The sequence below is a fragment of the Apium graveolens genome, chromosome 11 (genome assembly GCF_009905375.1).
Source record: "Apium graveolens cultivar Ventura chromosome 11, ASM990537v1, whole genome shotgun sequence".
Taxonomy (NCBI): domain Eukaryota; kingdom Viridiplantae; phylum Streptophyta; class Magnoliopsida; order Apiales; family Apiaceae; genus Apium; species Apium graveolens.
This window is the reverse complement of record NC_133657.1, coordinates 203814140-203886228: the sequence shown is the minus strand read 5'-3', so window position 1 is coordinate 203886228 and position 72089 is coordinate 203814140. Positions and strand designations below refer to the sequence as shown.

Below are 72089 nucleotides of genomic sequence, written 5' to 3'. Positions count from 1 at the left end.
TTGATCTCAGGCAACCCATGTACCATGTTTGCAGTGCACATCAAATTCATAGCATTAAAATTAACATGCCCAAGACGGGCATGCCAGAGCCAAGCAGTTTCATCACATTTAGATAACAAGCATTCCGGACAACTACTTTCAATAATAATTTTGTAAAGACAATTCATAGAACGTTTTACCTTTATAATTCAATCATTTTTCCTTGTCGTAGACCCAGAGATAAACACCATTTAAGATAACTTTGTTTCCTTCCTCCGAGAGTTGCCCAAGACTGATGATATTGTTGCACAACATTGGAATATAGTACACGTCTGTGAGTAGACATTCTTCCCCGTTCTTACACTTCATACTGATCGTTCCTTTGCCCTTTATTACCATTGTTGAACCGTCTCCAAACCTTACATTTCCTTTCACATCTTTATCCAATTCTATTAATTTAGATAGGTCCCCAGTCATGTGATTCGAGGCTCCGTTATCTAAATACCAGATATTTGAATGTGTTTGCCCTGTTTCTGCCTTTTCTTTCAGCTTTGGCACTACTTTATCTTCATTAATCAGCATGACTTTGTCTTCTTCCTATGTATTTTCCAACATCAACAGGGCAGGCTCATTATCCTGCATCTGGACTATATTTACTTCTTCTTTTGCCTCCTTATTCTCCCTTTCACGCTTTGGTTTTTTACAATCTGCAGCAAAATGACCATAACCCTGACAATTAAAACACCTGACCCTGCTTTTGTCACGTCCTCCACGCCCAAAAACTCGATTACCTCGAAACCTTGATCTATACGATCCATCGGTTCCTCCTGTGCTCGATCGTTTAAGCCACTCCTCTCTTGTCAATAGTAGCTTTCCGTCATCTCTTTCACGTTTCGACCAGTCTTCTTTAGTCAACAATAAATGTCGACCACTTGGTTCCGTCTGTCCATGCAACCGTTCTTCATGAGCCTTTAAGGACCCAACTACCTCCTCAACAGTCATCGTTTCAAGATTTCCGAATTGTTCAATGGCTGAGGCTATTTGCAGAAATTTAGTAGGAACTGCCCGTAGCAATTTTTTAACAATATACGTTTCCTTGACCTCCTCACCAAGCGCTCATATGGTGGTCACTAGCTCATTCAACTTTGTACAAAAATCATCATATGGGGATGTAGTCATCAAAATCTACTAGATTCCTTGCTTGTAGTGGTTCAACCTCCAGAACCACTGTAGCATCAGATGGTCAGGTGAGTTAGGGATATTAGTAAATGTTGGAATTAACATTTAGAATGGACTATTCTGTAACTTAATCTTCTACAGAAACATAAATTGTAAAGGATGGAAGTGTAGTAGGAATGGAGTGTGGTACTGCCTCAGTTATAATAGGGATTTTAGATGGAAGAGAGTAATGAGTGGACTGCAAAAAAATATCAATATTATACATTCAGGAAAAATTTCAATATATGTACTTGGTGCATTATAGACTGATATGTCAGTATTTCCATCAATAGTCTAAGCATCAGAGACTATTGTTGATTCACTATGAGCACCCCCAATAGAAAATAAGTAGCCACTTAAATAAATTAGTCTCACTACTTCTCACACCACTCATCGCATGACTTTTGAGAGTCAGATTTTTTTTTATGGTCTACTGAATCTTTTGCCAAGTTAGGAGCCTGCTTTTCTAAATTTCTGTTTTCTCCAAATCTGCTCTCTCAGTCTCAATAGAAAAACTCTGATTTATGTGTCCTATGGGAATAAGAGGTGGTTGAGAAAAACTATTTGTGGTCACATGAAGAGAGGTACCCTCATATAGAGGACTGTCCCTGATCATCCCACCAGTATATATGTCAAACATAAAATCTGACAGAACAGTATCAGTATATAAATTTAATACTAATAAAAATGAGTGATTATTTATACCTTGTGCATATGGAGTTGGTAAATTAATTTTCATGAAGGAGATATGTTGGATATCCAAAATATCATGAGTAGTTGGTGTTCCATGTACCTTTCCAACTTCATCAACCAGAATTTCTTCTCCACTAACAAAAGCATCAGGAATCATCAGGAGCTTAACTTCTGAGTGGTTTTAATATGTGTAGCTTTTTCTTGTAAGAGGAGAGGGGAAACTAGAGTTGCTATTACCTTTATTTTCCGAGGTTTAGTAACAGGTTCTTGTGAGCTCTCTTCTGAATCCGATTCTGGAATAATGGTAAAGTATTTATGTATATATATATCATATGGAAACTGTAGAGCTGCATCAGACTTTGCCGGATCATCAGTATTTATAAACAAACATTCATCAGCATATGTGTCTTCTTCGTCCCTTTAAGATGAAGATTTTTGAGGGACTAGACCTTCAAAATCTGTTGCACCCCTTTAAAGCATAGGTTCTTGTGGGTGCTTGGTCTAAAGAAAGATTTAAAAATCCTCTCTTCTACTTCCTTTGAGTTTTTTTCTCTAACTTCTTTTTATGAGAGATGGGCAGTCCAGTATCTGGATCTTTACACCTTCACATGACCTCCTAATATGAATATCCTTAATCATTGCATCCACCTTTTTAAAGTTGGCCTATGCCTTGTCTTCATTTGCTCTTTGACACATGAATCAGAAATGTCAACTTGAGGAGTATCAACAATTGCTTTCCCCTCATCACTCCTAGGATTATAATATGAACTTGATGTGCCCAGTGTAGAAGGATCAGGATTTTCTTGCTTGGACTTCTTGCTGGATCCCTGGACAGGATGTCTAGCAGATATCTCATACTTCATGTGCCTGAATTTAGATGACAGATGAGCATTATCCTCTTCAACAGTGTTTGACAGCTGTGCCACAATTTTTTGTGTGGGTAGATTAAGGCTATTTTGTGGATTTGGAAGCTTATGGCCTACTTCCACTGTGTACCCCTTCAGAGTGTGTGGGCTTTTTATGAGAATCTCTTAGCCCTGATGACTGGTGCCATCCGACTTTTCAGGCTTTTTGATTTCATAAAAGGTGCTTGTTGGGAAATATCTATGGTGGATTATGGTTGAGGTTGTATTTGGGTTGTGGTGCTTGGGATAGCTGCATGTGTAGTATGGGATGCATGTGTAGTATGTGGCTGCCGAGAAAGATGAGACGGTGCCGGAGAAGCCTGCCGAAAGCAGAAAACGAGATACATTGGCAGGATGTCATGCAGAACGATATGGAGCACTTCTTAGAGGTGAACGTGCCACAAGGGTAAATAAGTTGAAGGGCAGACGAGCAGGAAGAGTGTTAGACGGGAAAATATTAGCAATACGGGCTCAGTTTATTAGCCATACGGGCTCAGTTTGAAAGCCATACGGGCTGAGAGGATTGCATGAGACAAGTTTAGATTAAGGGGGAGATTGTTGGAAAATTAATCTAAACTTGTTTTATTGTGTTAAAGTTTTATATTATTTATTTTAAGATCAACTTGTACATGTATGACTAGGTCATGCATGCATTGAGTACAGAATAAGTCGTGGTCTCGTTGATAAACAGAAGTAGTGGAGAAAAATCAGGAGTAGTTGCTATTTTATAGGTCTAGTTGTTTATGCACGTTGCACACTAGCTGCTTTTTATTACTTGTAATCATTTATTTTATCATTAGTGGAATACATTATTTAATATATACACCATGAGTTTTTGTCACAGGAAGCTGTTTTGCTGATATACTTATATATACACACATAAACAGGTGCTGGTTTTCTACAGTCAAAATTTATGTAAATAATATATCTTATAAGCAATATATCTTATGATCATTTACTTCATGATCACCAATTAAATTACCATTGTTATTTAAATATTAAATACTAATTAGATTGTTGACTTGTAACAAGAACACAATTATAGAATATCAGTTGCACCAAAAACTTACACCATTCGTGATCCCTAATCAGTTTATAAAAACTCTCCCATACTTATTTAATACTTTAATACCCAAATTTCTAATCTCAAACCAACATAGAGAGATAAGAAAACACTACTTGTGGTTGGAAAAGGGAACGGGGTTTCTAAACACTACAAGAAAAAAGTCCATAGACATCGCTTTTTGGCCGATGTCTATGCTGTTTCCCAAGCGATGTTGATGTCGGTAATGTCTATTCTAGACATCGGTGAATACCCGATGTCTATACTCGATTAGACATCGATTTTAGTTAAAAACAGATGTCTATGTATTGATTATTTACATAAAATGCTATAAATAAATTATTTAATAACTAAATTACACCTAATTAAACATGTTAAATATATCACGAGTTATGTTTTTTGTCACAAAAACATCGATTTTAGTGAAAAACACTGAAGTCTATGTGATGATTTTTTACAAAAAATGCTATAACAAAATTATTTAATAACTAAATTACACCTATTAAAGCATATTAAACATATATTGAGCTATGTTTTTTGTCACAAAAACATCGATAATTTTGACAGAGGTGATGTAAAATGACATATTAAACATCTGTTTCTTTAATGAAAGGTGATGTCTAATTTAGCGTATAGACATCAGTGTTTTCTAGAATGAAGTGATGTTTATGCATCATTTAGACTTGAACATGTTAGTCTTTAACATCAGTTGTTTGTCTGAAACTGATGTACATTGTGTTTTTTGACATGAGTTTTGTTTGGTTAAAAGTGATGTTTATAATGTTACTTGACATCAGTTTTATCTTAAACAAAGTGATTTCTATTTTTCATTTAGACTTAAACCTGGATTTCTTTGACATCCGTTTTTTACCTTAAAGTGATGTACATTATCTTTTTTGACATCAGCTTTTCATAATTGAAAGTGATGTGTAAGAAGTTTATAGACCAAATTGTGTAAAGTTTTACATCACTAATTATGTAATTATTGTCTAAGAACGTCAACCAAAATAGTAAAACATATGATCTGAAATCTAAACTATTACATTCTCAAGAAACCAACTGAGGACATTCAGTCTAATGAAAATTGTAAGATAGTTTTTTCACTATCCTATTTTGAACGCTCTTCAAAATATGAGACACCAATCCTCTCTACACAAGACAGCAAGGGCCCATATAAGTTCCCATTATTTAGATATCTCAACAACTGCAGAGGACAAGCTTATACGTACTTATTTTCAAACTTCAAATCAAAACATGATATAGAAATAATGCTTAAAGCATAAATTAAATCATTACTTTACTTTTTCATAAAAATCAAAATCTTCGATCTGATTAATATGGTACCTAAGGCACTATTGTCCTTTAATAGTGGACTAGCCCCGCTTGCCTCTTACGTAGCATCCAATCTTTAGGATTGCAGTGAAAACCTTTACATTGGGAAAACATTCATTTTTCTAAAACTTAATTCAATTTTAACATTTACCATCCTTTGAAATCATTCTGACTCTTCAAGTTGAAAATCATTGTTAGTTTCATTTCAGGAATTCAGATGGGGTAAATAAAGTTATGAGGAAAAAAATGCAAACTAGAGTGTGATCAAGGTAAGCATAGGTAATAATAATGTACGTAAAGAAAATCTATTTCGAAGCAGGGTGTTAACAAAACATGGGTATTGTTCATGGAGGGAAAACCAAGTCAAGTAACCTTTCAACTGGAACATAAAATCACGAATCGAAATCTTCCGAAAATTTAAGGACTTGACATGTACTTAAAAAAATGAAATTTATATTAAATATTCAGGGCCCAGTAACACATCGTGGCCCACCACCGGGTCACCGGAGTTCATCACCGATGGCGTCGATTTTTGGTGTTGCCCCAATCGGGGTTTCCTCCTTGAAAATCACTGAATTCACAAGAACAAGCACTGCCCCAATTCGTTTCATCAAAAACAGAAGCAAACAACCCCAAATTCAAGTTTAAACTCGAAGTGGGTTCAACGGGCTTGCAATTTAATCAATACAACTCATCCATGAAATCACAAATAAGAATCCAGAGACAAAAAGGAACGGAACCACGATCTTAGATCGAGAAACTGAAGTGAAACGAGAGGGAAGGAGAGAGTATCGAGAGAGAGAAAAAGAGAGAGAGAGAGACGCGAGAATGTACGGGGAAGAAAGAAAAGAAAGGAGGAAGGAGTTCCCGGATTTTATAAGTCCATGGGTGATTTTGTAATTTCCCAAATTAACATTTCCTGAATTTTTTCTTTTCATTTCTTGTCAAAATGCTGACACCGCCTCCGACGGGGAGATGAAATCCTTCCATGGCCGAAATAAAAAAATAGATAAAGTACACAAATGGATCAAAGAAATAGACTCCCCAAGTCAAGGCCCAGCCCAAAAGCAAACAAGAGAGGAAAAAAACAGGATTGTTTTGGGCTACCGAGACGCTTTCTTTATGCCCATCAAAGCACCTCGAGATGCTAATCCGCGAAAAACGATACGAGAAATTCGGAAGAACTCATATACGGAACGAAGGCGGCCCGTGAAAATACATCGGTTTCTTACTCGTGCAAAGGAACTCTTTCTTTGCAACTTGGACAACTTATAACGATAACGAGTTAATATAAAATATCAGGAACATGAAAAATGATTAAATAATCCAAAACTTATTTTTAAAATGAAGATCACAAAATTAGCTCTTTCTCCTAATGTATTTAAAGTAATTTCTGAGCGAACGGATTATTTCTATAAATTTTGCAAGTTAATTTCCAATAATCAAAATAACTCTTGAAAAATCACTTTAAAATACCAAAACCTCAAAATAAATCCTACTGTCATTTTTAAAAAGTCTCTAGGACCATTTCAGAGATAATAAAATATATTTCACAATTTGCACCTACTCTCATAATTTTATAAAAATATTTAAAGATCAAATAACATTATTTTCACCAAAATAAATCGTAAATATATCTAGAAATTCCGCAATCACAAATTTGCATATGTAAGGGTCAAATAACATGTATTTACATACTTTTACATAATCCATTCATTTCTTTTTTGAAAAATTATCGTTAAATCCACTTTTCGCATAATCCATTCATTTCTTTTACTAAAATGTCATCGCGTATACCACATCAAATTCTACAACCAATTCTGCTGACGTGATTAACATATTCAATCTTTCTTTGCGGCTCAATGCATCCGCTTCAACATTCGTCTTTCCAGGATGGTAAGGTATAGTACAATCATAATCTTTGATTAGTTTCAACCATCGCCTTTGTCTCATATTCAATTTTTTTTGAGTAAAAATATACTTCAAACTCTCATGATCCGTATAAATCTCACGCCTCTTTTCGTAAAAAAAATGTCTCCAAATCTTAAGTGCAAACACATTCGCTGCCAGTTCCAAATCATGTGTAGAACCTTTTGCTCATGAGGTTTTGACTGACTAGAAGCATATGTTATCACTTAACCATGTTGCAATAGTATACAACCTAGTACTTTATAAAAAGCATCACTATAGATTACGAACTCACCCTTTTCTTCGGATAAAATGACCACTAGCCAATCCTTTTCTTTAATTCCGGAAAACTTTCTTTGCACTTATTTGTCTCAAAAAATTTCTCATTTTTCCTTGTCAACTTAGTCAATGGAACAACTATCTTAGAAAATTCTTGAACCAACCTTAGATAATAACCAGCCAATCCTAGAAAGCTTCTTACTTTTATTGGAGTCTTAGACCTTTCCCAATTCATCACATCTTCAATCTTTGCGGGATCCACTTTAATGCCTTTACTACTAACTACATGCCCAAGAAACTAAACTTCCATTAATACTTTGGCCTCTATGGTATTTATAGTCAGTGTATCTGCTACCACATCCGCGTCCTGGAAAATATCTTTCATTGTCATATTAAAATTTCAGACCCTTGGTTGAGCTGGTTGTGTTGATGAAGGCGGTGGTCCAACAATTCGAAGAACATTGGCCTTCTAAATGGATTTTTTTATAATTTCGCGTCATGTGCCCAACTTTTTCGTATTTAAAATAAGTCACCTCTGATTTTCTCGCGACGTTCATACATTTGGATGAAAAATGGCCTTTTTTATTGTACTTGAAAAATGTAACATTGAGCTTGTTGCATTTTGTGGGTGTCTTTTCCCATAAACCTTGCACTCTTGAATTGTAGGCATATTGTCTCTCACTGGTTGACCAGATCTTTGAAAATGGGTCTTTTGATTCCCATTTCCTGACTTAAACTTCCGAAATTTCTTACTCTGATTCCCAACATTCCTTCAAAGCTCCCCTCTGAACTTCAATCTTATTACTACATGCAATCTTAGGGTATTGTATCACAAAGGTATTACGAAAGAACACCAGGTAAACATACTTTATAAATAGTTGTGAATCTTAAAGAGCCATAATGAATACATAAGAGTATGTAGATAGATAATTCAAAGATTTAGAGGTAAAAAACATGTTATAAAATTAAAGTATAACAACATAAATAGGGTTAAATAAGTGAAAAGCCAAAAATATCCCTTTATCTACTGATAGCTTCTACCTAACTACTAATACTACAACAACCGCTACAACTCAAATCAAATAATAACACATTATAACGGGAACCCGACATCTGACCAAGTATCCCAAGCCTACCGGTGCTGAAAATAACAACTTACTATAGGCTCTACCAGATGTCACATCTGAAAATAATAACACATTACCTGAAAGCATATTTATCTAAAAAAAAATTATCTATAGAAAGAGAAATCATTAAGCATTGGACTAACTCAGAGAAATAACTCAGAGTTTAATTGAAAAAGGTTATTGGAATTCAGGATTAGGTTACTCAGAAAAGCCTAATGTTGATAAAGGAAAGAAAATATAAATTGAGAAACATAGACCAATAAATATCGATGATCGGTTAAAAAGGAGAGGTCTAAGCTAACTCGTGTTTAATTTTTAATATTAAATACTAATCGACTCAAATCTGTAAATGAGAAGGGTTCTTCATCCGGAGTTAAGTCAACCTTAATTACTGATAATTCTGACCAGGTCAAATCTAAGAGAGTAAATATTGGTTTAATGTCAAAGAAATAGCTCAAGTAAAAGATGAAAAAAGTCACAAAGATAAATAAGAAAAAGTAGTGTAGAAAGAATAAAAATGGTAAAGTATATGTGTAATAAGGTAATTACAAGTATAAATTCATTTTTAATATACCTAGAAAGTCTTGATTAAACTGTGCTAGTGGTAATCTTCTTGCTTTTGTTTGCAGAAATAATAAATAAATAAATATTGTTCCTTCTAAATCAGATTTAGGAATATACGCATCTGTTGATAAGGGACATATGATTCTGGTTTCATCAGACGCGTATGGAGGAGTCGTATCAGCTCTAAGGCATATGCGTCTATTTTTAACAAACGCAAATAGATCTGAAATGTCTGCTGGAGACAGACATATCAAGTGTTGGTCAGATGCATAATGTTTCTTATGTCATTTTGGAACAGACATCGATGATGCACAACAGCCGTATATAATATTCTTTATGCTTCTATTATCATTGAACTACCACATATTTACAGGATTTTTAAAAAAAATTAGCCATATCTTAGCCTACGACATGCTTTTCACAATATACTTCTAAAGACACTTGGAACAAGACATTTAAAATTGAAAATCAATAGATACATTTTTATATAAGATGAAAAATATTCAACATTAACTGAACATGCCAGTAGCCAAATTTCAACTTCACTATAGCTAGATCAACATCCGTTTAGCAGCCATTAACAACTATGAAACACAATTTCCACAACACATCGAATAAACCTGAACATTACTAAAATGCATAAGTTAACTCAAAATAATCAAATTTGAGCCACATTTAGAGTAACAAGATACGTCATATAAAAAACAAAAGATAAGAACAAAAGCAATTTTGTACCCTACGTGTCATCCAAAATGAGATCTCGCGAGATTTTTATATATAGGAATTCCTCCAAGCAGCTTCCAACAACTGTATGAGGAACTAATTTTTGAATGCCATTTAACATCATAATCACGTTTTCCTCAATATATAGGAATCTAAAAATCATTATCACAGTAACTTCTTTAATCACAAGGCAATCTTATACAACTACTATCATTATACAAACAATTGAATCAAGTATCATTCAATATACTTAACTGAATCTTAGCGTTTTGAATTAATAAATAATTATGTTAAAGTTGATTTCCACTTATTTTCATAAAATTTGAGGATTAAAGTGAACTACATCAAACACAAGTTGTGAACCATTTTTTAATTATGCCAATTTTTCACCAGTGTTTCTAAAACTTCGTACCTCCCAATAGAAAGTAGCTCCTTTTTAAGATCCCAATACCTCAGTGTATCCTCACTTATATTGTGTTTGGTTGGGGTAAATGAAATGGAATGGAATGGAATGATATTTTAAGTGGAAAATGATTAAATTTTCTAAAATTTTCATTTTTTCACCCATTCCATTCCTAACCACCTACATTATAATTAAACACCCCTAATTTGAGATAGAATGCTCCATTCCTTATTAATCTCATTTTCTTCACAATTCTTATCATAACAATTTTGTCCTTTTAATTATTATTTTTCAAATCTTCCCTCCAACTCCCATTTAATTCCTTTAATTATATCCATTCCATTCCATTCACCCCAACCAAATACAACTTTATTTTCTCAATGATGGTACATCTCTATTAAAACAAGCAATTGTCATGCTACAATAATAATTCTATAGGTGTATTATGAAAGGAAAAAGTTTACATTTTATCATACATTATATTTTGCATATATAATTAAAAATGGTGCCTTCTGATCCTTACAGAAATTGTGGCTGCAGGGCCCCTAACCTTAAATTTTGTTTTCAATCAAACGTAAATCTTAGGTAGAACAAATGATTAACACATTAAAATGATTTAAGAATCAAACCTTAATTATACATAGATATAAATGTAACAAAATAATCTCAAATATACTTTAATTAACGTAGCATGCAAATTAAGACTCAATTTGAGTGAAAACATATGCAGAAAGCAAGAAAAAGGTGAATTAAGGAATAATTAACTCTGATTTAACTATAATTGAACAAATTTATAGATAACAGATTTGGGGAAAAATATATTCCCATCAAGAGCACAATGTTTGTGTGTTTTTACGATTGTTTGTAAGTCTATGAGTATGCGTCTGAAGCCGCTCGTGAGTTTTTTGTTAAGTGTTTTATTTTTTTTAACTTATTGATAGCCGGGAACAATTTTAGAAAGCAGCTCAAACTTTTAGCAAGCCCACTCCAAAGTTTTTCATCTAGGCCGCATGAATTTTGAACCCAAATCTCTAACTTAATGCAACATTTATATAATTCATTACAATCACATACATTTTTAAACTCCCTTCAAATATTTTCACGTCAATTGGATTATTTATAAAAACCATTTCATTATGTAGGAAATCATCTCTAAATAACAATATTTAAAAAATAATTTTTAGAAATCTAGTTACGATAACCAATGTATGGTATAGTGCCTATAACGTAAAATCATTTGGTACTCCAATGGCGTTTGACCCAACCATTTTATAAGAGTAGCCAACTAAAAATTTTTAGCATGCTCCGATTCAGACAATAGAACACTGGTGCTTGTTGCTCGAAAATGTTAAACTCTATGCGTAGATTTTACAAACACCGCTATAGTAATGATCTACCAATATGTGCATTGATTTTGAGGAACATAACCTTTAATCGTGAATTGTGCCAAATTCACATATGAGATTAAAAACTACAAAGAATTCTTATGCTCAAATTAAATGTTCTCAAGAATTGCAGCACCCTCATACAAAATTTGGTTGTGTGGATTAAAATATGGTTCTGCAGATTAACAGGCTGAATCCGAGAAGTCAGAAGCCAAAAAGGCAAATAAAGTAGAATGATCTAAAACATATACACCTAATCAACCTTTTCGAATAAGTAGAGTTTTAAGTTCTCATTTAAGGCACCAAATCGAGGTACTTCACACGTTACAATATTATTGATTACCTTCCTTATAGTCGAACTGAGATGCATTGGATTCTGATTACCTAGGATCCAATAACCATGAACCACATAGTTCTTTTAATTACCTACCTCAATTTAAATTTACTTGCTAAGATTAAAATGCTACATTTTTTTATGCATTATCTGTCCACTAAAATTTACTATCGACATCTCTGTATATATTATATTAAATCAGAAATATCTAAAGAGTCTGGTTTTGCATGAGACCTTCATTTTAATTAATAAATCATCAAATATAAAACAAGTAACCACAGCTGGCTCATTCCCTAATTAAAAGACAAGTTAAATTTACAATTTTATTACATCCTTTTCAAAAGTTATTTTTTTTAATTAAGTATTGTTGTCTTTTGATTTAACCATATTTCTTTCTATAAACACCTAGAAATGTCAATTATACTAAATCTTCCCTTTAGTACACCTCCGAAAATACCTACATTATATATTCATTATATCTTCTATTGTTATTAGTTTAATTATTATTATTATTATTATTATTATTATTATTATTATTATTATTATTATTATTATTATATAGAACTCATTAACACACACTCAAATATACCATATACTATAATAAAATATATGCAAAATCTATTAAAATAAGAGTTTTTCAAGTTATCAAAAATTATTAATTATATACTTTTAAATTAGGTAAATATAAATTAATTATCTTTTTTACAGATAAGTAGCATTGATGCTATGTATTACCAAAAAGGTTTGTTAAAACATGTACAAACACGTATTTTAATGTAAATAAGTAAAAGTTAAAAACAATTTTGTTAGTTTGGTAAAAGGCGCTTTCAAATGAAGGTTGAATTTAAACTTTTAATGTTATATCTTATATCCAATATGTACCTTATAAAAGTTCAATTTGGGTCCATGTGGTTGGTCCTTATTTTAAATACCCATTAGTCAAGACAATTTGAGAAGGTTTAACTTTTAATAGTTATGGTTGGTTGGTCTTGTTTTAAATAGACCATGAAGAAAATTCTAGAAGGTTTAATTTTGATAATTATGGTTATATAAGTCTGACATTGTATCACAAGTTCATACATCCAGAGTTACAAACACAAATAATTTTCAAGATCCCTTTTCTCACCCAAACAAAAACAGCCTCCTCCCTTCTCTCAACCAAACATCACCCTTCTCTCAACCAAACATCACATGTTCATCTAGAGTATTAATACAAATATTTATTAAGATCCCTTTACTCACCAAAAACAAAATGGCTCGGCCAGTTCTCTCAATCAAATATTTCAATTTTTCCTCAAATTTTCTTAAATGAAAGATATATCTGATATATTCATGAAAAACAATTTCAATTTCTCTAAATCAAAAGATAGTCTCATAAATCATCAATTCATTAACACTATGGTTTCTATGACCATTGATTATTTTGAGTTGAAAATTTTTGTGATTGGTTTAAGGTATGTCCTTACTAGTTTGGTTTCTTAATTTTTAATTTTTAAAGTAATTATAACAGATTCACACATCCAGATCCAGATCTTGTAGTGATAGAAAAGGATGAAAATTTCCCTTAGAGTAAAAATGACGAATTAAGATTTCACTGTAATTAAATTGACAAAAATTAACGTGGTTTATAATTAAGTAGATTTGCTAAAATATTATGTAAAAATGATATTGATTTTAGTGTATTAAATTTTATTACATTTTTTATGTTAATTTATTTATTGATTAAATATTTACATGATGAAACAATGAAGATAATGCTCCATAAAAGCATAACAAAGCAAATCTTGGAATCCAGGTAATTTTAAAATATCTTGACTCATTGGTTTTTTTTGATAGCTGGAGGCACAATGAAACACTTAGCTGGTCATAGAAGTTTTTATTATAAATAACATATGTCAATGTTTATAAAAAATTTGATGTGTCATTTTTTGGAGTAATTATTTTAATTAATATATTGATTTATGTATGAGTATTTATATATATTAGATCCAACTTCTGCATCCAATTTAGCCAATTTAGCCAATCAACCCAATTCCGACAAACTAAAGAAGAGTGCAGCTTCTGCATGATCAAATCAAAGAGTAGTAAATCAACCCTGCACGCTGAAACAGTGATAACGGATCATAAATTAATATCATAGCACACAAACAACACATAATTTTTTAGCTACCTAATAAAAGTAAACAACACATAATTCCTAGGTACCTAATATCTAATAGACATTTTACAATTGATTCGTTGTCAACTAAAGACTTACCACGGGCCACCCTCACTAGCATTTTCGGTGCTTTTGCTGAGTTCGTGGCCACTTGAACATTTACACAAGTACAAGTTAATCGACAAAGTCTTCAGTAACATACTAATGTGCTAAAAAGTAGAAACACATCCAAATTTTATTACGAGATTATAGCTAAATATATTTCCTAAAAGTTCATATGTATGTTTAATTAGTTCATTGGGTGGTTAAAGCATCAGGAGCAAAAGCAAAAACAGTGTGAGTGAGTAGGTTTGGTGCTTCTGATAAGCATCCTATCGGCTTCATACACAAGTAACTAGGATGCGTAGTAGGGGCATAAGGATTAAAAGTTAAAATATTAAAAAAAATAATAAAAATGTAGAAAAAAATGAAAATTCCACAATGGAAAAGAATATGATCTCGTAAGAAAAGTTTTCCTTCACCTCTTCTCCTTGAAAATTTATGAAAAGATGTTAAAAAGAAGTAGAAGGCCAGAGGTCTGCTATGAATTTGTTTAAGTGCCTTTGACCATTTATATTTTTTAACGGAGAACTAAACCAAATAACTGATCCAGAAGAAGAAAATATGAGGATTCTGAGGCAATATAGTAATGATCCGTTTGACTATAAAGACTGGTTACCATCCCAGATGCTCCAATGCAGGACGAGCATGTAGTACATGTCCAACCTGAGAACAGAATTCTAAGTTCACCCAGATTTAGGCAAAGATAACTACTGGCTGAGAATCATAATGGGGTTTGAGACACCAGTTGCAGAACTCAAGGAGATAATCAACTACTAAGGTTTTATACGTAGGAGACTGGTTCAAATCAAATGTTTTGACCAAGTATTTATAAGGGTACCTTTTCAAGTCTATGTCTTTGAAATTGTTGGCGACAATCCCCCTGACCTTAACTGTAACCAAGAGCATCACCTAATCCACATGTTTGTTGAATGTTGATGACATACCAATACTTTTTTCATTTAATTTTCCACAATGTTCAAAAATCTTGTTTGTCACTGTGATGGTAGGACTGAAACAGTAAAAGATTTGATCAAATTTGCATGTATGAGGAGCACTGGGACTATAAGCAGATCTAATTTGTTTCGACGTTCATGAAGATGTTGTATGCTTGATAAAGTCAACTGTCTTTACACAAACAACCTTAGATTCATGCCTATGGCCTCAAAGTACATTGTCCATCTTAAAGTTTTCTGAATCTACCTTGACTTTACAATACATTAAATCCATGCACTCATGATTCATTGGTAGATTACATCCCCTTCAACGTATTGCTTTGGATGGTAGGGTACAATGATTAAGGTGATAATAACATACTAACATCCATGGCCCCGAGGCTGGGTCCTTAAGCAGTGTGCTGGTTGGGGTACCCCCACTCACATCCCTAAATGAATTCAAACTAACTAGGTGTTCTCTCCCTTCAAGAGGTTGGTGGCATGTACTCTAGTTTATCATTCAATCTGTGACTAGTGAGTACACGGTCCTGTTTAGATGGGTAGTGCACACATTTAACTAAAAACCCAAAACATAACCTTATATTTCTATTTAAAACATTAAAACATTTGTATGAGATTCTTTAACACTATTACAGCAAGTAATGATACACTTCTAAGTTTTATCTCTTCTAGAAAGGTCTAGTGCCAAGCCTCAAAGAGATCCAGATTGTGGAAAGTCAATCATATAATAATGGTATAGAGGACACAAACATTGAGCAACTAGTATTTACAAGTAACACAATCAAGTATCTACATAACTTATTTGTCTGCATAATCTCACTTAACAACGGTAGAGAGGACGCAGACAATGCATCACTGGTATTTACAGGTAACACAATCAAGTAACCCAATTATGTACCATATAGCTTATAAGGTCAAACAAATTACTATACATATATTACCTGGTGAATTAATCGGTAAAAGTTGTGCTGACCGTTTGTCCAGGTTCGCCAAAATCAATTTCACCAGCCTCAAAAGAAAGGGGAACACCATCAATAAAAACACCTTTCCCATTGCTCTCCATGTTGAACTAAATTGGTAATAAATTGGATAGGGTATAAGAACATCATAAAGCCTTTGAAAACAGTTTACCAAAGAAAGGTGTTGTAGCCTCACCTGTTGAATATGCAGAGCAAATTTTTCCAGGGCTTGAGAGTAAGGTAAAATGGCCTAAAAAATTAAGGCATCAAAATTAGAGACAAACAATATTAATATTTTTTTTAAAGAAAAAAATATAACTGACTTTTAGAAGAGACTCCAATTGTGAATCTGTCCACACAAATAATGACACTGAAGTGCAATCATTTTCTTTTACAAATATAAAACTATGAAGTGAGATTATATGCAGAGTAAAAATTATTACAAGAAAAAACAGAAAGTGTCGACTCAAACAGATAAATCAGAAAACTCATAACTGCACTTACTCTTGCAGGATACCCTAGGAATGAAACATTCCAAACACTCAACAGGCCCAAAAGCACCTGAAACATTTATGAAATGTCACTCAGTAAAGCATTAACTGAATCAAAGATTGACTAGGATGCTTCTTAAATCCAATATCTTCGTTAAGCCTTCCAGATGCACATTCAGTTAAACGCCCGATGAAACTGATTTTATCTGGCTTACACCGGCACTTCACATCTAAATTAAAATCTCAGAATAGCATCCCTTTATTCGCTCACATGTAAGCGGTAACACTGTCTTTCACACCTTAGTTTCACTGAGAATGGACCTAGCATCGTTTAGTTTTCAATATTTAGGGTACATGTCAATCTTTGAAGAAATTCAAAAGACAACAAAAAAACGACCAACTTTTTACAATCTGGTTACGTATCATCTCTTCGACCTCCAAAATCCCAGCATTACCACATCCAGTAACAATGCTTCTTTCTCTTATTTGTCACCAAACCCCCAAAAAATAGAACATAAAACCTCCAAAAACCAAGCAAAGGATATTTCTTTTATTTGTCACCAAACCCCCAAAAAATAGAACATAAAACCCCCCAAAACCAAGCAAAATATTTCTTTTATTTGTCACCAAACCCCCAAAAACAGAACATAAAACCCCCCAAAAAACAAGCATGACGTTTCTTATATACATCCACAAAAGAAAAGATGTAAAAAGGAGAATATACCTCCAGAAAAGCTCCAAGCTCCAAAGATCTGTGAACCTAGAGATGCTCCAAAACCTTGAAATTCCAAATCTCCTTTCAAGCTCCAAAGCTTGTACTTAAGTATATGTTACTCGTTTGAAGCTCAATTTGAAGCTCCAAAACTTGAATTTGAATTGGGGCTTAAATTATGGTTTATGGGACAGGAGAGAAGGAGATGAGTGAGATTTTTAATGTATGAGAGAAAGAGGGGAGAGATGAGAGATAGATGCGTGATGAAAGAGAGATGAGAGCTCAGAGAGACGTGAAAGAGACAGTGAGAGAGATGAGGCGGTGAGAGAGATGAGGGTCGCGGACAGAGGAGAGAAAGAGGGGAAAGAAGTTTGAGATATTTTGGAAAAGGGGGAATAAGAAATTTTTTGTTAAAATTAAGGGGGGAAGTGTACTGAAATAGGGGGAGAAAGAAAAGTAAATTTATATTTTTTTTAAAAGTGGCCGTAGACAATGGTTAATAAAATTAGACGATGTTAAAGTTTAAAGCATATATTTGTTTTTTTTAATTTTCAAACATAGACAACGGTTGGTATGGGAAACCGATATCAGGATTTCTATTCAACATCGCTTATTGATAAACCGATGTTAAATAGACTTTTAATATCGGGTGCATTACATGCCGATGTCTAAGCACCGATGTCGTATCTACTATTTCTAGTAGTGTAATAAATATTTTTATATCCACTTTTGTAGTTGAGTTTTTTTAATAATATTGGGATGGGTTACAATTTTTTCATCAATTAAGGAATTTATACTCTATTTGCAGGTATTTCTGTCTTCTGGGGCACCAAATACTTTAGCTAAGTCTCAAAATATATAGGCATTTGATGCAGACTTGATAAGTGACTAAAGCTTTGTATCAACAATGTGCCCGTGTGTAAGAATTTGCCACCGAGGTGATTCATTCTACTAGGATTACTAGGATGATACATATTTTTAAGTAGGGAAGTTATGTGTTAAAGTGAATGAAAGTGGAAGTAATAATCATCTTTCTCACTTCCAAGAGATATTGTATATTTTTTTGTGAGGCTGCTTTTAGGATAAATATTCATATTTTTGGGAACTTGAAATATTTTAATTTTTATTAAATTACATTGTACTATTATTTTGAATTTTTGAAAAAAAACAAAAATATCTTTGTTGTAAATTAACATGTTATGAGTTAATGAATATACATAGCTCCTTTGTCCATTGATGATTTCTATACCTTCATATATTTTATTAAATTTTTTCAAACTATTTTGAAATTAGTGAATTACTTTTGTTAAATTACATTTGAGTAAATTTTTTTGAAATGCAGGAAAATATATTAAGTCAAATTCGCACAAAGCCGCTTGAGAGAACTAATTGTACAAACCATAAATTAGTTCCCCGTGGATTTTTCAATACATTAATTTACCATGGACTATAGTTTAGATCAACTATTTTGAAAAAGTAGGCCTCAAACAATTTTCCTTCACCGTAACATTTCATATCACTACTACTTAAACTTAAATTAACATAATAAAATATTAATCAAGATGCAAATCCTTAACACATCCCTGCACCTTGAAAGGCTGTCATACCGGACCTCATGTAACTCAGCCATAGCTTGATCACCATTAGCTTCAAATCCCTCAGCACCCAAAGGGAACACCAATTCATTCTGATTTGCAGCTTCAACCACATTCTCATTTGCATTCATTTTCATTCCCACCTAAAAAAGGATCAACTATAGAAAAGGATCAACTACTTCATCAGCCATAGCAGCGGGTTCAACATCTCTTTGATATACTGCACTAAATCTCTGCCCGTAATGACCAAGACTCAATGTCATAGTGCCATATTCCTCCACTCTTCCAAATGGTTCTTCTATTATCACCATATCCTTCCAATGAATAGCACCGTACTCAGCCAAATAAGAAGTAAGCATATTATCTTCTGGATTAGTCAAGCGTACATCTGCCAAAAAATTATGATCTGCCTTCCTTTGACTAAGTTATTGGAAGATGAATTCATGTTGGGGAGGCCTGCCAACAACCAAGGAATTCATCCAATCCATGAAGGAATCAACTTCATACATCTCCAAGATTATTTTAGTATACTCCTCATTAAATGCTTCTTTTAATGCTTCTATGTATGCCTTAAACTCATTTTTCCTTCGATTTTCAAAACCCAAAGATCTCGTAATCATATGCAGAATAACACCAAGACTGTTTTTAAACACCGCTTCTATGCCTGAAGGGTTACCATTGGGGAATGTTTGCTTAGAGAAGAAAACTGCCACATTGCATTTAATCATCCCCATCAGAGGCATCTTCCATTGAGCATTGACATTAACATTCTCTTCTTCCAGGATGGATCCCTAACTGAAGAGTCTCTATTTGATGTCTAAGAATACCAAGGGTTAAAGTAAAGTAATTTACCTTCCTACTCAATACACCGACTAATTACCCTTCCTACTCAAACCCCGCCACTTCTATTACTACCGCTTCATATTTCTTTTAAAAAAACTTGTAAAAAAAGAAACTCTAAAAACTCAAATGGACCAACTATTGATCCACCATAAAATATCCTAAAAAATTATTTTAAGGACAATCCCCAATAATCTTTTCAGCCCAATCCACCAAAGCCGAATATAATCTTAACCCATCAAGTAACTTCCCACTGAATCCATAAATCTCTTGCTAAGGTACCCTTTCTTGCATTTTTATCAGCTTGTTCATTAAAGTTCCTCCTAAAAAATTTAACCTATATCTGGCCAGATAACTCTGATGTTGGGTTTAATCTAAACTTAACTAGTTTATTTAGCTGTTTTAGTATTTTGTTAATAATGGCATTTGTTAGCCACATTTTAGTAAGAGACTGAGTCTTACGTGGGTTCATTTTCTTTAGGAGAGTCATATGGAGTTTAGAAGTGTTCAAGGGTAAACATTGTTGATTTATAGGAATCAGTTTTAGCTAGTTCTTTTACATATATTTCCATTTCCTGTAATTAGTTTTTAGAGCTGTGATAATAACATATTTGAGTTTGCTTTTCTCCAGTTTCAAAGTGTAAACAGGTGTGTGTGTATTGCTTATATCAGGTCTGAAACTTTACATTCTGGTATCAGAGCCTGGTTGTGTATGCCAAAGTATATGCCTAAACTGGGAACTATGGACGTGTCAAAGTCGAAGTAGGGATCACTAGGGCTCAATTATCCTATGCTGTCAAAGAATAACTATACAACATGGTCATTAAAAATGAAAGTTAATATGGAGGCACAAGGCATGTGGGAGGCAATTGAGTCTGATGGTAAGAAGTCACAGGTTGAGGTTCGTACAGACAAAATGACGTTGGAAATCATTTACCAGAGTATTCCAGAAGATATTTTACTGTCCGTAGCAGAGAAGAAGTCATCAAAGGAGGCTTAGGAGGCCATAAAAATCATGTATGTAGGGGTTGATAGAGTGAAGAAGGCGAAGGTGCAGACTTTGAAAGACGAACTGGAGTCTCTAACCATGAAAGAAACCGAGCATATTGACGATTTCTATATGAGCTTGTGTGGTATCGTAACAAACATACGTGTTTTGGGTGAAACAATGGAGGAATCATATGTTGTTAAGAAACTTCTCAGGGCAGTGCCAACCAAGTATCTTCAAATTGCCTCTTCGATAAAACAATTTGAAAATCTTGAAGAAATGAAAGTTGAAGAAATCTTGGGATGACTCAAAGCACATTAAGAACGGATTCGTGGGCCTACGGAGACCTCGAGCAGTCAGCTGTTATTGACAGAGGAGGAGTGGTAAAAAAAGGAAGCTCGGAATGGACAACTGTTGCTTACTAGGGAGGAGTGACTGAAGAAAATGTCATAAAATCAAAAAGGTAAGCAGGATGTTGAATCTAGAAATAAGGATGAAAACCGAGGATATCGAGACAAGAGCAAGGTGAGATGCTTCAATTGCAGTATCTTGGGACATTATGCTTCTGAATATCGTAAACCAAAATAAGAGAAGGAATAAAGATAAGAGGCAAATTTGACTCAAATTGAAGATGATGAACCCGCCTTGCTTTTAACGGAGTGTGATGAAAATAAGAGAAAATGTTCTTGTTAGATTTGATGATGGATCTACTGTCATAATAAAGGGAAAAGGTTCAGTGGTCTTGAGTTGTCAAACTGGTGAGGAACACGTGTTGAGTGAGGTATATTTTATTCCATCTCTTTGCAACAATATTATTAGTTTGGGTCAACTAGTAGAAGAAGGTTGCAAACTGGTACTTCATGGAGATTTGATGTGGGTCAACGACAAAGATGGAAGATTATTGATAAAAGTTAAACGTTCAAGAAACTGATTGTACAAATTAATCATTGAAAGAAGCAAGCCTGTATGTCTGATGTCAAAGGCAGAAGAGGACTCTTGGTTGTGGCATTGTAGGCTCGGACATGTGAACTTCCAAGCTATGAACCTTATGTCTAACAAAGAGATGGCTCGAGGCTTACCGAAATTTGTTCAACCAAACGAAATCTGCAGAGGGTGTTTAATGTCAAAGCAAGTAAGGTCATCATTTCCTCAATGAACTTCTTTTAATGCCTCGAAAATTCTGGACCTTGTGAACGGAGACATCTGTGGTCCTATATCTCCTTCAACACCTGGTGGAAAGAGGTACTTTTTTTTGTTGGTAGACGATTATAGTAGACTAATGTGGGTGTATTTTTTAAGTACAAAAGATGAGGCATTCGAGTACTTTAAGAAATTCAGAGCGTTGGTGGAAGATCGACCTGAATGAAGGATCAATGTGTTCAGAACAGACCGAGGGGGGAGTTCTGTTCGAGTGAATTTACTGAATATTGTGAGAATGCTGTAATTCAACAACATTATACAGCGCCGTACACTCAACAACAAAATGGCGTGGTTGAGAGGAGAAATAGGACGGTTGTAGCAATGGCAAAAAGCTTCCTAAATGAGAAAAACATGCCACACAAGTTCTGGGCAGAAACAGTAAGACACTTAATTTATGTGCTGAATCGGTTACCAACTAAGGTTGTTGTTGGGAAGATGCCATACGAATCATGGTCAGGTAAGATTCCCAATCTCGAATATTTAAAGATTTTTGGTTGCATTGCGCATGTGAAAATTCCTAGTGTCAAATAACTAAATTGGATGACAAAAGTAAAGTTTTGGTATATTTGGGAAAGAAGTCCGGTACAAAGGGCTGCAGGCTGTATGATCCTAAAACTAATTCTCTCCAATTTAGTCGATATATTGTCATTGAAGAAAACAAAAGCTGGTCATGGGAACAGGGCTTCGAGGATAACAATTCTCAAAGTTCATTTATCATAGTAAACAAAAAAATGGCTGAAGAAGCAGATGGTGAAATAATAGATTCTGCATGTGACTTTTCTGATATTGCTACACTAATACAAAGTCGTGTGCGTGACACCAGTCAAACATCTGATGAAGAAAGTGACCCCAGGCGTTATAAATAACTTTCTGATGTTTACAATAATACTGAAGATGTGGAATTACATGATGAGTTAATGCTGATGGGGATAGAGGAACCTGTATGCTACAGTCAAGCAATAAAAGAAAAATCGTGGGAAAAGGCAATGACAGTCGAAATCGAAGCCATAAAGAAGAACGAGACTTAGAACTTGGTCGAGTTACCAGCTGGGCACAAACCCACTGGATTGAAATGGGTGTATAAAATAAAAAGGGATACAGAAGGGAGGATATTAAAGTACAAAGCGCGGCTTGTAGCAAAAGGGTATGTTCAAAAACACGGTGTGGATTATGAGGAGGTCTTTGCTCCAACTAGGTTGGAAATAGTCTGATTACTCCTTGCAGTTGTTGCTAAAAATAGCTGGGAAGTGCATCACCTTGATGTAAAGTCGGTATTTTTAAATGGTGAGTTAAGTGAGGATGTTTATGTGTGTCAGCCAGAAGGGTTTGTGGTGAAGGGAAAGGATAATCTTGTATATAAACTAGCAAAGGCCTTGTACGGATTAAAAGAGGACCCACGGGCCTGGTATGCAAAACTTAACTGGTGCTTGAAGAATTTGGGTTTTATCAAATGTCCTTACGAACCAGCTGTGTACACTAAACGAGTAGGGAATGAAGTCTTGCTGGTGGGAGTTTACGTTGATGATTTACTAGTCACAGGGACTAGTGTTGAAAGCATTGATTTTTTTAAGAAGCAGATGATAGAAAATTTTAAAATGAGTGATCTCGGAAAGCTCCCTCACTATCTGGGAATAGAAGTGAAGCAAAGTGTTGATGGCATCAAGTTGAAGCAGAGCGCATATGCAAAGAAAGTACTACTGAAGGTTGGTTTGTTTGAATGCAATCCAGTGAAGTATCCAATCGAAGAAAAATAGAAGATGCATAAAGATGAAATCGGGAATCCTGTAGATCCAACTCAGTTTAAAAGCATTATGGGGGTCTTCGATATTTAGTTCATACTCGTCCTGACATAGCCTTTGTTGTAGGGATTGTAAGTCGCTATATGGAGAGGCCCACGAAACTTCACTACAGTGCGGTGAAACGTATTTTACGCTATGTAAAAGACAATTTGGATTATGGTCTGCCCTATGCAAGAGGAACAGGTAATTACATATTATCGGGGTTTTCTGACAGTGATTTGGTAGGAAATAATAAAGATAGGAAGAGCATAGGAGGTATGGTGTTCCATCTAAATGACAACTTAATAACTTGGGTCTCTCATAAGCAGAGGTGTGTTGCTCTTTCTTCTTACGAAGATGAATTCATGGCTGCTACTGCAGCAGCATGTCAGGGTGTATGGTTGCAGAAATTGCCGAGTCAAATCGTCAATATCAAGCAAGGTCATGTGATAATGTATGTGGATAATAAGTCAGCCATAGACTTGGCAAAGAATCCAACTTTCATGGTCGAAGCAAGCATATAGACATTCGCTATCACTTTATTAGAGAATTTGTTGAGAGAGGAGAAATCGAACTCAAATATGTTAGCACTAATGAACAGAAGGCAGATGTTTTGACAAAGGCCCTGGGAGCAGTCAAGTTCGACCGTATGCGTGATTTACTTGGGATGAAGAAGTTGTTTGCATTAGTTTAGATTAAGGGAGTGTTTTATCGGGTTTAATCTAAACTTAACTAGTTTATTTAGCTGTTTTAGTATTTTGTTAATAATGGCATTTGTTAGCCATGTTTTAGTAAGAGACTGAGTCTTACGTGGGTTCATTTTCTTTTGGAGAGTCATGGGGAGTTTATAAGTGTTCAAGGGTGAACGTTGCTGATTTGTAGGAATCAGTTTTTAGCTAGTTCATTTTTATATATTTCCATTTCCTGTAATCAGTTTTTAGAGATGTGATAATAACATATTAGAGTTTGCTTTTCTCCAATTTCAAAGTGTGAACAGGTGTGTGTATATTGCTTGTATCAGGTCTGAAACTTTACATCTACAAACAAATTATCAACCATTGCATGCTGACTAACTGCCTTTACTAATTCCTTGCTATCTGTCAATGCTTAAATACCATCGTTTTTCCATTTACTGTTTGATAGCAATTTCACCACATTTTAAGAGATTGTAACTCTTCCTCAAAGGCAATTGTTACTTTTGTTTGACCTGCAAATTAAAGTAATATTTCCCCATTCTTCCTGATATCCTACAACCACCTTACCTAACTTTATTTTCCAGATCCCATCAATAAAAGCTACTAAAGAACTGTTAACGGATTCTAATAGTTGCCTCCATTTCATATGTTGACTTGCAGTTACAACTCCTGTAGGGTTACACTACGCCATAAACAGCCTACGGTAACAAAAAAATATTATAATAGGATGGCCTAAATGTTACCCCAGGCCATTTTTTGGCTAAGATAACATAAGCTGAAGGTTAGCTAAGTGGGGGTACCTAAGGTAACTTATTTTTTTCTAGTGTAATATGACATTTTATGTAATCTTAGAGTCCTATTGTAACATAATACAGGACTACTGCAATATTAACATATGTTACCTTAGGTGTTCTAATTTTTTAAAAGAGTGAGACCAGTGGGGCCGCACATCTAACACGTCAGCATGTTGATGTGGCAAGTGTGGCCCCCACAGAAAGCCCCACAGTGCTGAGTTATCTTGATGATGTGGAATGTGGGTCCCCCTGGTTGCATGAAAGTTGACCTTTTAGGTGACGTGGCATGCTAACATGGTAAGTGGGCCCATAGGACCTAATGTAACACTTTGAAAAACTGTTGTAATATTTTAACTTGCTTACTGAAACTTTTTTAACATACTATAGTAACAGTTTAGGAGGCTATTGGCATGACAAAACAAACCAAACTTTAGACATATCCATTGAACAAGTGAAATCAAACCATCTTATTCCATCCATCCGAAGCAAGCTATATTCCATATTGATCTTACAACTGCCTACCAGTACATAACAAATTAAAAAGTACCTATTCAATCGCTTTTAAACTTGGAGCAAGCTAACCAAATTAAATACATCTTGATTTAAATTTTATTATCAGGTGAAAGAGATTTACTCTAAAGACATGATATTCAGAAAATCACCATATTATCAAACCGGGGAGAAGCTTGATATGTGGTTTTTTCTGATTATATATATCGGGTTCAATATTTTGAACTACATAATAAAATAGACTTTTTAACTTAGATTTTTATTTGTAATTTCACATAATTTCGATAATTTTCCCTATAATAATTAGGAGTTAGGAAAAAATAATGCTACTAAATAAGTTAATAGAATTCAGGCTTCAATCTTGGTATATAATGCGCAAAAGAGTTACCCCATGTGAACTAACTAGATGAGTATAAAAGTAAAATAGAATGACAACGATTTAAATTAAAATACGTATCTAGAAACAGACCTAATACATCACGTTGATCGGTTAATATGAGCTACAAGTGATCCATTTAAGTTTTGTGTTGTAACTAATACTTACAAATTTGATTTTGAAAATTGATAATCAAGTAAATTTTTTTTACATAAAATAATATCATACCATCTTATTCCGATGATGTGCAAAACCTTTTGGACCAAGAGTGTGAGTGTCAATATATGCTTTACGGCTTTCTGTATTTTTCTTTGCTCTCCCTAGAAAAATTTGAAAAGTTAAAATTTGTTTTGATTCTGAACAGCCTAAATGTGTAAAATCACAATTATACTTGAACACTCTCATCATTCCAATATTTCGAGAGAATTTTGAATGTCTGGAGAGGAATGTCATATGTTCTATTTGCCAAATTTCATTTCATCATTTTCGTATGCTGTATAATGACCCGCCTTTGTTCGACTCTTGTACGTCTTCGAGGATCAATAAATTGTCTCGATCGTCCAATTTTCCAACTCATCGGGAATTATATATCGGGCCTTGCAAAAATTAAGAAAAAATGATAAATAAAACACAAATACTTAATCAGTTTTATTATCCTCACCTCTCTTTCTGAAAATAATTATAATTGGAATGAGGAGAATTCAAAACATAGTACATAAATTTATGTACAGTATGAATTTTTTTAAAATTTGAATTTGTTATTTGATAAAGTTTTGGCGCTTTGATTTTATCAAGAAGAGTTTACCCACAACCCTATCTGATTCAATTTTCAATAAATTAATAAATTTTAATGAATGTCCCTAACTAAAAGTGCTCTAAATTATGAAATATAAAATCCACAAAAAATACCTTAACATAGTTTCACATAGTCATCCTCAAGTTTTTTGGAACATGGCGCCAAGTAACATAAGTCAGCAGCACACATCATTTAGCAATTTTTCCAAGGAAGCAGCCTAATTCTGACAATACTTTGTCATTTTCTGCAATGGGCTAGAAAACGTCATTCATCCCGATGACTACTCTCTTGTCAAAATTTCTCGTATGAACTTTGTCCATCCTAGTTTTTCCTCTCATCCTATGAGGATCCGGAACTGCAAGTTTTTGGGAATGTTAAAGTTTTCTACTTGGAAACAATAAAAATTGGCAAATAAAACAATCAGAAAGTATAAGGAAAACATCATGCAGACATGGCAACAAATTAAAACTTAAAAACAAAAAAAATAAAAGAAAATATCAGGTAGGCATGGCAAAAAATTAAAATTTAAAATCAAGAAACTATAAGGAAAATGTAAACCTAACCTTCCATATCGCCTTCCACATTGTCTTCTTCAATATCAGGCAAGATATTTTCCTCGACAACTATCTTACTTGTACTTGCTGCTTTTTCTTGTTCAACCTTTTCCTTTTCTAATTTTTCTTTTTGGCGTTTCCTCGTTGGCCTCCAAGCATCCATTGAACCTTGTCCATCATCTATTTGTGGTAACACAACTAACAGAGGTGGAGATATTTCAGGTTCTACCAGCATCCTGTCCCGGATTATAATTCTCACTTCCATTTTGATCCTTCTCATTTCCGTTACTTTTCGGTAAATTCTTTTCTGTCAATCCAGCTAACAACGACGACAACCTTAGAGCGTAAAGAACTTCATTTTTAAGCTTGAATCTGATTGCCCTTTATCTTTCAGGCGGTAGGATATTCGTCCCGCTGTGTAGATAAATATTATGTCCAATTATAGTACGAATGTAATATTGGACATGAATATTAATAAATTTACAAGTTTGTCATATTTTAAATATTGGACTGGAAATTACATATCTAACCTGAACCTCATTTTCTCCCATTATTTCAGCATTATGTGGTCTACTCTGCAATTCCAATTCCTCTTGGCAGGCGTAAGTTTATAATTCAGAGGTTTATCACTGCATTTTTCCAATTTATTCAATCGTGACGACTTTCGAGTACCTTCATGGGGAAAGGTCTCTGAAACCAAATTCCCCACTCTTTTATTTTTCTGTTGTTGCAGCTGATGAGCCATTGTGAATTGGTGGTTAGTGGGTTTTTTAGCTACAAAAATACAAGGGTAGTTACATAACAGTTTAAAGTAAAATAGTGTAGGCAAGGCAAAAGTTAATGTTATATGATTTTTATGCAAGAAGTTAAATTTATGATCATGGTACCTACAACAAAATTTGGTATGGGCCTCATGACCACATGCGGCTATATTTTTTTGATTGAGTGTACACCCATGTCAATGACATTATCGATGTAAAAATCAATAAACTTCTCGTTGTTAGTTTGTTTAACTAGTCGAGTGAACTCCGAATCACTCATCAGCAACTTCCAATCACCCAAATTCTTTGCGCTTACATAAATTCCTCCAATTTTCGTATATTCAAGGTCAACTTTCACATGCTCCATGAGTATTGTATGCGAAAATTTTTCAGTGTCGACTGCATATACAGTCGTCTCTGTCCCGCCAGTATAGCGTGTACTCTGGAATTCACCTTGATGGTGGAATCTGAGATGAATGACATTTTGCATTCTATAAAATCATTAGAAAATGTAAATTACATTAGTTTAAAAACACTTTGTGCCTACAGATAATATGAAAAGTAGTACGTATATGTCAATAATAAAATTAACGAAAAAAATAGTTCAATTAATATAATTGAAATTGAAATTAACATAGTGCAAAAGTTAAACGGTTCATGCAAATATAAATGCAATGGAAAGTAATGTAAATTATATAAAGAACAGATTATACTAACATTGACAATTTTTTAAAGGTTCAATGATTACAGTCAATAAATGAACTATTACCATAAATATATTGATTTAGAAAATCATGCATGTTCTTCGACTAAGTTAGTCTCAATTAGGACTTGTCGTATCGGAACATCATCCCTAGCCCAACTACCCTCGTTGTCCTGATCTTCAATTTCTGTATACAGGGGTGCATCATTTAAAAGTGCTTCATGTTGACCTTTCTTTTCATTTTTATCTTCAACATCACACCAGTCCCTAGGCAGCTTATTGACGACATTATACATCATCTTTTCAACTGGATCTTCTACATAGAATACTTGCTGTAGTTGTGAAGCTAATACGTATGGGTCAGATTTCTGGCATAATCGATTAAAATTCACCCGAGTCAGTCCATAAAGATCCTTTTCTTCTTGGTACCAACAACACTTAAATAACACTACAACTAATTCACCCCAATAATCAAGTTCTACTATCTCTTCAATTGATCCATAGTAACTGACTTCGCTGACTTTTGGGTTATCATCCTTCGATCTTGCAAAATTAGTTGTCAGAGCCGTCAAGAAAACACCACTATTTTTTGGTGTGCATCTAGCATCCCTGTTCTCCGTGTTGTATCTATACCCGTTGATCACATATCCTCCGTACTTCTTAGCTAAAGGATTAGGTCCCATTGCAAGGACTTCTAGTTCCTTCAAAATATTCCCTCTTTTGCCAACCTCTCCCTTAATCCACTTCCAAAATTCTTCGTTGTGTTCCCTAGCCTTTTTATATCTTCGATTTTTTGCTTGAGTTATAACCAAAGCTTCGTGTTTTCTATAAAAAATAGATAGTTTAAATTTCTAGAAAAAAGCGAGTAATTATATAATTAAACTAAGTTAGGACTGGAATTAAAACTTACGCAATTAACTCGTCCACATCTTTGTTTCCGGAGTTGAACAGAATATAATGATGCATTCTCATCCAGTGAGATACTTTTAAATGTACAAATTTTCCATTTTTATTTCTTCTTGTACTGATATGGTATTCCATCTTATCTGGATAACTTTCAATTTTTCGAGACTTGGTCATATCCAATCCGATATTTCCACCCAAGAATCTTGAACAAAATGTTTAGCATTCTTCTACAAGGTACCCCTCAGCGGTAGAACCCGCTGGTTTACTCCTGTTTCACACATAATTTTTTAATTTGCTTAAATAGCCCTCAATTGGACACATGGAAACAAGGCATAAACTTCAAATATAAGATTTTTTTATGGGGCACATATAAAAATTTTGTATTATAATAATGACCCGTCCACTCATGGTGAAATATAAATAAAAACTCATTAGCTATGCTCTATTTAGTATATATCTACCAATGATTTCGTTTTTCAATCTTTGTTTTCTTTTATCTCACTTCCATTACCTTGTCATCCCATATTTTTTCATAACTGAACATACTTTCATGTAACTGGTCAACTTTTTATCAAGTTATAGTAATTTGTATTTTATAACATTAACAAGGAACTAAAGATATACTAAATCATTTTTTCTTAAAAATAGGTATTGAGCCCAATATTATATAATCATCTAACTCAAATTTTAAGTGAAATAAAAATTAATTATAAATCTTATTCTTCACAATAATATATAATGATATAATTTCCTAGATCAAATATTGCAATCTTTCTTTCATTACAAATTTGATTGTCTAAATTTGTTTATATGACTAACTTATAATCTCTTCATTGGATTAATTTTTATATTTATTTGTCTTAGTTATTTTTATGAAGGCAGAGTAAGATAGTGTTAGCATATATTTTCAGGTCTCATAAAATAAAATCCTATGGGATAATGGATAATAAAATTCTATCAAGTCAGAGTGTCTCTGCTAAGATTTATATGCTTATTCCTGGTTTATTCTCTTCACATTTTGTTTTATTTTATGTCCTAGATTACTTTTGTATTATAGATATGTTGATAAGTTACATGTACTTATAATTAAACTTTTTGACTAATTGGATCTAAGTTTTTCTTCATTAAGATTGTCCGCAGAAAAATGTCCAATTTAAAATTTACTCAATCATCTTGAAGATTTAAAATTGATTTACTTTTCTTGATGATATATGAATTTTTCTAATGAATTAAGGTGAATATAAAAAAAAGTTTAACCATAATATATGCGCTAATTCCCCTTAATGGTCCCATTATATCAAGATATCTTTCATATATATTTTTTTAGATATATTAAAATATCGTTTTTCACAAAAGCCTGAGGGTTGTAACCAGCCTATTTCTTTTCACTAGTTTTAGTTCTTTTTTAGAAAGTAGATAGTATTAATTAACATTTTCTTTAAGTGTATATTTTTTCCTAATATATTTATAAAATCAAAACACATTTATAAAAAATTAAAAACATATAGCTAGCATATAAATTAGGTTAAATTAAACTACAGTTACATTTCAGTTTAATATTAAAAGACATTCAAATTTTTGACAGTATATTTCACATGAAATAGCATATAACTAACAGAGATGCTAATAAATTACACAAATTTGAAAATTTTATATTTTTGATATTGTCACGTATACAATTAATAAAAAGGTTCATTTATAAAATTTTAAGATATATATATAATGTAGAAATAACCTAAATTTTGATAATTTAACTAATAAGAAACTTATTTTAAGAGAATTTGTTGACATACAAAATTAGGGATTGCAAAATTAGAGACTGAGTAGACCAAATTAGCAATAAAAATTGAGCTGTACAGCTGATCGTTCTGGGCGGCTTAGCTATATCTTTAATTGGTAAAATATTTGGTTAAGTGACTTGATATTTTACCATAAAACAAAAATCATCAATTCAGGTGATGTAAGTTTAGTTTTTCTGTTATGAAGGCTGTTGTTAAGTTGGATAGTGAAAAATGAGAGAGACGCTTGAAGCATTGGGTCCCCGAAAGTACAAAACTGAACAAAGTTATCATTTATGATATTCAATATATATTGGTTATGTTTGGGAACTATTAGGGGTTTTTTATGGATTCGTAAATGTTGCTGAGTTTGTATTGAAATGTTGTTGGTGTTATATTAAATTGAAATGGTTTGATGTTGAATTGAAATGACAGTGCACAACCTGTATTTTTTATAAAAAATGAAAAAAAAATCAACCAAAAGGTGTCAAAACTGACCGTTTTCTATCGTATTATCTCTCAACGAACCGACCAAAAGAAGAAATAACTGTCAACATTCTTAGAAAAATCGATTGTCTCCATAACAGGGTGGTCGATTACGAGATGGTCCATTACTACGGATTTGACTACAGTTGATTTTGAGTTTATTCTAATTATGTTTAGTAGACATAACTACTCGTGCATGGTCAGTTTTAATCTACTTACAAATCATCATTTGTGCATATATGGTGACAAATGTACAAGTTCAACCAACAGATCTCAGATACCTTGGAAGTCCAATGCCAAGGCATAACAGCCATGAAGAAGAACATGAAGACAATACTCACTCAGGATTATAAGCACTTTGACTCAAGAGCTGAATAGTCACTGACAGATTTATATGACAGATTTCTAAAGTTGTTAAATGATCTAGATTTGGTTGAAAAGAAATATGATTTTGAAGATTCCAATTTGAAGTTCCTCATTGGACTTCCTAAAAAATGGGACTTGAAAGCAACATCCATCAAAGATGATTATGAACTTGAAGAGACATCACTGGATAAAATCTATGGTCTGCTCACAATTCATGAACTTGAGATGGAGAAGAGAAGTAAGATGAAAGGCTTAAGATCAAGGCAAGTTTCCTTGAAGGTTGAAGAGAATCCTTAGGGGAAATTTGTGAGAAAGAACCATTCAAGAGTAAAGGCTATGGTTGTAAAGTCTGATATAGATTCATCAAATATTGATGATGACTCAAATACTGATAATTTCACAGACTGTGATATAAATGACTGTGATGACGAGAAGTTTTTACAAATGACGGCCTTGATGGTAACAAGCTTTAAGAATATGGTTTCTTTAAAAGAGGTTCTAGTTATTCAAACTCTGATAAGAAGAACTATAAGAAATCAGATGGAAAAGAGTATAGACAAGAATAGTGGATACGTATAAGATCAAGTACTACAACTGACTGCAAAAGCTAAAAGCTGAAAGAAAGCAAGCCTTGATCACAAAGACGTAATATTGGGTAGACACCTTAGATATTGATAAGGAAGTCAACTATGCACTCTTGATCACAAAGACGTAATATTGGGTAGACACCTTAGATATTGATAAGGAAGTCAACTATGCACTCATGAAAAATGCTGATACGGACTCTGTAACTGATGAGATTAAGGTACATCAAACAACTCTTGCTTTTGATACTGCTAGTACTGTTAGCTATATGTATCAGACTCTTAAAAATGAAAGGATTAAAATCGAAAGCTCTGATCAAAGAAAAAATAATGATCATCTAGAAGCTGAGTTAATCTTTTTGCATGAAATTTAAAAAGAAAGAGATGATGCTTTTTCTGTTAAAAAAATTACTTGAAAAACATGTTTATCTAGGAAAAAAATTGTCTAAAGAAAGAGAAATTATTAAATTTTGGACTAAATCAGAGAAATTAAATCAGACTTTAATTGAAAAGGTTATTGTAATTCAGGATTAGGTTATGCAGACAAGCCTATGAAACTGAAAAACATAGACCAGTAAATACTGATGATTAAGTACAAATGACAGGTCTAAGTTAACTCTTGTTAAATTTTACTTAAATACTGATTGACTTAAATCAGTAAATGAGAATGGTCCTTCATCACGAGTTAAGTCAACCTTAACTACTGATAATTCTGACCAGGTCAAAGCTAGGAGAGTAAATATTGGTTTAATGTCACAAAAACAGCTTAAGCAAAAGTTAAAGAAAATGACAAAGAAAAATAAGGAAAAATAGTGTAAAAAGAACAAAAATGGTAAAGTACGTGTTAATAAGGAAATGACAAGTATAAATCCATTCCTAATGTGCCTAGAAAGGCTTGATTAAACTATGTTAGTACTAATCATCTTGCTATTATTTACATAAATAATAAATAAAGAAATATTGTTCCTTCTAGATTAAAGCTTAGGAACATATTAGTTAGATATGGATCACATGAGTCTTGTTTTTATCGTATTATCATTTGGTATTCCATTTACACATATAAAGAGTATCACAGTTTGTATTATAATTATTATGAAGTAAAACCATCTTTAAATAAAAAAAAGTTATTTCTGCATGTGTAACTTCTGATAATAAGACCATTAACATAAACTCTGATATGAAGATTTTTTCCAAAAATGTTAACACACTTAATAAGGCCAAAGGATTTAAGCAAGTTCGGGTCCTTAAAAATTCGAACTAGTGGCCTATATAATTGTAGAGTAACATGATGAATATTCTAGACTTGGAGAGTGGATGCTCAGAACACATGATTGGAAATAAAACTTTGCTATCAGAGTTGAAGGAGAAAGCTAGCACTACTACAAATCTGCTCTTGTATAACACTTTTTTTAAACCTTGTATAGCGCTTTTGAGTGTTATGCAACACGCCGCTATGCAAGTGGCAATTACTTGTACATCGCTTATTTTGGCGCTCTGTAAGTGCTCCTCTTGGATAGCATTTTAATAAGTGTAATATAGGTAAGTGTCGTACAAGTACATCTTAGTGGATAGCAGTTTTTAAAATGCTATATAAGTTGGAGACCCGAAGTTGTACAACATTTTTTGAAGTGGTATGTAAGGAGCAACGCTTACTTGCATAACGCTTCAAAAATGCTATATAAGCATTGGGCACATATACCATCTGCCATCCTATATAGCACTTTTGAAACTGCTATATTAAGACCTCCTTTTTATAAAAAAAATAATAATTGATATAATTTCACTATTTGTACACATTTGCTGTTTTTTGAAAATCCCTAAAATACAATCCAACCTCGCTAATTACAAAAAATGTAAACTCAAATTCAAATCAATCACACAAACTGAACTTGTAAAATAAAAAGATTTGAAATCAATCATAAACTTTCATAATGATTTAAAAATCTCCAGCAGAGTAACAATTAAATATCAACCAGAAAACATCACTAGATCTAGAACTCAAACAACTGTATTTCGTTATTTACTACAAGCGAGCAAGTAGGATAAGATAAAAAAAACTACATATTCAAAAGTTTTCCCTTCAAATACCGGTTGTAAAAGAATCCTGCCCAATTATCTCGGAAGCGGAGCATTTTTTTATGAGAATAACACATGAGTCTGTTAGAACGAGTGAACTGCACACACGAAAATTATAAAAAATCAATAAATGATGTTAAAATATTGTTGGCTTTTTTTTAGTATTAGCAATGTTAGGGTCACTTACATTTACACTTATACTTGTTTCACCTGAACGCAACACATCTTCAATAAAACATCCCACGTAATGTCCACAAAAAATACCATCATTTGGAAGTTGTTTAGGGCACTGTGCATAGCAATAATCATATATCACTACCTTATCATAACAACAACAACAATGTTGGACATGCTTCAATTTAATAAACAACACTTTATAAGGTCCTTGCTTGGCTCCTGTTCTTAAAAATACTCAGTACCTAATGAACTAACAAGTCTATCAAATTCATTAGAAAAAATACACTATAAAAAGAATTAGGCTACTCTATTTATATGTACACAATTTTTATAAAATACAAACACATATATACAAATGAAAACTATCTATCTTGTTTAAAAATATTTTTTAAATATTTGGTTAATCATATAAGTAAATTTATATTAGATTTTATAATAAAAAAGAATAAAGCTAATATATATACGTATATAATATAAGCGTAGCACTAAATATTTATTATATAAAATATTTATATTTTAAATATATTTATCTAGATAAATATTTAAAAAAGCTATAATTGCTATAAGATTAAATTGTCAGAAAACACCTATTAATTTTAAAATACAAATATTAATAGGGAAGTTAAAGTGAACTTTCACCATGAAGAATATAAAATACAAATATTAATGGATAGTAAAACCCATATCACAGAGGTTGTAATATTTAAGGGCATCATCAGTGTTTACCTGTATGTTTGTACATTTAAAGGTGTTATATGCCATCTTTGTATAAGTTTTTCCACGTCCAGTCCGAAAAGAAACCAAGGCCCTGAATAGAAAATAAATTTGATATAAGAAATAAGCATTAACCTTTATAACTACGATGTGCAAGTTATTAACTACATATTTCTACTTACGTTTCTATAAGTGCCTTCAAATTCTTGTATTTTACTATGGTGGCCTTTGGAGCTGGATCCATAAAGTAAATGCTCTCTGTTTTTGTATTTATGGCAACCAAGACCCAATGTTCTCTAAAAATTGTTTATCAGTAATAAGTACATGAAATTAAATAAACTTACATAGTGACACAAAAAATGTAACTTACTAAATATTATAAGGCACAAAAAGTAAGTGCTCTTTATCAACATATCCCAGCATAAACTTTGCCAAACTCGATAAAGCCTTGGAATTATCTGATAAGTAACACACGACATGAGGTGAAGCAAAAGAAAACTTCGCTGCCATGTTTTCATTTTTAGACAAATAGACCTCACATAAATACCTAAGAAAAAACATGATTAGAAAAAAAAGGTGCAAATAAGAGATCCATGAAATTTGTTTTTGTATTACCTAATGTAGAACGTCAGGCTCGAAGCACTTAACCATTGCTCATTTTGTACCTCCAAAACATTCTCCTTATTAATATGCTCGGTCCAAGGGTCTCCATCCCAAAAACGTCCCATTTCAATCTCTACATATGAAACACGATTAAATACAATAGCAAGACGAACCATTTCCACAACTCCGTCATGTGAAACATCTTGAGCGAGAGGATAAACTAATTGTTTCGAAGAAACTGCAGCGATAGACTCAACTGTTTTCTCCCTCTCTTTATCCTTAACCTTTTCCTGGCCAACCTGTTTAACCCTTTCTCGGTATTTTTCTTTATTTAAGATTTTTGGAGGTGTCTAGAAAAGAGTAACATAAAACTGAATATCAGACAAGATAAGCATGAGAATTACAAAAAAATTTAAGTAAATATCAACCTCTACTTTCATTGAGACCAATTTGCGTGGCCATGCAAGAAAATATCCTGGAGCATCTCCAATAAGGTAGGCCTCGTCACAAGCTCGAGCTAATTGAGTATTAACCTCTGATGGTACTGCCACCTCAAACTACACCCTCACATATCTTTCTTCTAATGGAACACCATGAAGCATTGTATCATCCATATCATTCCACAAGGTCCCTCGCCCAACATATCTACGACCGGGATCTAGGTACAGAAAGCAAGGATTTTTTCCCTGTAATTGCAGATATTAACAAAAATTATAGTTAAACTAAATTAGCAGAACCATAAGTACAAAGGTGACTAAGAGCATATTATAATACTCCCCTATATTATAATGCTAAGTTATTGTGTTACCTATATAGCCATACCATGCCTGTTTTATATTAATTATAAGGATAACTTTATACCTCCGGAAGGTCTTCACTTGCAACAGCTTCATCAGCATTATGATCGTCGCAGTGATCACTATAAACATCATCATCCATGTCAAAGTTATATGTATGGCTAGAACCTCCAGATTGCAAACCCGGAATATACCCCTTGCATTTTAACTCCTTGATTTCATTTTTCAAAACAAAAACATCATTTTTCAACTTAGCCAACTCACTCACAGATGTTGCTGCTCGCAACGAGGTCTTAGTTACACCCCATCCTAAACCTCTTACTCGTCCTCAATACTCTAATGGTATTAACCGAGCAAGTAGGTCATCAGTTCCAATATTTGTAAGCTCGTGTTCTTGCAACTGATTTGATATGGCAACCTGATAATATTTGATACAATTTCAAATATATTATTAATTTTTACAAGTATAATAGAGGTCTATCAATAATTAATGAAAATGAGAGATAAAGTATATATTACCACATCCTTAAGAACTTGTTGTGCAACACGATCATCCACTACACCACTAGAATTTCTCGTAGCATATTCCCATGCGTCTAAACGAGTCACGATAGGGTCCTTTTCTCCGGCTTTAATTTTTTCAGCAATCTGAACATTATTTTATTGCATGAACAAAGTAATGACAATCACAGTTGATGCTATACATGAGATAATAATGTTAATTCTAAAGATATTCAAAAAAGGCTTCCAAGTCACAAGAAATAGTATTCCGACCAGGATAATTAGTACACTAAAGATATTTAGTATTCCTAAATATCATGTACTACATAACTGAACATGATTTAAATTTATACACTATCTTACTATTTTTAAAATTTATAATGTTTCTTCTTGCAAAACGCACACACACTGTGTATTTATCCATATAAAGTTGACTAGATCATAGATGACAACTGTTTATTTATCCATTATATGTTCAAAACACATAGCATTACATGATTTCATCTAAAATACTCAAGGGAAACTAGATGACAACTGTGTATTTATCCATTATATGTGCAAAACATAGAGCATTATGTATAATTTCATCTAAAATACTACAGAGAAACAATATTTTTTCATAAGAATTCAATTAGGTCAGTGGACAAAAAAAATCTTCATTTTTATAATTAACAATTGGAGAAATAAGGACCAGCGAAGTGATCTTTCATTAATAGCTTGTGGTCTGTTTAGGTATTCACAAAGAGACATTATTTGTCAAACCGTGACATAAATCATACTCAACTACACAAAAAACTAAGAACCAAATAAGCATTAGGAGTAGAACTAGCTAATGCACATAGCAACAACTGAATTTACGTGTAAACAACAATATATGGCCAAACAATATAAGGCTTAAGCAATGACTTAAACTATACTCTGCACTTAATTTTACAGTAACCTAACATGTGTAAAGGTAATGTTGAAATACCCAAGAAAGAAGACATATTGCAAAGTCAAGTTGTCCACATTTCCACTTCTTTGCAATTTACCATTTTAAGTTAAGGCTTACTAAGTTCAATAATAAATTTATCATTGATAGGAAGCTGCAAAAAGGGTCTAGTTTCACTAAATCAGTTCAGGTATGTTGTTCACTGAAAGCAATATGGGGGCTTTTTTTATGTAAAGAGAATTAAAGAATGTAAATGCATAAATGGGATCACTTCCTGTATAAGAAATAAACTTATCAGGCATCTCATATATGTCCACGACTCCACGGTTGGGGTGGCAATAATTTATTGAACTTGCTTTCAAACTAAACTTACAATTATCTCTCTTATACGCACATAGCCAACACATGCCTTCTTGTATCTTGCCTCTATCCCTTCTGCTCGCTCTGCATTTTGTTTACTTTTTTCTACAATTAGTTTGGTATTAAAATATATTACAGGATCAAGTATATAGCTATTAGATCATGTATTGGGCATCAGATTATGTAACTATTTCTATCACCTAGGATTTAAACTTTCATTCATCACAAATCATGATACAAACGTACAAGCCAATCTTATTATATTGCATAATAACACTACTAATTTGAGAAAATAAAGTAAGTAACCAATGAGTAAAGAATATATTTATCACAAAACCTTCTTTCATTGAGGTTGCCACAAACTCTTTCCAGTAAGGGGCCACCGAGGAAAAGTGTGCATATAAGGGAGGTGGCTCCACAGAGTAGTTACCATTTTCGCCTCTAGCTAATTTTCTTAATCTAGTTCTGAACTGTCGATGGAGGGCACCTGCACGAGAAATAATTTTTTCCTTATGTTCTTCTTCAACACCATGAAAAGTTTCCTGCATATTACACAAATTCATATGTATCCAATTTCAAAAAAACGAAGAAAATATAGATCATAAGTATGTAAAGAAATTTACTGGAAAATAATTCAGTATGCAGAATCTAAATGTTACTGTATGAGCAATCAGGATAAAATAAAACAACCAAATAAAATCTAATATGCAACCAAATTTATTGTTTTGTACCTTAATTTCATCCCACAATGCTTCTTTCATATTAATTAAATCTTTTTTTCTCAAATCCTCACATATTATTGGAAAATTTCATTTTGCATAAGATCCGACAAAATAAGACAGAGTCATAGACTCTCTACCAATCGGTTGTCCCAACTCATTCCAGTTCACCTAATAATATAATGAGTGATAAGTAGTAGAAAAAGGCAGTATTGTGAAATTTATATAGCAATTTGCAATATCAGTGACTTTAACTATCAAACATAAATTTACAATTTGTCATTTACCTTTTGTATAATCCCTTTAGTCCTTGCTTTCTTGACCTTGAGCATGTTTACTATCTCACGCCTCGCACGTTTCTGTTTAACACCAATATCATTTGTGCCATCGGTGCCATTTGTACCTTCAGATCCAGAAGCCATAATCCCAAACAAAAAGCATTTAATAGAATACTAAGAAAGCTGGACCAGTATCATAGAGTGATATAACAAAAAATTCAATATTAATTTGACAGATTATTTGAACTAGTGTAAATATTACCATATATTTAAATAACACACAAAAGGTTATTTTGACAGAAAAGTTTATAGTAAATTTTACACACATTTCTTAGCTTTACTTTTCCGCTTGCGTTTTTTAATAGGCTTTGATCTTTGTGTCCATGCACATTAAGAAATTCTGGGTTCACATATTCTCCCTCGTCATGATCAGTCCTAGAATAATAACATTCATCATCGTCATCGTTCATGGCTGTGGAAATATTGGCTCTAACAAAAGGATCATCCATGGCATCGACTTCATCATCTACACCATCACTAACTTGATAGTTGTTGCTGAGCTTGTTAGATAACACAACAATTGACCACTTCTTATCAATTGGATCAGTAACATAGAAAACCTGTTGGGCTTGTGATGCCATTATGAAAGAATCATCTTTATACCCCACCTTGGTAAGATCAACACGTATGAACCCTGACTCTTCAACATGTACACCACCGACATTGTTAACCCAATTGCAATCAAAAACTGGCACCCTAAAGCAAACGTAATCTAACTCCCAAATATTCTTAATTCTTCCAAAATAAGTGGTATCAGCCAAAACTGGATCTGTGTCATTACTTGACTGATGTAGTGTCGTTGCTGTAATTGCAACTCCACTATTCTGCATTGTGCTTGTTGCATCATGTTCACTTGTGTAAAAGGTATATCCATTTATGAGATAACATTTGTAAGAATACACAAATGAATCAGGACCTCTTGACAACCATTTAATCCTATCCGATATTGATTCACTATTTTTAAGTAACTCATTGGTGACATAATTCTTGAACCAATCAATGAATGTGCGATTGTGCTTAACTTGAATCCAATTAGCACCTCTCTCTGGATGTTCTAAGGTGATAGTCTTCTTATGCAGATCTACAAAGGGAACAACATCAACCGTGTTATGTAGAACACAAAGATGCACCCGATGCCATTGTGCACGATCGATCTCTACTTGTTGAACTCCGGTTACACCTTCACCATCAATTCTACCACTGTGGCGATTAACTGGCAAACCAATAACATCAACATTTGGGATAAATTCTGACCAAAACTCTATTGCTTCCTCTATTAGATAGCGTTCTGCTATGCAACCCTCTGGTCGAGACCTATTCATCACATATTCTTTCAAAATTTTCAAATATCGTTCTACTGGGTACTTCCATCTCATACGCGCAGGACCACACATCCTAGTCTCATAAATCAGGTGAATAGTTAAGTGAACCATGATATCAAAGAAAGATGGTGGGAAATACATCTTAACCACACAAAGTGTCTCTACAGTTTGTCGTTGTAGATACAATAACCTTCTTGGATCAATGACCTTGCTACTCATTGACTTAAAGAACCAACATAACTTTGTGATTGTTACCTTAACCTTTTCCGGCAAGATGGGTCGTAAGGCAATTGGTAACAAATTCTCCATGATGATATGATAATCATGGGATTTTAATCCCTTTAATTTTAGTTCATTTAAATCCACAAGATTTTTTATGTTTGATGAGTATCCCTGAGGTACCTTCACAGAATGTAGTGTTTGTAATAAGATTTTTTTTTCATTCCTCGATAGAGTATGAGCTGCAGGGGGCAAATAAGGTTTTTTGCCTTCAACTTCTACGGGGGCTAGTTCGCTTCTTATTCCCATGTCCATCATGTCCATTCTTGCACTCAAACCATCTTTTGTTTTACCCGGGACACCCAACAAAGTACCAATTAGGCTGTCAAACACATTTTTTTGTACATGCATAAGATCAATAAAATGTCTAACATAAAGGTCCTTCTAATAAGGCAATTCAAAGAAAATTGAACGCTTCTTCCAACCCTTAGAAGGAACATCTTTTGCGAATTTCTTTCCAAACTCTATGTTTATATTTTCAACCTCTTTAAACACTTCAAGGCCCGACCGTATACGAGGAGGACCTCATTTTTCAACTTCACCGTTGAATGCCATTGCCATATTTCTATATCTATTATTAGAGTCTAACCACCGCCTATGCCCCATATAAACACACTTCTTAAAATTCTTTAATCGGACATTATCCGTCTCATCACCACATAAAGGACATGCATCATAACCTTTCACACTATATCCAGATAGATTACTATAAGCGGGAAAATCACTTATAGTTCCAAACAACATGGCCTTTAACCTAAAATGATCATTTCTATAACGATCTTCTACTTTAATACCCTCTTCCCATAGTAGCTTCAAATCCTCAATCAAAGGTGACAAATATACATCAATGTCATTACCAGGTTGTATAGGACCAGATATTAAGGTAGACATCATCATATATTTACGCTTCATACAGAGCCACGGCGCCAAGTTATAAATAATTAGAATGACAGGCCAAGTACTATGAGAACTACTTTGGGGACGGTGAGGATTCATTCCATCGGTTGAAAGTGATAAGCGAAGATTTCTTGGTTCCTTCCCAAAGTCCTGATGTACATCATCAAATGTCTTCCACTGAGGTGAATCAGCAATGTGTCTCAACATTCCATCTTTAATTCTCCCGTTGTGATGCCATGTTAAATGTTTTGAATCTTCAGGACTAGCATACAACCGCATCAGTCTGGGTATTATTGGGAAGTACCACATGACCTTGGACGGGGAATTTCCATCCTTAAATCATTTTAAATGACATTTTGGACATTCATCCAACATTTCATACTCTTTTCGGTAAAGAATACAATCATTTGGGCACGCATGAATTCGGTTGTGTACTAATCCAATGGATTTGAGCATTTGTTTAGCTTCATAAGCTCTACGAGGGAGAACATTACCATCCGGCAAAAGTTCACTAACAGCTGTGAGCATCTCCGTGAAGAACGCATCAAAAATTTGATGACCAACTTTTAGGTTATATGGAGTCAACACAGCCGATAATCTAGAAGCCTTAGTGCACCCAGGCCATAAAGGTAAAGAAGCATCATTCTTTAACTCCTCATGCATATCAGGATGATCACGTAATTCATCATTAATGATGTTAGGGATATCCTTTTCAACACTAGAACTACCACCCTCAGCATCTTCCATAAAATCGGTATCAACTGTATCTACAAATTGATAATCAAAGTTAAAGTTACCAGAGTTATTTTCTCCTCTCTCTTCCCCATGCTATGTCCAGCAGGTATAGGTTTTCTCAAAACCATGAAACATCAGGTGGTCATGCAACTAGTTTGGACCATTAACTTCAATAATATTCAAACATTTCGTACATGGGCATAAGATGAAATTAATATTCTTGGAATTTTCTGCCGCAAGCTTACAAAACTGTTTGACACCAGCTTTGTATTCTTCCGATATCCGATGTGCTTTTATCCATTTACGATCCATAAGAACACTAATAAATATACAACCTGAAGTTTTATGCTATACAATTTAGTATCAAATTAATTATATAAAAGGCAAAGAAAAAATTGATACTAAGTACATGCATACATATATTTCATGAAATAAATAAACAAATTCTGACCAATTAACGCTGATATAGCCGGTATACCCATTTTTACATATATCTCGAGATTAAATAAAATTTCAATATAATTTTAATTTAGTATTTTCAGTTCAATTATAACTATTCTGGAATCTTGATTATGTCCAAATGCATGCTCTTATCAACCAACACAAGCAGAGAGCATAAATATTATTCAATAAACTTTTATCTGCTGGAAATTGTACAATTGTCAAATAGATTGAAAATTACAGCTTCTGAACATGTCAAAAACTATAAAAGCCAACAAGGTCATTATAATTCCAGATTTTGCACATGGCCCTTGTGTTCAAAGCCTAAAGGGACCATCCGTCCCTAAAATAGGATGATACGAAATCCTAAAAAACTGGTTTTACGTTTTGCAGGTTTTTCTTTATATTAATTACTGAGAGTGACAAAAGACTTAATTCTTGAAAGTTCATATACCACATAATGAGTAAATCAATTATTATTGACAAATAGAAATTTGGAAAAATATTTATTTGTGTGTGCATCGAATCTTGACAAAAAAAGTAATCCAATACAGGTTATGAGGTATTGAAAGAGAATCAGTAACTGTAAGGTTTACATAGCTAGGTTAGCAACTTGACGAGATTCATTTATATATGGAGTAGTAGTTATCAATTTTTTCTCTACTTCCAACAAAATTATAAACACTTGTGTTAATGACACATGATATCTACTTGTGAACCAACTAGCCAGACCATTCATTTGAAGCTTGCTTAATTTTACCTTTCTATTTTTGTGTAACAATAATGGTCTAACAACTGTGAAGCCGGCCAGATACACTAATTAACATATATCTAGAAATATAATAAAGGAAGGAATGAAAATTATAAGACTTCACTCAAGAAATAGTACAAATGTTTTTTAGTTCCTTCTTAATTCATTCACCCAAAAAACAACACAAGTCTAGAGAACATACCTAATTCTACTTTTAGTTGAGAGAACACTTTAAGGATCAATATCCTATTCTCTTGTAACATAAAAGCTGAATTCTTGGTCCAAATACCTGAATTGGCTTCTGACGGAAAATAAAATTACAAAAATTATAAAAAAGTTGTTTAGACATTGGATGCCCCTGCATTGCAACTTCCAAAAATTTATTGTGTAAAAAATATAGATATAATATTTATCAAATATAAAGATCCAGTTTAGTAACTTAACAAATAAATAAAAGATTTCATGAAGTACTTTATGGACAATCTTTATAGAATGTGCAGTCATTAAAAAGATGTTCTTTTGCACTCTCATATGCATGATCACTGTCTTGGATTTTTTGGGTGATACTAGCCTCGTGAAGTTACGTGTCTCTTTTTGCTCATATGGTAATATAGTATTTTAGCCTATATTTAATTCCATTTGAAAGATATAGCATATTATGTCAAAGTAACTCAGAATTGAAAACATATTCAGTTGCTACCTTTGGGGCTTATTTGTGACTACCTATTAGAATTAATCTCACAGACATTACACTAATTACTCACACACATTATGAGTAATTAAGAAGAACTGATGCTTAAAATATAGCATATTTGTGTTATATATATATTAAATACAGTACTTGATTAAATTCACAATTCGTTGCACATTTTAATTCTATGGCTACTAGTACAGAGAACACTTTCCATTAAGACTCAAGAATGCAGAACACGGTGTTTTTTTTGCATAATTAGGTTCAACATACAAGGGGCTTGCTTTATGCATAGCACTTAGCTACATGATCACTCAGTGGACATATATAGCTAGGTAGACCAGCTGCTACATAAACCTTAAACTAACAACGTTAAAAATTGTCACAACAAACTAGCTAGGCTTGTTATGGTACAAAATTACCCTACTTTATTAAATCATACTGATCTCACACACATTACAGTAATTACTCACACACATTATGAGTATTCAAGAAGAACTGGTGCTTAAAATACAACATATCTATGTTATATTTATTCAATATAGTACTTAATTAAATTCACAATTCCTTGCACATTTTAATTCTATGGATACTAATACAGAGAACACTCGCCATTACGACTCAAGAATGCAAAACAGAGTGTGTTTTTTTGCATAATTAGGTTTAACATACAAGCTACATTGGCTTGCTTTGTGCAAAGGCACTTAGCTACATTAGCTACATGATCACTCCGTGGACATATATAGCTACGTAGACCAGCTGCTACATAAACCTTAAATTAACAATATTAAAACTTGTCAGAACAACCTAGCTAGGCTTGTTATAGTATAAAATTACCCTACTTTATTAAATCATATTGATCAAAGTCTGTTTTATCACACACTCAGGCATTATGTACATATATTAGAGAAGGGCCTGCCTCAAGTACAAATCAAATTAAAGAATAATTTTACTACAATTATCATGAAATACATGTGTCAAATTAGAACCATTCCAAATAACACGATTAATAAAATATTTAACATAAACTAGAACATATGATTTGTAAAAATATACAAGTAAAAACATTTAACCTTAAAATTACCTATGCCACATTCAACCATAAACAAACATCAAATACAATTACTAGCAAGGCTCCAAATTAATTTAACCTAAGTATTGAAATTAGGGAAACAAGTAAAACTTTTGGGAAATTATTTCAATCCCCTTTAATCCCAAACCAAAACCTAGTATTGAAGCCCAAGTGAAGCAATCCCAATTTGAAGAAGAAACAACCAACCAGACCTGTAGCACGAGAAAATAAGCCTAATCCCCGTGCGATTAGTGGAGTGAGACAAATGACTTCTAAAGATATTGATGATTATGGGAAGAGAGATAGAGAGACGGCGGTTAAGCCATTGTTTGAGAGAAGGGGAGATAATTTTGTTTGATGGAGAGGAGAACTGGGGAAGTTTTTGTTAAAGTATATTTATTTATTAAAATTATGGGACTCTTAGTATTAAAGTAGGATTATGAAAAAAATTACTTAGAATACATTCACTTACAAAACATTTATTTTAATGTTATTCAAACTTTACAAATATTTTTAAATACGTAAGAATAATGACTTAAAATACATTAACTTTCACAACACTTATGCAAACGCTATATAAGAATAAAAAAATCAAAAAATAAATAAATATTACTTAGAACACATATAGTTCTATAGCGCATTGAGAAAACGCTCTTAAAGTAAATTCTTACATAGCGCATCCTTCCCATATGTAATCTTAGTTATTTTTAATTTAATTTCTTTTTATTTAATTATGCTGTATATTAACTTGTATAGCATTATTTATATTAAGCGCTATAATAGTAATATACTTGTAAAACACTTCATATAAAGCGCTACGCAAGTGCTGTCTCCTAAGTTAAGATTTGTAGTAGTGTAGCCCAAATATTTCTTATGAAGATAATAACATACAGAAGACTCTCGGATATGGCAACATCAAACTTGGGAATGCTGTCATTGAAAATGCAATTCTAATTGTATAACTCATGAATAATCTGATAAATGTTAGTCAAATCTGTGAGAGAGTTCACCATGTTGATTTTTATGTTGAACACTATGGAATTATCAGCAAATTAAATACAATGTTATAATGGTGAGTTATAGATATGGTAATTTATAAAAAGTCAAGCTCTCCACAAATACTAATGGTTCTGAAATCTATCTACTAATTAGTAGAGCATTTGTGGAGGAAAGATAGAATTGGAATACAAGACTTTCTCACTTAAACATCAACAACATTAATGAACTTATGAAGAAATATCTTGTAAGAGAATTGCACCGGATTTCCCAGAATGGAGTTTACTCCTGATGGCCTATTTGACTCATGCCAAAAGGCCAAATAAAGAAAATCTTCATTCAAGAGTAAGACTAAATCCTCAATTCTTGAACCGTTTCAGTTATTACATATTGATATTTTTGGTCAAGTAAATGTGATGTCTATAGCAAAGAAGGGATATGCACTTTCCATTGTTGATGAGTATAGTAGATACACCTGAGTGTATTTTCTACATGCAAAGGATGAGACCCCATCTATCCTTCTTTAACATATGAGACAACTGGAAAACAGATCAAAGCATTTTGAAAATGATTAGAAGTGACAATGGAACTGAATTTAAGAATATCACTATGGAAAGTTTTATAAGGACAAAGGCAATGAGAATCTTTTTGGCCTATACTGCTCACATGGAAGTTAAAAGTGTTCTAAACGGATGTGAATACTACTGTAGTTCTTAATGGTGAACTTGAAGATGAAGTATATGATTAACAACCTCGTGGGTTCATTGGTACAAAATATTCAAATCATGTTACAGGATTGGTTAAAGCACTTTCTGGACTAAAGTAAGCTCCAAGAGTTTGGTGTGAAACATTAGCTCAGTTTTTCCCGAGAGTGGATTCAAAAGAGGAAACATTGATAAAAATTTATTTTATAAGTATCATGGTAAAAAATTATTATTAGTTCAGATATTTATTGATGATATTATTTTTGGCTCCACTATTGATAAACTCTGTGAGAGATTTGCCAAACTTATGGAGTTCAAGTAACAGATGAGTATGATGGGAGAAATGAGCTACTTATGGGATTACAAGTGAAGCAGACTAAAGAAGGGATCTTCATTAATCATGCTAAATATACTAGAAATTTGTTTAAAAGGTTTGGAATACAAAATAGCTCAACTACTACAACTCTTCTGACCACTTCAATCAAGTTAGATTTAAATATTAATTCATTAAAAAGATTTGACTAATTATTGAGGTATGATTGGGTAACTTCTATATTTGACTGATAGTACACTGAATATCATTTATGCTATCTATTTATTTGCAAGGTTACAAGCTGATGCAATGGAACCACACCTAATATATGTGAAAACAATATTCAAATATCTCAAAAAAAACCACGAATCTTGTTGTGTGGTACACTAAAGAATTAGATTTTAAACTAGTAGGATACTCAAATGCTGATATTTCAGGATAATACAAATTAGACTAAAAATCCACAATTGGAAACTTCCAATTTTTTGGAGGTAGATTGGTTTCTTGGTTTAGAAAGAAATAAAAGTCAATTTTCACTTCAACTGTAGAAACTCAAAACATTATTATCGAAAGTTGTTGTGCTCAGATTCTTTGGATGAAGAATCAATTGTTGATTATGGATTAGACTATTCCAAGATTCTTATATGTTATTATAACAAAAGTGCTATGACAATGACAGAAAATCGAGTTCAATATTACATGACAAAGCACATCAGTATTAGGTACAATTTTATATGAAAACATGTGTTGAAAGGTATGATGGAATTGTACTTTATGCCTACAGATCAACAACTAGATGATATCTTCACCAAGCCTCTTTGTGAAGCCACGTTTATAAGACTGGTGAATAAATTTGGAGTGATTTCACGGGCCTTCTCAAATACTGATGAGTAGCTATTTTATTTACTAAGGCACAACAGAATCAGAGTTTTGTATCTACTGTGCATTGATAAGCACTGATAAATATTTACTTTTGTTTTATGTTAAACACTAATACCATTGACAGCATACTGTTGTCAAGTTGAGTCTACGATAACATTAAATTTTGTTTAATTGACCTATGTTATATTCAGTCTGCATAAACTCTGATATTATTAAATACTGAAACGAATCGAGGTTTTGGCCAAACTGTCAAACTCTGATAGATGTTTGAACATTTTGAAAATATGTTCATTCCATATTTCTTTTAACTTTCGTGTGTAGCATTGTCTGAGTTAGTAGGCAGCGCCTACCAAACAAAGCTTTCTTGAAGAGTTTGTTATGAAATACAAGTAATTTGCAATGATTACATATGGTTGATTAGTGGCACGTAAAAAAATAAACGGTTTAGTAATATGGATATTACCTTTTATAACCGTGCACATATTTACAACTTCCTTTTTATCTGTTCCATTATCTGTTCCATTTTTGTGCTGTTTCACAGAATAAATGCCACGTGTCCCTCCCATGTGAATTTTTTTCGGTAAAAGACTGTAAAGTTATAAAAAATTAAATTTTTATTTTTAAATTATTCACTTTACCAATTTATCACTCTCTCTTCTCTTTTATTCTCTCTCATTTTCTTTTTAAATTCAATCATTTCTCAAGTTTTTATAGACTAAATACTGAAGGCTAACCAAAAAACAACCAACCCATTCGTATATAATGGGACAGTATATAGGATATTTACCATTTAACCACAAGTTTATAACTAGTATCAGGATTACAATAAGATCGTTTGCACAAAAACTCACATAGATGTTGAGTCCTCAAACCAACTCGTCCGCAAGAAGTCCCTTGCGGAAAAAAATTAACACAAAGAAAAACAATTTCATCATTAACCACGTGAGGATTTTGGGTACCTGAAGAGGTACGCAATATTAGAGCAGATGCATATGGGTGCTTCTCTTCAAGTAAAAGTCTAGTTTGAGGGCTATTAGTTGCAACTCCAGATGATACAAAAACCTTAACGACCACTGAATACTGACCATCAGAAATTTTCCTCAAACACTGTTCATATTATCTTTTTTAGAAGATTCATCTAGCCTGAGACTAGGAGGACATGACGTCTCTTCAAATAAAGTTTCAAGTAACTTTAAAGGACCTCGAAGATCATTAAAAGTTGTTAGTGTGGTTAGGATGCACTTTTGTTGCAAGACCTTTTCTATTTTCAGATTTGTTTCCTTGAAGTTCAGGGGAATGTATTCTCTAAGGGTACATGCCAGTAGAATGAGAAGACGTATATAAGAATCACAAAAGGAAGGGATGCTTACAATTGTAGCCACAATATTCTTTAGAGCTCTTGAAAAAGAAAATCTACTAGGTGAATACCCTTCACTATATGAAATGGCACTGAAAAACTTTATCAATTATCGTGATATCCAAAACATAAGTATATGTAACAGATTCAGGGTCTGAATGATCCATAATGCTGCTGACATTGCATCTAGGCAAAAAATTATTCCAAAATAGAAAGAAATTGAACCGTTTAACTCATACGCAGGGGGTGAAAAAGATTGTTCATTAGCATGTTTACAATGTTTGCGAAGTAAATATATAGTCATGTACTCACCACTAACCATTGCTCAACTTGACGAAGAGCAATATCAACCTTTCTAAACAAGCCCAGGTCTTTACTAGTCAGCGCTTTAATAGAAGCAATTTGTGAATTAGAGCGAAAGTGTTGTTCACAGAGGTGAGTGATAAAATAAATATCCGAAAGCACTCTATCTTCAATACCACCATCGGAACAATTAGCGAACCCATTGAAATGACAATAAATATACACCTTACCAATACTTATCGGAGAAATAAAAAAGGAGTATTTTTGTAATGGGAAAATACTAAACACATGGTGTACAATATAGTATGATATAACAAAATGATACTCCACTTAAAAATAGCCTAGCCATGCCATCACGATGGTGACCAATAGCCTAGATAAATATCACCGCGAGGATAAATTGTTATCACCATCGGCTTGATAGTTGTGTATAGTTGGACCACGGTGACAAATTTTTGGCGATTAATATATATGGATTTTGTTAGATTAGATACGATTTTTGTTAAGATAGATGTCCATCATAAATTTTAAAAGATATGTTAGAATAAAAATAAAATAAAATACAAGAGTTGTACGTTTCTTTTAATGAAATAGAAAATTGATAGAATCATATAATGATTATAATACTTTAACTTTCTATTATTTTTGAACAATACAATATTTGATGTCACCATATTTTCATGTCACCCCTACCCATTTTAGTTGTACTTTTATCATATTTTCGTTTATTGGATTTTGATTCCAGGCCTGAATTCCTACTTTATGTAGAATTATATGTTAATTTTCAAAGAATAATAAAATTGTTTAAATATATTATAATTACAATACTTCTACTTCCGGTATAATTCCAATTTCTATTTTATTGAAATAATATATATGTTCATATTGCATAATAATTACAATATTTTTATATTTAGTAGAAGTTTGTATTATCTAACCATATAATATCTGATTTCACTATGTTTTAATTACACGTTATTATAAATATATTACGCTCATTGTTTTATTAAAATAAATTTAATAAATTTTCTCAACATGTATTTGGAACGCGTGATGGTGGGGGTGCCATAATATTATGATGGTGTGGGTGTCATGTTCATTCACAAACCGACTATCTCCTCTTGATGCAATAATTGAATAATCATTCAAATATCGGGCATAACTTATGGATATATAATTATCTAATTAAAAATAAAAATTGACATTTGAAAGGTCTAACTAGGAAGTACCAGACTTTGAATATTAATTGAGAAATGTTACATAAAAGTAATCTTTTTTTCGCCTTCATCATTTTTCGTATAACAACAAGCTTGCTCCACTGTGGTTGGATATTAATTATTTGATTCGATTCCTCTCATAGCAATGTTAATTAGTAACTATTTTCTTCACTTATGACTGATAAATCAGTGATTTGTATAGACCTGAACAATTATTTCAACTTAACTTTATTTAGTACATTAGAAGACTACATAGTTTAAGTTTATAATACCGATGCCCTCTATACCCTAATATTTTATATCAAAACTTTACTAACTTGAATTAGAGATGCACACAAAATTTATCATTATTTGGGCCATAAAAGCCTAATTTTCCAAAACAATCTGGCCAGGCTTGTATAAAAGTGGGACCGGACCTTACTTCCTTTAAAATATAAGGTCCTTTTACGCACGGGCACAAGGCCGAGCTTTTATTCAATTTTTTAATTTTTATATTAATTTTTATATAAGGTCCTTTTTGTGTCTCCATCTATGAATAGTTTAGCTTGGAATGAAATATATTTTCAACCACGAAAAGAGTAGTTTAGACACCAAAATAAAAAATATTTTTTAATATTTCATTCAACTATTTTATATTATTAACCTAAATCTTTAAAAATTGCATCAACTAGACAAATAAACCAAATAAATCTTCTCTCACACCTAATAGTATGATATAGTTAAAAATTTATTATCTTTTAATTAAATCATATCACTTTCTCATAAATATCTGAAAAATTCTAATCTAACTACATACTATAATCATGAAAAAATCCTAAATGAAATCATATCTTTTAATTGAATAAAATATATGAAAACTCATTAATACACACCTAAAATACTAACTGTTATAACTTTTAATCATAAATGAAAAATATTAAAAAATTCCGTACATTTTGTAACAAATAATTTAATTGGTATTATGAACAAGATAAAGGTAACCAATTTTCAAAACACTAGTTTTTCAAAAGACCAAATTAAATATTAAATATGTTATATAATTGTTAAATAGTAACAACAATTTAATGGTATCTTTTCACTTATAAGTAATATCGATGTCTAACTAGTACAATAAAATTTTATTAAAGAATTTGAAAATAATATAGACATTTTTTAATGAAAATCAATAAAAGTTAAAAATAAAATATTTGTCAAAATAGAATTTGTTAAATGATATAGAATTTTAAATTATTTTGATAACTTGATGAAAGCTTAATAATATACTTTTGGGCCTATCTTTATATTATTGTGAAATACTTCTTTATATTATTGTGAAATACTTGATAAAGTTTAATATTTTTGGGCCTACCTAAATATCCCATAATAAAGAAAATTGTAGATGTTAGTAGCCCATAATCCAGAATCTCAAATGTGCTCCTTTGATGATTATTCTAGATGGTTTTAGATAGCCCTAGAATGTTCTTTTTTCTTCATTTGATGAGTATATAACTAGGCAGTCAAGAGGTTCATCTAGATCTATCAACACAAAGAGTACAGCTTTCTCTTCTCTAAACACAAAGAGTACAACTCTCTCTTTCTAAATCAAAGCGTGGGCTTATATGTTCATCAACTTATTAACATACAACATATTCAGATTATGATTTCTCTCCTGAGAAGATGTACTATATTTTCTTTTTGTAAAATTTTTGTGTTTATGGTTTATTTGAGGTATATTTTTATTGAATTTATCATATTTTTATATGTAATTGTAAGAGTGGTAACCACCAATAACATAAAATTGATTGGAATCCTTTCAAATGAATGAATTAAGGCTATATATATGTAGATGTAACTTAATAAAATATTATTATTATGTATGTTTATATTATCCAAATATTTACAGGAAACAATGAAGATAGTGCTCCATAAATTTGGTTGGATGTTACTTTATATGGAGAAAATAAAGGTAATTCCATAATATCATAGAAGATTCTTTATTATATAATTCTGTTGATATTTTATTATTTTTTTGGCTTGTATCGTATTTTGAAATAGTATTTTGAATTAGTTTAAATGTGAAATATTTATCTTTGACTTAATACAAAAATAATTTGCAATATCTAAACACAATATTCTCTAACTAATTATTTTCATAAATATATATAATAATAATAAAAAAAAATATTTTGCATTTTACTTTTATGAGCATTAATTTCTACTGTGACTGATTTTAAGTCAACCTTTTAGTTCTGATCAGTTTTAAGAGTCTTTCTTTTTTGGAATCAGATGACTCAATACATGAATCCGTGGCGTAGCTCTCTTTTTCTCTACCAGCTGACTGTGGCAGGCTGCTCCCTTTTTTTCTTGGGAAAGGGTTGTCTTTCTAATCACGTTTGTCTTTGCTTCTTTTTCATCTTTCACTTGTTCACTTACTCCTAAATTGCATCCCTTAATATTGAGTTTTTTTTTTGCATCAGTTTCCACCATCCAAGAATTATCCACCTGACTTATGTCAGCACTACAAGATTTTCAAGCTCCCACAACTGTTTTTCCGGTCCTATGGTATATAAATTTTTTGTTGACTATCGAGGAGCCGTGTGATTGATTTCACACAATGGTGCCATTAAGCCTTACCAGAAAGGATTAACACAACCGTTTTAGCTGCTTGTTGGAATGTATTTTTTACAACTTTTTGTTATGAACAACCTTTGTTGGAAGAAGCTAAAGGCAATAGTTTGTCCATAATACATAACGGTTTTAAACAGTCAAGCTAGAGTAACAAAAATCAACCGTATCTTTTTCAAACGACCGTTAATCCGAGATTGTGTTCTTTGAAAACTTGATTACAACATTTAACTAGAAAAACTATTATATGAGTCTGTTTTAGACAGCAGTTTGAACTTTTAGTGTTGTAAAACAAGTATAGAAACAATGTTGTTTTTAAAGCTTATACCATTGTCTTTAAACAATGTTGTAGTTAAGTACTGTCTTGAGGCTCATTAGACAATATATTCAGTTTAACTCTCTTGTTGTTTAAGTGCTTGACACAATGGTTAACCTGTTTTTGCAAATTTGATCATCTTATTCAACTGTTATGAAAATGTTATATTGTTGTCCCAATTAATCTGGTACAATGGTATTTTTTGTTTGAAAACACAATTATCTGATGTTGTGTAAAAGTTTTTATATGAAATTCGCCTTTCGAACAAACCCCTAGTAACACTTAAAAGAAGATATTCCCACAATCAACATCAATCCATTCAAAACAAACCAATCGATTCAACCAACAGAAACACACAGAAACACAAACATACCTTGAAACTGATCGATTTACCAATCCATTCAAAACAAACCAAATATAAGTTATAGCGTATCCATCCTTGAAATCAACCAAAATAAATCTGCTAACCAATGTACGGAAACCTAAATCCCCAAAATAGATTTAAAACCAATTTACAGACCATGCAATTCACTTATAGACTGAGGCAAAATCTACCAAAATACCAACAATTCAGTCTAACCAACATCAACTGTATAATTAAAAAGAAACAAAGTAACTAGTTGAACAAAAGATCCTGACTGTAAACACCTAGTTTGCGTGGCGTTTCATGAAATATTTTGCAAACTCAATACGGATCTCATTGATGTCATCAGCCGTATAATCTAAGTTTGACCTGCGCATCCACTGAAAAAACACAAAAACATATAGACAAGTCACAAGTACTATTGTACGAGTAAGAGTATAAAGTCAATCGGAAATCCACAAGTGAAAATCTCACCTTGGCCACAAACTCAAGTTCTTTGTCCTCAACGATCTCCTTCATGTAACGCATCACAAACAGGCCACAATCCTTGCTTCCTGCCTGGACCGGAACTCCCTGAAATTTTAAAAAAAAGTAACTAAGTAAAACGATGTCCTTAAATGACATACATAAAATATGAGCAGAATAGATTAATACCGCCATTTTCTCCCATAATATTTTCTTCTTCGCAACCTTGTTCAGATCCTCTTTGTAAATTTTAATGGCACTGCAACCACATAAAAACCAACAAAAAATCAAATCACTGAAAAATATGTGGTCTTTCATGGTTCAAGACTACATGCACATAAATTATAAACTGAACTTACTTGTCCACAACATCGACCCATTCCCCATTAGCAATTCGACACTTAAGAGGGTCCATGTAGTAGACAATCTCCGTCTCAGGATTTGCAACAGTCAGAGTCCAATGGTTGCTACTCAAATTGCAACAATTGAACACCATGTTAATATTAATATTGTACTCAAGCAAATCTTGTACTAATGCACACCATGTTGCCAACATTAATACCCCAAAAATAATCCAAGGTGACACATCCTCACTTATTTTAAATATCAACCTATTGTAAAAATTAAACCCAAAAATTAAAACAAACATTTCCAGTTATAAACTCAGTAATTAAACTTATGAATTTCACTGAATATTATCAGATTTAACCTTAAAATTTGAATTTCACTTATGATGCTCTTAAAAAATCAACTAATATACTGCAGGACATATAATCATGTTTAACCACAAAATTATATTAGAATGTCTACGCGGATATTCTATTAAAACTTACATGGAATTGTAAGGCAATAGAAAGTATTGTCCTTTCTTAGCATTCTTAAAATGTGCAGCCAGTGCACGTGACCTCTGGCCTGCATTACCACATCCGATGGCACCAATCGTGCTCGGATCTACAAACCTTATCATGCTGCTCATCTTCTGGTTTCTAACATGGTCATTTAACAAGCTACATATAAAATGAGCAGTAGTGAGTAGAGTATGATAAGGGACTATCTACAAAAAAATAATTAAATATGTGGAGAAACTTACTGAATAAAAAGGCAAATGATAGAGCCTGAAATTTCACCTCCAGAGCACACCGCATAAATATCTGATAAGTAAATGACATGTTTTTTTGTCGAGGCAAAGGCTTCTTTGCATAGGTCAAAAGAAACATTCCTCCCATCAGCTAGGGCACCCTGTTCCCATGTCCATAAGCACTTTAGTGCAGATGGGTAATTTTCACCCATCTCAAGCACAAACCCCGGTTCAACATCTGCAACCACTTTAAACGTCTTCTTTATTTTCTTTTTCTTGCCTTTCTGTAAAAAAATAACCATGTTAAAATAGTATGAAATACATACTACATGCAGTAAAAATACTAATAGAAAAAGATTATGACCTTTGCAGCTGACAAAACATTAGAAGTGTTACTGTTCCCTGTGGTTATCAGGCTTCTCGGCCATGGGATAAAAGTTCCTACGGCTTGTTGCACAGTCACAATTTCATCACCGATGGGGAAATGAGGCATCACCTTGAATGACTTGAGTGATTCACACTCTTGCATTCTCTTCATTAAGTCTTACTCCATGAATTGTCGGCTCTCCACCCTCAGGAACAACTACTTCATCAATCCTCGCACAAGCTACAATGTTGTTGAGCGATCCTACAGCCAATTTCATCAAAAAATTATCTAAAGCATTCACTTTCACTTGCTCACATGTCTTCTCCTCAACAAACCTAACACTTTCATCCTCCCCGACCACCTTCTTAGTATCCTCACGTTCCTCCGCAAAATCAATAAACAAAGGATCAATCCTCTTAAACTTCTGAACACCCCCCTCATTTTCAACCGGAATTTTTTTCTTTGCAGCTTCAGGTGTATAATGATTCTTTACACCTATATCCCCGTCAACCCCGTCATCAGAGTGACAACTTGCTTGTTGGGAAGTGTGTTTCGGACTACTATCTTATTGAACAGGTTTTTTCAAAATCTCTGCCCTGAGCTTCTCCATTTATGCAGCCCAGAAAGCATCTCTCTCCTTGATAATCTTTGGAGTTTCATCTGCCATGAATCTCTGAACTCTTTCCTGTATCTTTTCATCCATTTTCTTGGCTTTCTTTTGCCTAGGGAGATCAAAGTAAATGCTCTGTTTTACATGAACACCTTGGCCACAGACCCTCTCACCATGCTCAGGCTTACCAAGCACCAGGGTCAAAACGTCGTCAACACCTTCTGCTTTTAGTGTCCCTTCCTTGACCTCCTTTTTCAGTTTTTCCTACAATATTACGAGTACCATATCATCAGTATGTGCTATTTCCATATAAAAGACTAATTCAATTATATAACTGTCAAACTTGTACATGGAGTATAATATGGAATTAAAAGTTTGCCAACAATTTAGGGAAAAAAGGTTCTAATTAAATGACGAGGTACTGAACAAACTGAATTAAGACACAAATTTATTACTTACAATTTCCTCTGCTTTTTTCTGAACAACGTCACTTAAAAATTTTCCATCTTTGTCCTTTCTTTCGAGGACCCAGGTTGATGATCGATCAACTTCCTCTTCATCTGGATGGGATTGATACTGCATTCATATGTAGATGAACTTCTTAGTAATAGTATAAACATCAGTCACATTACTTGAGTAATAACTAAGTTGTTTCACTATTACTTACCCATTCATTCTCGAGGTTAGCATAACCTTTTCGAGACATGCGATGAGCATATACACTTAGCATCCTTCTTCCTACAGCTTCATCATGACATTTCTTCATAAAAAGCACAAGTTTGGTTATAAGATGATTAGTAAGTATATATTGTTCCAATGCTTAACAAGTCGCCAAGTGCTTCATAAATGCTAAGTAGAAACATACCAAAAACTCAGGTGACGTGCGATCAGCAAAAAATATATCCCAATGCACTTTTTCAATAGAAGAAAAATCTGCAGGAGGATATGCCAGCATTTCAGGTTGATCTCGATAAGGGAGAATGTAATGCGTCGTCGGGCGACTTTTAAACTCCCTCCATTTTTGACCCACCGAACGTAAAACCAACTTCTTGGCGGACGGAGGCAAAACAAAAGCCATCTACATATTGGAGCAATTTAAAATATATCAGATACACATCAGTACCAAATCAACATAAGCAGTTTTTAAAAAATGAGCAAGTTAAAAAAAACAATTTCAAAAATGAATATATAATGAAAGAAGCAAATCAACATAATATTTTTAATTTGTTTTACCAGCACACAGTCCCAAATCTTTGTCTTTACTTCATCAGGTACACATTTCCAACTATCATGCCATATTGGTAGTTTGGTTCTCGCCAAAACCCCAATATAGGATTGCATATCTGCCGCTTCAGGACCAAACGGCTCTCCTTTACCATTAAAAGTTACTGTAAGTTTGTTTCCCATAATCTTCCGTCTCACAATTCGATGCATGGTTACACAGCCTCGCTTAAGCAGTTTTAGTCCTTGACTATCATTTGTGGTGGTAACAGGCTTCGCTCGCTTCCTTTTTTTTGAAATTTCTTTCTGCAAGGTTTCAGATATAGCCTTCTTCCTTATGGATTTCGGGGAAGAAGTGGATGGGGTGGGGGTCTCAGTGGGTGTCTTCTTGTTACAGGACCTTGTCTTCCTTAAAGCTCTGATCACATTCATCGTACTCTGATGAGATGAAGATCGGTTGTTCCTTTTAAACTCCTTCCTCTTCTTCTCTATCCTTGGTGACTTTCTTGTCTTTAACTCTGACTTCTTTGAATTGATTGTCTTTTTAGGTGTAGCCATAATCTATATGCCACAGAAAAATAAACATATAAAACATCATAAAAACCCCAAATACATAAAAAGGAATCATCAACCACCCAAACAAGAATCATCAGTAAACACCTCAACAAATAAGTCAATAACCATATAAAAAGGAATACAAATAGCATAAAAAGGAATAAACACAACCTTAATCGATTGAGCTGTTGCATGCAAAATTTTATACACAAAAGCCCAAATTTTGTAATCGAATGAAAACCCTAAATAGTATACACAAAACCCCCAGATCTATGAAATCGAAAAACCCCAAAATAAGAAGCTATGAAATCGAAAACCCCCAAGAAAAAATTCCCAAAAATCTATGAAATCTTTGCTCTAGGGTTGAGCATATACCTTCCCAAGCTGGAGATGGAGTGATCGTGGGTATAATCGTTGAAATCGCCACTAAGCTGGGGTTGAGTGATCGTGGGTTGCGAGGAGATGAAATGAGCTGAAATGAGCTGAAATGTTACTTTACAACACCGGGAAAAAACGAGGGGGGGGGGGAAACGATATGGGGGGAAACAAAAAATCAAACCAACGGATGAGATTGCAAGCTGGCTTTCATCTAACGGCCAATGCAGTTTCCTATAATATTGTTTTTATTTTTAAAAGTAAAATAAGTGAAAATAATTTTTAAGAAATAACCATGTTAGATTTAGGTACAACAGTTTTGTCTAAATATGTGTAATTAATTTTATCCTACAATTTCGATAAATTTATACGAATAAGTATATCATATTAATAAGATCAGATTATGAATATAATGTACTATAAATAACCCAGATAAGTATATCACCCAAACCAACATCTCGCAAATCCTAAACCGAGTTAGTGATTCATCGACATGATGCAGTTATTCGGGTTTTTACCCATATATCACACAATCCAAAAATCTTGAAAATCCTAAACCGAGTTAGAGATTCCTCGACTTAATGAATTAATCCAATTTTTTACCCGGAAATCACACAACCCGAAATCTCGAAAATCCTAAACCGAGTTAGTGATTCATCGACATGATGCAGTAATTCGGTTTTTTACCCGTATATCTCACAACCCGTAATCTTTTTAACATGGAAAACCGAGTTAGTGATTCATCGACATGATACAGTAATTCGGTTTTTTACCCGTATATCTCACAACCCGTAATCTTTTTAACATGGAAAACCGAGTTAGTGATTCATCGACATGATGCAGTACTTCGGTTTTTTTCCCATATATCACACAACCCGAAATCTCGTAAATCCTAAACCGAGTTAGAGATTCATCGACATGATGCAGCACTTCAATTTTTTCCAGTATATCACACAACTCGAAATCTCGCAAATCCTAAACCGAGTTAGTGATTCATCGATATGATGCAGTACTTCGGTTTTTTTCCCGTATATCACACAACCCGAAATCTCGCAAATCCTAAACTGAGTTTGAGATTCATCGAGATGATGCAGTACTTCGGTTTTTTCCCATATATCACACAACCCGAAATCTCGCAAATCCTTAACCGAGTTAGTGATTCATCGACATGATGCAGTACTTCGGTTTTTTTCCCCGTATATCACCCAACCCGAAATCTCGCAAATCCTAAACCGAGAAAAAGATTCATCGACTTGATGAATTAATCCTATTTTTTACCCAGAAATCACACAACCCGAAATTTCGAAAATGCTAAACCGAGTTAGAGATTCATCGACTTGATGAATTAATCCGATTTTTAACCCAGAAATCACACAACCCGAAATTTCGAAAATGCTAAACCAAGTTAGAGATTCATCGACTTGATGAATTAATCCGATTTTTTACCCGGAAATCACACAACCCGAAATTTCGAAAATCCTAAACCGAGTTAGTGATTCATCGACATGATGCAGTAATTCGGTTTTTTACCCGTATATCTCACAACCCGTAATCTTTTTAATATGGAAAACCGAGTTAGTGATTCATCGAAATGATGTAGTACTTCGGTTTTTTTCCCGTATATCACACAACCCGAAATCTCGCAAATCCTAAACCGAATTAGTGATTCATCGACATGATGTAGTAATTCGGTTTTTTACCATTATATCTCACAACCTGTAATCTTGTTAAAATGGAAAACTGAGTTAGTGATTCATCGACATGATGCAGTTATTCAATTTTGCTCCCGTATATCACACAATCCGAAACCTCGAAAATCCTAAACCAAGTTAGAGATTCATCGACTTGATGAATTAATCCGATCTTTTACCCGGAAATCACACAACCCGAAATTTTGAAAATCCTAAACCGAGTTAGAGATTCATCGACTTGATGAATTAATCCGATCTTTTACCCGGAACACAAACCGGTACTCAAAATTTAAGATAATATCACAGTCGTTGTTTCTAGTGTTTCTGGTGTTTAAGCCTTCAATTTTATATGTGAGCTCCTCCATTTAGTAATTTGGGGACTATATTTTACTTGAATTTATGTGTGCTTTGGATATGTGTTTAAATTGTAGCTCAACTCATCTAGCTCAACTCATCTATAGTTTAATTTCTGTTTAATTTATAGCTCAACTAATCTAGGTCAACTAATATGTAGTTTAATTTCTGTTTAATTTTTAGTTTTTTTTGTGTTTAATTTTTAGTTTAATTTGTGTTTAATTTGTAGCTCAACTCATTTAGATGTAGTTTAATTTGTGTTTTTATAGTTGCAGTTTTTGTAGTTATGTTATGTTTTTGTAGCTCAATGTTCTCTTCTCAACTCATTGCAGTTTAATATAGTTGTTAGTTTTTGTAGTTATATTATATTTTTGTAGCTCAATGTTATGTTTATGTTAGATGTTTTTGCTTATCATTGCTTAATGTACATCTATGCTCTGTTTTTGGAGTTGCAGGTTTGACCATATCATTGCTCTGTTATGTTAGTGTAGCTGCAGTTTTTGTAGTTGTGTCATTTTGACCATGTCTCCAATAAAAGGATTCATCTTATTTGACCATGTCGTTTTTGTAGTTGTGTCGTTTTGACCATATCATTGTGCCATTTCTCTTTTTCAGTTTGTTCAAGTTAAAAGATGGATAGATCATGGTTAAAAGCTGATAGAAGAACAAAAGAGTTTAAGAAAGGAGTGGACGATTTACTGATGTTTGCATTTGAGAACGGGTATAACGAAGACAAAATAAGTTGTCCCTGCTTAAAGTGCGCACACAGCAAATCTTGGAAAGCTCGGATTGTTTAAAATCATCTTTTCCAATATGGCATTGATGAAACTTATACACGCTAGATATGGCACGGGGAGCCAAATCCGGTAGAAAGTTCTCCACGGGAGGAAAGTGACTCCTCTGGATCTGTTAACCAAGTGTACACAGGAATGGGTGAAGTTGACGAAGATGATGATGATTTCTCTTCAGATTCTTCAGATTTCATCAATCACGTGGAAGCTGAGCATGAACCTCTTTATCCGGGTTGTGAGAATTACAGTAAGATGAAAGCTTTGGTTAAGTTATTCAACTTGAAGGTGAAGCATGAAATGTCTGATTCATGTTTTTCTGATGTTCTTTTATTGATTGGCTATTTGCTTCCGGATGGCAACAACATCCCTTCTTCTTTCAATGAAGCAAAGAAAACCTTATGTGCATTAGGAATGGGGTATGAGAAGATACACGCATGCCCGAATAATTGTCTCTTATATCGTGGGCAGATAGATGAAGATGAGGCAACTTGTGGTATATGTAAGGCCTCTAGATGGAAATTGAATAATAAAGGAAGGAGTCTCTGCAAAGGTTTTATGGTATTTTCTGTTGATACCAAGAATAAGAAATTTGTTCAACACACCTTATATTGCAAAGGACATGACCTGGCACGAGACGGAGTGAGAACAGGATGGTAAACTGAGGAATCCGGCTGACTCGCAAACATGGAAAAATGTCGATCAAGAGTGGCCTGATTTTGCATCAGAGAGTAGGAACCTTCGGTTGGCTTTATCCTCCGATGGTTTCAATCCTTTTCATGGCAACCGTACCGAATATTCAAGTTGACCTATTTTGCTATCGGTTTACAACCTTCCACCTTGGCTCTGTATGAAAATAAAGTACATTATGCTTTGCTTATTAATATCAGGACCGACTGAGCCTGGAAATGATATTGGCGTGTTCTTGCAACCACTTATAGAAGATCTGCAAGAGTTGTGGCGCGGGAAACAAGTGTATGACGCATATAAACAAGAGACTTTCTTACTAAGGGGGATATTAATGGACGATAAGTGATTATCCGGCCTTGGGGAACTTGTCAGGAAATGTAATTAAAGGGTATAATGCTTGTACTGTTTGTGTTGACAACACAAAGGCTACTAGTCTTGTTCATTATCGGAAGGCGGTGATTATGAGGCATAAGAGGTGGTTGCCCCGTCATCATCCGTATAGAAAGCAAAAATCAGCTTTTGATAACACTGTTGAAAAGAGTGTTGCTCCAATTCCGTTAACTGGTGAGCAAGTTCTTGGAAGAGTACATTATCTAAGGGACCATGTCTTTGGTAAGACACATCGCCAACCTCGATGGAAGAAAGGTGATGCTCGACCAGTTTGGAAGAAGGTATCTATATTCTTCCAACTTGAGTATTGGAAGTTTTTTCCGGTGAGCCGTGTTCTCGATGTGATGCACATCGAGAAAAATATATGTGAATCTTTGCTCGGAACTTTGCTAAATATTCCTGGAAAGACAAAAGATAGGGAGTCTGTCCGTCTTGATATGGATGACATGGGAATAAGAACGGAGCTGAGGCCAAAAACTCCCGGAAAGAAAGAGAAGGTACCTTTGGCTTCATGGAACTTATCAAATGCAGAAAAGAAGGTAGTTTGCTCATCCTTTCTTCAGATGAAGTTACCGGATGGATTTTGTTCAAATATCAAGAATCTTGTTAATATGGAAAAACTTCGGCTTGTTGGAATGAAATCTCATGATTGCCACACAATATTGCATCAGTTGCTTCCAATTTCGATTCGGTCAGTACTACAAAAGCAAGTCAGTTGCACAATAATAAGGTTTTTCCTATTTTTCAAAGCAATTTGCAGTAAAGTCATCGATGTAGATAAATTGGAAAATATGCAATCTCAGTTGGTGGAAACATTATGCCAGCTAGAAAAACACTTTCCCCCTTCGTTTTTCGATATGATGATCCATCTCTCAATGCATCTTGTGAGAGAGGTTAAGCTTTGCAGGCCAATCTTTCTTCGTTGGATGTATCCTTTCGAGAGATATATGAAGGCGTTTAAGGGATATGTACGCAACCTTGCTCATCCCAAAGGCAGAGGTATATGTTGCCGAGGAGGCCGTTGAATGTTTGGTCAATTTTGAAGAAGCTACCATAGGTTTTCCAAAAAAGGGTAAGGATGAGGAAAATGGAATAACCAGACCTCTTTCCGGTGCGACAATCATAAAGCCGAGCAACGAGGACTTGAAGCATGCACACATATGTTTTCTGCAAAATAGCAATGACATCAGGCCATATTTTGAGTAAGTTACTAATGTGTGTGGGTATTTTGTTATTCATTTATTTTCAGCCTTTTCATGATTCACTATTAAAGCAATTTTTTTTACTTGTAGTGAACATATGACATCTTTGATGGAAAGATACCCGCAGCATGAAAATGACCAAGTATGGCTAAAAAACAAGCAAAATGATCAATTCCCCGAATGGTTCAAGAAAAAGGTAAGATTTCTATTAGTCTTCTTATTACTATTTTTATGTCGTCCTAATTAAAATGTAAGTGACAACTAATATAGGAACTCAAAAAATTCCAATAACAATTTAAAACACAGTCCTCTTTTTAATTACTAATTGCGCTGGACTTCCGCATGATTTTTGAGCATGAGTCAAAAAAACCTAAATCCAAGTACAAGTATGATCTGCGTATTTATATAGTCCTTGCTTAAGGATTTACTGGTATAGGATGGTGTAAAATATATCTTTAATATTGGAGTAACTCATTTCATTTACTTTAAAAGTAGCTTAATTATAAGTATACACTCAAACTCCATATTATAATATTATAATTATATTATAACTTGTATAAATAATATGTTTTTGGACAGATTGAAACAGAATTGCTCCATGATCATAATGGCATAACTGATGAGATAAGGTGGATTGCAGAAGGGCCTAACAAGAATGTTCCTACATTGAGCGGTTATAGAATCAACGGTGTTAGTTATAGCACCAATGATCGCGATGATAATCGACAAGTCCAGTGTAGTGGTGTTTCTGTTGTTGCTGATACATTGATGCTTGTTGAAAAAGATAACACTGTTGAACATACTGCACAGACCTATTACGGAGTTATAACAAGTATATGGGAGTTAGACTATAATAAATTTAAGGTCCCTATATTTTATTGTAATTGGGTAGATATTAACAAAGGGGTAAAAGTCGATGACTTGAGATTTATATTGGTTAATTTGAACAAATTAGGATTTGTAAATGATCCTTTCGTGCTAGGAAAACATGTTAAGCAAGTTTTCTACATTGATGATCCTCTTGAGAAATTCCGGTCTGTGGTGTTAAAGATACCAGAAAAGAACTTGCATGACCACTATGATGAGGAAAATGATGGCTCTGTAGAAATAGAACTTGAGAATGAGCTACAAACGCCCATGTTCCCAAATGTTGATGAACATGATGAAAAAGCTAGTTATATGCGAGAGGAAGAAGAATGGATTCAACTTCCATGATGGTAATATATAGGATTATTTATACAGCTTTGAATTCTTTTACCGATCACTTGTCTTTTTCTTATAGGTGAAACTCACATTATATATCTACATGTACTTCTGCTCAACCCCTTGATGAGATTACTTTTACCGTGGTAAAATCATCATCTAGTTGACTTTGAGTTTGTTTGGTTATAATAGATGATGATTTTATCATAGAAAAAATAATCATTGGGCGGACAAACACATAGGAATATTATGGCTTGCTTGGAGACAGGAGGCCGGCCGGAGATATGTTTATTATTGCAAATGATAAAATTATACAATTTGTGGTATCAAACTTCTAGTCCTTAAGGTTAATGTTATGTTTTCTATATATGCAGATTTACTTGGCGTCGGTCATAACACAAGTCCTTCAAAACTGTGGCTAAGCAGCATGCAACTTAGCAAAGCCAAGCCACGAGAACTGTCTACCCATTTTCATTTTAACATTCATTGTTGTTTGTGGAAGTCTTTGTCGAGACAGCTCTGTTTGAGTTCCAATTTGATTTGAATTTCTTGTACAATTCATGTACTGATTACTAAATTTATTGATGTGATTTTCTACTCTGTTAGAATTGGTTTACAATTCCGCTTTGACCATTTCTAGTTTGCTGTTGGTTCGTTAATCTATGGACTAGATTTTGGTGGTATGTTGGTGTTTGGTTTGTGTAACTCGGATGTGACATATACAAGTCAAATTTTTTTTCTATCTTCATTAAACGGACAACAATTTATTATGACAATATCCTAAACCGTCTTCTAAACGTGAAATTCAAACAACCATATCCTAAACTGTTGTATGATACACATTATTTCACGGTATCAATAACCATTGTCTATGAAGTTTGCATTAGATAATGGTATTTAAACTCTGTTGTCTGATATTCAGTAAAACCTTGGTTTCTATAAACTATTGTCTAACTTGCACAACAATTTTGCCAAACACCATCGTCTTATGATGAAAATGAATTTATATACAAACAACATGTGGACACCATTGTTGTAAAGCGTTCTAAACAATAGAGCGTCAAAGAACTGTTGTGTCAATATATCAAAGCATGCAACTTAGACAACAGTGTGTTGAATCAGCTATAACTGTTATTATACGACAACCAGGATAACTGTTTTTTAATTACAAAGAAAAGCCAGTTGTTTCTATTTTCGGGACGATGGGTTTCTTCTCAACTGTTGTCTGATAACAGTTGTAGGAGACTGAATTTTTGTAGTGCAGCGGACACAGCTATGATTTCAAGAAAAAGATGGAGAAGGGAACAAGAGACCTAGGCATTACTCACCCAACTCATGTCAGTCACTAAAGAGGTGATTTCTTAAGTTATATCCGAAGTGATTAATGGCATGGACTTGGAATGTCAGGTGATAACTAGCTAGTTTTCTATGTTTAAATCCAATAATCTTCTGTGTTTACTCTTGTCTCTTTAATTTGAAAATTTTCTCATTCAAGTATTGGGGTTTTAAAAAACATATTAATTTTACATATATAAAGCTATTTTATGATCACTTATATGATTTTTGGATAATTGCAGGAAATAATGAACACACTTCTCCAATAAATTATATTAAATTAAATGATATTGGGGTAAGTTGCATAAAATTAATAATTTTTTAATCATTTTAATTTTAAAGTAAATCATCAATATAGCCTACATCAAGTATATTCTCATTTTCTTTTATTTTGCAGGTGTTAGGTTGTTGATCCATCACAAGCTGGCCAAGAATTATAAACATAAGTGATTGTTAAAGAGACTAATTTATATTAAGGTGTCCAAGCTTAGGAGTGAATACAAGGGGTTATTTTTAATTTGATGAATTTAGCTCAAGATTTGTAGTAAATCAATATATGTCTTATTAGATTTTTTTCTCTACCAGCTGACTGTGGCAGGCAGGTGCCTTTCTTTCTTGGGAAAGGGCTGTCTTTCCAATCAGGTTTGTCTTTGCTGCTTTTTCATCTTTCACTTGTTCACTAAGCTCCTAAATGGCATCCCTTAATCATTGGTTTTTATTTGCATCAGTTTCCACCATCCAAGAATTATACACCGGACTTATGTCAGCGAACACGGAGATGATTTCAAGAAAAAGATGGAGAGGGGAACAAGACCTAGGCATTACTCACCCAACTCATGTCAGTCACTAAAGAGGTGATTTCTTAAGTTATATCCGAAGTGATTAATGGCATGGACTTGGAATGTCAGGTGATAACTAGCTAGTTTTCTATGTTTAAATTCAATAATCTTCTGTGTTTACTCTAGTCTCTTTAATTTGGAAATTTTCCAGGAAATAATGAACACACTTCTCCAATAAATTATATTAAATTAAATTATATTGGGGTAAGTTGCATAAAATTAATAATTTTTTAATCATTTTTATTTTAAAGTAAATCATCAATATAGCCTACATCAAGTATATTCTCATTTTCTTTTATTTTGGAGGTGTTGGTTGTTGCTCCATCACAAGCCTCCCCAAGAATTACATAAGTGATTGTTAAAGAGACTAATTTATATTAAGGTGTCCAAACTTAGTAGTGAATACGAGGGGTTATTGTTCATTTGATATTCAAAAAGAAAGAGATGATGCTCTGTTTGTTAAAAAAATTACCTGAAAACATGTTTATCTAGGAAAAAAATTGTCTATAGAAAGAGAAATCATTAAGTCTTGGACTAACTCAGAGAAATAACTCATACTTTAATTTGAAAAAGGTTATTGGAATTCAGGATTAGGTTATGCACAAAGCCTAATGTTGATAAAGGAAAGAAAATATAAACTCAAAAACATAGATCATTAAATACTAATGATAAAGTAAAAAAGGATAGGTCTAAGCTAACTCTTGTTAATTTTTAATTAAATACTAATGGACTCAAATCTGTAAATTAGAAGGGTTCTTCATCCGGAGTTAAGTCAACCTTAATTACTGATAATTCTGACCAGGTCAAATCTAAGAGAGTAAATATTGGTTTAATGTCACATAAACAATTTAAGTAAAAGATGAAAGAAGTAAAAAAGTAAAATAAGAAAAAATAGTGTAGAAAAACTCAATATTTACAGACTATATACAGAAGGCCAACCAAACAGTAACGAAACCATTCGTATACAATGGGGCAAGATTTGCTCAGAATAACTATGCTCTAATTTTGATGTCTTGCCTATTATTTCAGAACAAATTGTGTACTATCTTATCTTCAATACTTATTATAATTTTGAGAGTGTAATTTTGTGTTTTATCGCGATAGACAAACTGGTGATAGAAATACATTCGGTTATGCTAGATTGTTTTTGTTGATTTATAATTTTTGTTGCCCCAATGTGATCCTAAAAATTAGAAAGAAAAAGCATTTTGAAACTGCAAAAAGGGCATTCACCAATTTAATATTATAAGATGAGGACATATATGTTCTTCCTGCACTCATAGTATCCTCTCAGGTCAGAGAAGTATCCTCTCAGGTCAGAGACTTGCTTATTAAAAGGCTCAGTGAAGCAAATGAACTTAAGTCAGTGCATGGTGTTTTGCTACAGGAAATTGCTGAAGGGAACCCCCTTTTAGCTATCCCAAGCACCACAACCCAAATACAACCTCAACCATAATCCACCATAGGTATTTCCCAACAAGCACCTTTTATGAAATCAAAAAGCCTGAAAAGTCGGATGGCACCAGTCATCAGGACTAAGAGATTCTCATAAAAAGCCCACAAACTCTGAAGGGGTACACAGTGGAAGTAGGCCATAAGCTTCCAAATCCACAAAATAGCCTTAATCTACCCACAAAAAAATTGTGGCACAGCTGTCAAACACTGTTGAAGAGGATAATGCTCATCTGTCATCTAAATTCAGGCACATGAAGTATGAGATATCAGCTAGACATCCTGTCCAGGGATCCAGCAAGAAGTCAAAGCAAGAAAATCCTGATCCTTCTACACTGGGCACATCAAGTTCATATTATAATCCTAGGAGTGATGAGGGGAAAACAATTGTTGATACTCCTCAAGTTGACATTTCTGATTCATGTGTCAAAGAGCAAATGAAGACAAGGCATAGGCCAACTTTAAAAAGGTGGATGCAATCATGAAGGATATTCATATTAGGAGGTCATGTGAATGTATAAAGGTCCAGATACTGGACTGCCCATCTCTCATAAAAAGAAGTTAGAGAAATAAACTCAAAGGAAGTAGAAGATAGGATTGTTAAATCTTTCTTTAGACCAAGCACCCACAAGAACCTATGCTTTAAAGGGGTGCAACAGATTTTGAAGGTCTAGTCCCTCAAAAATCTTCATCTTAAAGGGATGAAGAAGACACATATGCTGATGAATGTTTGTTTATAAATACTGATGATCCAGCAAAGTCTGATGCAGCTCCACAGTTTCCATATGCTATATATATACATAAATACTTTACCATTATTCCAGAATCGGATTCAGAAGAGAGCTCACAAGAACCTGTTACTAAACCTGGGAAAATAAAGGTAATAGCAACTCTAGTTTCCCCTCTCCTCTTACAAGCAAAAGCTACACATATTAAAGCCACTCAGAAGTTAAGCTCCTGATGATTCCTGATGCTTTTGTTAGTGGAGAAGAAATTCTGGTTGATGAAGTTGGAAAGGTACATGGAACACCAACTACTCATGATATTTTGGATATCCAACATATCTCCTTCATGAAAATTAATTTACCAACTCCATCTGCACAAGGTATAAATAATAACTCATTTTTATTAGTATTAAATTTATATACTGATACTGTTCTGTCAGATTTTATGTTTGACATATATACTGGTGGGATGATCAGGGACAGTCCTCTATATGAGGGTACCTCTCTTCATGTGACCACAAATAGTTTTTCTCAACCACCTCTTATTCCCATAGGACACATAAATCAGAGTTTTTCTATTGAGACTGAGAGAGCAGATTTGGAGAAAACAGAAATTTAGAAAAACAGGCTCCTAACTTGGCAAAAGATTTAGTAGACCATAAAAAAAATTCTGACTCTCAAAAGTCATGAGATGAGTGGTGTGAGAAGTAGTGAGACTAATTTAAAAAAACATAGGGATTTAAGTGGCTACTTATTTTCTATTGGGGGTGCTCATAGTGAATCAACAATAGTCTCTGATGCTTAGACTATTGATGGAAATACTGACATATCAGTCTATAATGCACCAAGTACATATATTGAAATTTTCCCTGAATGTATAATATTGATATTTTTTTGCAGTCCACTCATTACTCTCTTCCATCTAAAATCACTATTATGACTGAGGCAGTACCACACTCCAATCCTACTACACTTCCATCCTTTACAATTTATGTTTCTGTAGAAGATTAAGTTACAGAATAGTCCATTCTAAATGTTAATTCCAACATTTACTAATATCCGTAACTCACCTGACCATCTGATGCTACAGCGGTTCTGGAGGTTGATCCACTACAGGCAAGGAATCTAGTAGATTTTGTTGAGTACATCCCCATGTTATCTATTCCTGAAGGTATTGAGGTTCACATCACAGATGGCGCTATTCTTCAAGCAAATACTAATCCTGATATGAAGGAATATAAAGCTATTGGGTCACACACTGATATTTTGGAAGAAATTATAATGCTAACTT

At 33.3% G+C, this 72089-nt stretch overlaps 2 protein-coding genes and 2 long non-coding RNA genes across 5 annotated transcripts; 2 read left to right on the top strand and 2 right to left on the bottom strand.

The window, feature by feature from the left end:
- Positions 1-9801: 9801 nt before the first annotated feature.
- LOC141695207 (uncharacterized) lies at positions 9802-17539 on the bottom strand. 2 transcript variants are annotated; one of them, XR_012564374.1, is made up of 5 exons: positions 17301-17539; positions 16590-16646; positions 16282-16335; positions 16068-16195; positions 9802-9875 (listed from the first exon to the last, which is right to left on the bottom strand). It is a non-coding gene; the product is annotated as an uncharacterized LOC141695207 (long non-coding RNA). The 2 variants fall into 2 exon arrangements; XR_012564373.1 differs by lacking the exon at positions 9802-9875 and adding an exon at positions 13840-14015.
- A 6254-nt stretch (positions 17540-23793) lies between these two features.
- LOC141696553 (secreted RxLR effector protein 161-like) lies at positions 23794-24213 on the top strand. The gene has a single exon (XM_074500680.1). The coding sequence runs from the start codon at positions 23794-23796 to the stop codon at positions 24211-24213; it is 420 nt and encodes a 139-aa protein (XP_074356781.1).
- An 11070-nt stretch (positions 24214-35283) lies between these two features.
- On the bottom strand, positions 35284-36624 carry LOC141696926 (uncharacterized). Its single transcript, XR_012564550.1, has 4 exons — positions 36336-36624; positions 36148-36261; positions 35978-36059; positions 35284-35363 (listed from the first exon to the last, which is right to left on the bottom strand). It is a non-coding gene; the product is annotated as an uncharacterized LOC141696926 (long non-coding RNA).
- A 26479-nt stretch (positions 36625-63103) lies between these two features.
- LOC141696552 (uncharacterized) lies at positions 63104-66459 on the top strand. Its single transcript, XM_074500678.1, has 5 exons — positions 63104-63458; positions 64025-64733; positions 64996-65244; positions 65335-65440; positions 65824-66459. The coding sequence occupies exons 1-5, from the start codon at positions 63104-63106 to the stop codon at positions 66457-66459; spliced, it is 2055 nt and encodes a 684-aa protein (XP_074356779.1).
- Positions 66460-72089: the final 5630 nt, after the last annotated feature.

Bases quoted from the DNA above. Each gene is read 5' to 3' on its own strand.
- LOC141696552 (XM_074500678.1), top strand. From the start codon at position 63,104: ATGGGTGAAGTTGACGAAGATGATGATGATTTCTCTTCAGATTCTTCA. The intron at 65,245-65,334 runs GTAAGTTACTAA...TTTTACTTGTAG, and splicing joins GACATCAGGCCATATTTTGA to TGAACATATGACATCTTTGA. The intron at 65,441-65,823 runs GTAAGATTTCTA...GTTTTTGGACAG, and splicing joins CCGAATGGTTCAAGAAAAAG to ATTGAAACAGAATTGCTCCA.
- LOC141696553 (XM_074500680.1), top strand. From the start codon at position 23,794: ATGGAGAGGCCCACGAAACTTCACTACAGTGCGGTGAAACGTATTTTA.